Source organism: Phragmites australis, chromosome 14 (assembly GCF_958298935.1).
Source record: "Phragmites australis chromosome 14, lpPhrAust1.1, whole genome shotgun sequence".
Taxonomy (NCBI): domain Eukaryota; kingdom Viridiplantae; phylum Streptophyta; class Magnoliopsida; order Poales; family Poaceae; genus Phragmites; species Phragmites australis.
Window position 1 is genome coordinate 29,767,511 of NC_084934.1, and position 69,749 is coordinate 29,837,259.

At 45.0% G+C, this 69,749-nt stretch overlaps 6 protein-coding genes and 1 pseudogene across 6 annotated transcripts; 3 read left to right on the top strand and 4 right to left on the bottom strand.

Annotated features, from left to right (window-relative positions):
- Window positions 1-6,641: 6,641 nt before the first annotated feature.
- Window positions 6,642-9,152, top strand: LOC133889961 (large ribosomal subunit protein eL18y-like; annotated as a pseudogene).
- A 1,045-nt stretch (window positions 9,153-10,197) lies between these two features.
- Window positions 10,198-11,405, bottom strand: LOC133891082 (ethylene-responsive transcription factor RAP2-3-like). The gene is made up of 2 exons (XM_062331776.1): window positions 11,064-11,405; window positions 10,198-10,915 (listed from the first exon to the last, which is right to left on the bottom strand). The coding sequence occupies exons 1-2, from the start codon at window positions 11,242-11,244 to the stop codon at window positions 10,458-10,460; spliced, it is 639 nt and encodes a 212-aa protein (XP_062187760.1). The 5' UTR covers window positions 11,245-11,405; the 3' UTR covers window positions 10,198-10,457.
- Window positions 11,406-26,313: 14,908 nt separating this feature from the next.
- LOC133891275 (probable acyl-CoA dehydrogenase IBR3) lies at window positions 26,314-37,504 on the top strand. Its single transcript, XM_062331985.1, has 16 exons — window positions 26,314-26,688; window positions 27,199-27,339; window positions 27,603-27,734; window positions 28,044-28,232; window positions 28,329-28,406; window positions 33,521-33,640; window positions 33,734-33,832; window positions 33,908-34,025; window positions 34,367-34,635; window positions 34,774-34,968; window positions 35,429-35,571; window positions 35,914-35,998; window positions 36,081-36,290; window positions 36,369-36,521; window positions 36,920-37,024; window positions 37,098-37,504. The coding sequence occupies exons 1-16, from the start codon at window positions 26,416-26,418 to the stop codon at window positions 37,287-37,289; spliced, it is 2,502 nt and encodes an 833-aa protein (XP_062187969.1). The 5' UTR covers window positions 26,314-26,415; the 3' UTR covers window positions 37,290-37,504.
- A 95-nt stretch (window positions 37,505-37,599) lies between these two features.
- LOC133891276 (pectinesterase-like) lies at window positions 37,600-41,911 on the bottom strand. The gene is made up of 2 exons (XM_062331986.1): window positions 40,790-41,911; window positions 37,600-38,554 (listed from the first exon to the last, which is right to left on the bottom strand). Exons 1-2 carry the CDS (start codon window positions 41,856-41,858, stop codon window positions 37,860-37,862), a joined length of 1,764 nt encoding a protein of 587 aa, XP_062187970.1. The 5' UTR covers window positions 41,859-41,911; the 3' UTR covers window positions 37,600-37,859.
- Window positions 41,912-45,950: 4,039 nt separating this feature from the next.
- On the bottom strand, window positions 45,951-46,403 carry LOC133890417 (RING-H2 finger protein ATL64-like). The gene has a single exon (XM_062330791.1). The coding sequence runs from the start codon at window positions 46,401-46,403 to the stop codon at window positions 45,951-45,953; it is 453 nt and encodes a 150-aa protein (XP_062186775.1).
- Window positions 46,404-48,125: 1,722 nt separating this feature from the next.
- LOC133891368 (large ribosomal subunit protein eL19x) lies at window positions 48,126-51,313 on the bottom strand. The gene is made up of 5 exons (XM_062332078.1): window positions 51,141-51,313; window positions 49,151-49,273; window positions 48,765-49,078; window positions 48,405-48,454; window positions 48,126-48,316 (listed from the first exon to the last, which is right to left on the bottom strand). The coding sequence occupies exons 1-5, from the start codon at window positions 51,250-51,252 to the stop codon at window positions 48,292-48,294; spliced, it is 624 nt and encodes a 207-aa protein (XP_062188062.1). The 5' UTR covers window positions 51,253-51,313; the 3' UTR covers window positions 48,126-48,291.
- A 15,173-nt stretch (window positions 51,314-66,486) lies between these two features.
- LOC133890851 (peroxidase 2-like) lies at window positions 66,487-68,379 on the top strand. The gene is made up of 4 exons (XM_062331456.1): window positions 66,487-66,749; window positions 67,129-67,320; window positions 67,412-67,577; window positions 67,676-68,379. Exons 1-4 carry the CDS (start codon window positions 66,552-66,554, stop codon window positions 68,065-68,067), a joined length of 948 nt encoding a protein of 315 aa, XP_062187440.1. The 5' UTR covers window positions 66,487-66,551; the 3' UTR covers window positions 68,068-68,379.
- Window positions 68,380-69,749: the final 1,370 nt, after the last annotated feature.

Below are 69,749 nucleotides of genomic sequence, written 5' to 3' on the forward strand. Positions count from 1 at the left end.
CTATTAGAAAAATGTCTGATGCCATGATAGCAAAGTATGATAAGTATTGGGCTGACATCTACGGTCTTATGGCTGTTGCTGTTATTCTTGATCCACGTCTTAAGATGACAATGTTGCATGCTTGCTACATTGCCCTTTTTGGTGAAGATGCAGCTGAAAAATATGTTACAGAGACTCATCAATTGCTAACTGATTTGATGAAACATTACCAAGTGAAAAACCAAGAGTTTGTGAGTACATCATCTAGTGGTGCTTCTTCTTCAGTTGGTGCAGCTGTTGTGTTGTCAATTTTTAAAACCCTTGCTGCAAATAAGAAGACTACTAGCTTTGTTAGAAGTAAGAATGAGCTAGATCGCTATTTGGATGACGAAACTCTTCCTCATGATGAGAATGATTATTTTGATATCCTTGGTTGGTGGAAGTTGGAGGGAACTCGATATCCCACTTTGAGACTTATTGCTCGTGATATATTGGCTATTCCAATCACCACAGTTGCTTCTGAATCAGCCTTTAGCACTAGTGGGAGGCTTTTAAGTGAGCATCGCAGCCGTCTTACTCCTAGAATGTTGGAAGCTTTGATGTGCAGTCAAAGTTGGCTTCGTCACACTCTCAAAGGTAAACAAATCTGTATTTGCAATGTATTCTATTTCTAGTTTTCTACTATATAACCTGTAGATTGTTACTAATGTACATAAAACTTGATTGTAGATGAAGGTGATAGAAAGTTCAATAGCTTCTGGTCATGCCTTGAAGACATTGAAGAAGAAATGAAGGAAGAAACATGCATCACTACAGTTGACTCTGATTAGTGATCTTTATTGTGTAATTGCATTGTTGAACAATCTTATATTCTTGTATGTGATCGTTGTTGAACTTTATTGTGTGATGAACTACATGAGATGCACTAGAGTACTTGCTGACTATGTTATCTATAAACTATGTGAGATGTTATCGTTGTATTGTATCACAAGTTGGATGAATTCTTTTCATATTTGTTATCTTTATATTCATTATTGTTCATGTATGAATTGAACTTGCATCCTAGATAAATTTGTTGTTTTCTGTATACTAAATGTACAGATCTGCATATTGTGTTGAATGTTGATATGCACGCTGGCGGGCATACGGGTTTGCCCACGGGTGTGCCCGTGGGCACAATATGCCCGCGGGTGTGTCCGCGGGCACGATATGCCCGCGGGTAGCGGGCACGGGCGGCATTTCCTGCCCGTGGCGGGTGGCGGGCGCGGGCGCGGGCACAGGAATTAACTCGCGGGCGCGGGCGTGTGTAGCCTCTGCCCGCGGGCATTTTGCCCGTTGCCAACTTTACTCTCACCTCCTATCTTCCTCTATTCTCTCTCGGCCCATTTAACCAAGCTGGCCCAACCCGCTCTCTTCTCTTCTCTCCCTCTCTGCTTCAGCTCAGCGCAGCACAGCAGTAGCAGCAGGCACCACCGCACGCGCACGCCACTATTGTCATGTCCGAGTCGAAGAGCAAGCACCCAACCGCCAAACGACTTCACCCAAGCATCTAGAAGCTCAAGCTTGCGCTATTTTTCCCAAGCCTGAGCCAATCTGAGATGAACACACATGGGAGTGTGCTGGTCGCCCAAAATCCAAACCAAATTCGTGAGATAGAGTTAGAGGCGAGCAATGGATCAAAACATAAAAGAATCCAGGTGCTATGTGCGAGTTTTTGCCCAAAAGATATAGTACCGAGCACGGTTGAATCATCGAATTCGAGTTTGAGCCGCCACCACCACACTTTTAAAATTCGATTCGATTTAGAGATTAGGTAGCTTCCTGCCTATATATGTGACCCGAGAGCCTAACTCGTCGAGACGAAATCGTCGCCATAACTCATCGTCGTTGGGAAATAAAGGTTCAAGCCGACATGCGCCATCACTCGTCTCCCTGGAACCTCTCCAACGTCGACATGTCCCCTAGGTATGATCATCCTACTTCCCTGATCCTTCTATGCCGCTCATCGGAGTAGTTGGAGCACCGGAGTGCCGTTCTGACGAGTTTCCGGTCATGCACCATCGTAGGATAGACACCACTACCCTTTGTTCCGCTGGAGCATAGCGTCAAAGTATGACAACCATCTGATCCGAAGCCAACGGTACAGATTAGAACCCCTCGTACCCCTTCGCTAGTCAACCCAAGCGCGACACGTGACATTGAAATCTCGTGACCGGTCCGGCCTCCGGCTTCCCGTCAGTATGGTCTTCTTCCCGCGGGGACTCTCCTACGTCGCAGCGGCGCTCGATTAGCCAGCCAGCTTAGTTTGATCGCGCGGGTCGCATCGATCATCACTTGTCACCAAAGCATCTGCGATATCTTCAAGCACAAGCACAACTATATATGTTCAACTGCTTCGTATTCGCATTTGCTTTTGTATTTGCTGGATGGAGTTCCGAGTCGAGCAGAGATCGCTGGAGTTTTTGCCTGCATTACATTGTTCAATCATCAAATAATCTAATTATATACCAGAATCGATTTCTCGAATACATATATATAAACAGTAAAATGATATATGTACTACCCGTGATATGAACATTTGCATGGACGCATTGTATATGCGTACTGCACACAGTAGCCGAGTATGAGTCAAAATTCAAAAGAAGCCGGTAAAGCTAAATAGATTCTAACTAGACTATAGAGTTGAATCAATAAAATATTAGATATTAAACTAAAATATATTACAAAATATAAAAAATACATTATAAAATATAAATTTTTTGTTAAACTAGAGAGGTGATGGGCACAACAATGCTCTGCCCCTCACTGAACATACGAACTTACCATGTGCAAGATCAGCGTGCGCTACCTCCTGAATCCGGTGAGAGCGCCTACTGAATTTTGGACAGTAGGAAATGGGTCAAACATGACAGAGTCTTGTTGTACTTTATAACTAGGAAGGTGGTGTATCCTAATAGTATGGGTAATCTGGCTGTAATATTTTATTATAATAATCCTTGATTAAAATTTATTCTCTTTAGTTTTTATGAGTGATTATCATTTAGTTACAAAACACATAAAATTAGAAAAAAGAATAAAAATTATGTTAGTGAAAAAGAAAATTATTTATGCCCTAAACTTGTACCGAATCGTATACACGTATTGGTTGGATTTGTATTTTTATCAACTGTTAAAATCATATGTCAGGTGTTATTAATCCAACTAAAATCAGAATAAGTTTATCTTGCGTGCTATCTGCTTGATGTGACGATCTTAGTTACACGATGTTTCTTAATATATTATCTTAGTAGGAATTTTGAAAAAAAATATTATTTTTATTATAAATTTTAACTTTTGATTAATTGTTTTACATGGACTCTTTATTTAGGTATTTGATTTTTATAATAATTTGATTTTTTATAAGATTATATTTGATATGAATCCTTATTTTCTATTATAACCCTAATTTTAATTATTAGTTATTTTATTTGGACTCTTTATTTAGATATTTTGCTTCACAAACCGTATAAAAATCAAACTGCTAATTTTTCATATTTTTAATTTCGAATTTAGGTATTTCTTAATTGTATTCGATAGGTACTTTTTGGTTTAATATAGACCGTTAGACGTTCATAAAAATAAGTGGTCTAGATTTTTTCGATTAACATGATAATTTCGTGAGTTTAAGAGCGAATACGGCGATTTATTTTTCTCCTTAAATAATAATATAATAGATATATTTTCAAACTTAGGATGTGTTCCAATTTCAGATGGTACAGAAATCACAGGGATTCAATTCCTAACGGAAAACCATCTGATGACTGTCAGTTTTACCCCCTGCTTACAGCTTTCTTCCATTTGCTTTGTGTCCAATTTCTTTTAAAAAAAACTTTTTGCCATTTGGACATTTGGTGATGAGTGATGATATGATAAGAAATTCGGGCCAGCGGACCACCTCACCTTGCCCGTGTCGGCATGGGCGCATGGCCATACCCCTCTAGGCTCTAGCACACCACATCTGCAAGCGCATCAACTTTCAGAGACGACTGTTTCATGTTCCACGCCGTGAGCCTCGAGCAGCCGTCGACTCGCCTTCTCCAAGACATGGACATCGTCACATCGACCTCGGGCGTCATTGATCACCTTCCGAGTGGCACGCAGCCACACAGCTCGGCGTCAGGCCACCAAAACGCGCCTCTACTTAATCGATCGGTGCGCCACCACACAAGTTGCTTCGCCGGCGCACGGGGGCTAGCTGTGGCGTCCGAGCCATGCGAGCTGCCGCCGATGAAAACTAGTCTCACACGGCTGCACCGCATTCACCTTCGCGCGGGACGGCGGGCCGTGTTGGAGCGGCGCCGCGCGTGTTGAAGCCTAGAAGGAGGGTGCAGCTCTACCGCGCCGTGAGGGAGGAGGAACGGAGGCGCTGGCTACAAGGGCGGAGGTGGAGTACGCATGCGGGGACGGCATCGCGCGCGTCAGGAGCTCCAGGTCCTGGGGGGCTGCTTGGCCAACGAAGCGGCCGGGCAGATCGTGGTCGGGGTGCGCGCTCCGGTGGCGAGGGGCGGTGCGCGAGTGTGGACGGGTGGTTGTTGTTTCCCTCATCGACCATCCCATGCAGAAGTCTCTCTTTTTAGTTTCTTCCTCTGTAGATTGCATCTGATTCTGAAAACTTTTATAATGCTGCGTACTTGCATTCTCGATCTCCATGAATTTTTGCATGATTTTTACGCATCTGCGCCGCCGGCAAATTGTGATCTTCCGGTGGACAGGGTGCTCGTTGTTTTATTTACCGATTTTCTCCTTTTCATTTCTCTCACTAGAGATCATGTCCAAGTTTGAAATTTTATATGATGCTTAGTAGCTGCATGCCGCGTCTGCGTGATTCTTTTTACCGAATTTTTGCGCATCTGTACGTGGTCGGCGTTCCGTTCACCGACCACCCCCAGCAGCGACGTGCTCCTGCCGGTCTGTCACGCGCGCCATCAGCAGAGTGCGCGCTGCACGCCCAGCACCAGGTGCAGCTCGCCATCAGGGCCGGCCCGGTACTTGCGCCGCGCGCGCAAGATCAGCGCGCAGTACCTCCTGAACGCGGCGAGAGCGCCGACTGAATTTTAGACCGTAGGAAATGGGTCGAACATGTCAGAGTCTTGCTGTACTTTAAATTTTTCAAACTTGGGATGTGTTCCAATTTCAGATGGTACAGAAATCACAGGGATTAAATTCCTAATGGACGTTGCCGGGTGGATCGTGCTCGCCATGCACGCTGAACGGTGGCGAGGGGTGACACTGGGATTTGCATTGCTCATGCTCCAACCTAATAATAGTAACAGCACGTGTGTTATACATGCGGAATTAATTAGTACATAGCAATTTTAAAAAATACGGAAGATAAATAATAAAAAATCAAATATATTTTTAGATGGTATAGAAAATAAATATTAGATATCTAGTTATAGAAGATAAATAATGAGATATTAATTATATTTTTGGAAAGTGAAATAAGTCTAACTTTATATAGTGACTATTTAATTAATTTAGGTGGACGATAAAGATTATACAAATCTATTAAAACCGGTGAATTATATAAAAAGTATGGATGTTATTTCTAGACATTCAGATGAAACTGTGTGCTGGTTTAGTACATGGCCTGTTCGTTTTTTGGCAGCTCATGTCCGTTTGATGAGTTGATCCTTCTTGCACATCATTTCTTTCAGGTACGGGACTGGAGTCCAAAATGATTTCTTTGGGACCTTTCGTTTTTGTCATATCTCTAGGCTGAAGCAATACCGGAGTCTCAGATGTGTGTTGAACTGTTCAGTCTCGATGGACGTGTTATTTTTGCAATACGGTGTTTCTTGTTGGAGCTGAGTTTCTCAGTCTGCGTACGCATGGCGTTATAATATATATGTAAGCATGCATGTTCTAAATAATATATGAAGAAATATACGAAAGTGACCAAGTGTTACTTTACTTTGAGAGTCGACGCTCGTTATTTTCGCTAAGCAACCTCGCCGGTGCAATATGTTTTTTTAGAGAGGACGCCGGTGCAATATGTGAACGCGATGAGAATGTAATGTAAGGTGGATGTAAAAAACAGACGTCTGTTTATTGAAAAAATTTCAGGTGTCAGCGGTTCGATAAATACACGTATGTTTTTTGAAAAAAATTCAGACGACGGTTGTACACTGTTGGATAAACACATGTCTATTTTTTTAAAAAAATTCACACAGCGATTGTAAACCGTTAGATGAGGGCATCTAATGGCTCATAGCTGTCTTCAACCTCTGTTCACAGCCTTGCTCATACTACAACTACTGCACTGCAACTCGCCCTCGTAGTCGTGCTCGCCCGCCCCGCCCTACCCTCCTCTGGCCATCTCTTAGCACTCACGCGCTAACCTAGCACACAATAACATCCTTGCCCCACCCTAGCCCACAAGTGGTCCTTCATCATTCCGCTCCATGCCCACCTCCTCCGCCCAGTCAATTTGCTTTCCCAGGGATCCCTCTAAATCCGGAAAACACACTGACAACACCAACAACTTCTTAAAATTTAGGAAGCGTGGTATTGTAAACCTACTCATGTCCATCGGATGGCTGTTAATTTGGGCCCAGCACAGACAAATGATAACATGGGCCGAGTCCATGGCAAGAGAAAAAGGGCCCAGCCCACCCCATCGTATTTAAGAAATTCTCGCACCAAAGCCCTAGCACCCGCCCCCGCCGCCGCCGCCGCGCCACCAGCCCCGCCGCCTCCGCTGCCACACAACCATGGTAATCTCGTCTTCCTCGTCCTCGTCGTTGTATTCAGAATTCTGCACCTAACTAAGACAACCCCATCCTATCCTGCGCAGGGTATCGACCTCGTCGCCGGCGGCCGCAATAAGAAGACCAAGCGCACGGCGCCCAAGTCCGACGATGTCTACCTCAAGCTCCTCGTCAAGATCAGTCACCCTCCCGACCCGGTTCTCGCACACCCTCGCTATTTACTTGGTGCCCAGGGATTCTGATTTGGTGCGGATCGCTCCTTTCGGTTAGCTCTACCGCTTCCTGTGCGGAGTACCAAGAGCAATTTCAACGCCGTGATCCTGAAGCGGCTGTTCATGAGCAAGACCAACCGCCCGCCGCTCTCAATGCGCCGCCTCGTCAATTTCATGGAGGGGAAGGTATCTACCTTGCCGTGCCATTTTGGTCAGGATCCTTGATGTGAGGGTTAGATGTGGCACTAATTTTGGGTGCGCGTGTGCTTCGTGGGATTGTAGGGGGACCAGATCGCTGTGTTCGTGGGCACCGTGACCGACGACAAGAGGGTCAACGAGGTGCCGGCGATGAAGTGTGAGCGCTCAGGTTCACCGAGACGGCGAGGGCCAGGATCATCAATGCCGGTGGCGAGTGCCTCACCTTCGACCAGCTCGCTCTCCGCGCACCGCTCGGCCAGAACACGGTACAGCTCTCTAAACAGGCAATTCAGTTGCAGCTTGCTGGTGATTATGCATTATAGTTCATTTCATTTCATGTATGAATCAGGTCCTAGATTTTTGAAGAATAAAGCGAGATTATTCTATTTAATTGAACTAGTAACTGTACTAGACTGCTAGGGCCCCCTGTAGAGAGTTGAATCCTAAGAATGGTCAGTGGCTAATAGTTCGTGCTCACTAATTGTTACATTGCAGTCAATTCTAGGTGCTTGTGCCTAGGTTGTGCTAGGCTATTCCAAGAACAATGTAATGATCATTCGGTTGTGTAGTTACTATTGGGGATAAGAGATGCATCATTTACCATCTTGTTGTGTTTCCACAGGCCAAGGAGATAAAACAGCGTAGATCTAAACGGTTGGCTTACCAGCCCACTGCATTTGGTTATGATTGCCCTGGTGTCAAATGGTCCAACCAACATTAGTCTTTTGACAGCTATGAAATTATTCTAGTGCTGAATAGAACACATACATGCTTATTTAATTAGGAAGTTTCTATTTCAAATGTTGACACGTCACGTATTATCTTTGCTTTGAGAGCGCTGCCCGCTACATTAGACCTTCGATGGAAACTTGGCAGGAAAATTCTTTTCTTCTTTGAAGTGCGCTTTCCAATTTTACACACGGTACAGCTCTTTAACACGCAAACACCTACATGGTTAGCTTTCCAGCCCATTGCATTTGGTTATGGTTCCCGTGGTGTCCTTCTGATGGCTGTAAACTATCCTATTGACTGAATAAAATTATAAAACACATGTGTGCTTATTTAATCTGGAAGTTTATGTTTCCACTGTTTCTGGTCATTTCACATATCATTTTTGCTATGAAAGCGTATGTGCTGCCCGCTACATTAGGTTCTCTGAAGAAGCGTGTTCAATTTTTGAACTTAAATATCTTCCTTTCACATTGAAAGAGTGGTATGCTGTGTACTGATGCCATACATATTCAATGCAATGCCGTTGACTGATTCACTCCATGAGTATTGACTGACAAGATCTGTGGTATTTCAATATATTGTTATAATTACAGGATATGGTGTTGTCTCTGTCATATATGCTACTAAAGATAAAGAATTCTCTTAACATTTGTACTCGTGGAGAGAAATTTGGTTCTAGCAATGAAATCCTTTTATCTCCTCTGAGATGGGTAGCTTTGATTGCTTGTTTTATTTTTAAGTTTTGGAGCTCCCCTAGTGCACTAGCTGTGTGCCTTCGTGTTACTATTCATCTTTCACCTGCTGAAGTTGTTTATCTCTATTAATAGAGTATATTGTTATTTAACTTTCCTCATATAATTTATAATTTCTCAATAGGTTCTCCTGAGGGGTCCTAAGAATGCTAGGGAAGCTGTTAAGCACTTTGGCCCTGCTCCAGGAGTTCCACGCAGCCACACCAAACCTTATGTTCGCTCAAAGGGAAGGAAATTTGAGAAGGCAGGAGGAAGGAGGAACAGCAGGGGCTTCAAGGTCTAAGTGGAAGCAACCTTGCAAATCCATGTCATATTGCTCTTATCAGCTAAAAATCACTGTTTTGTGCCAAAATCACACTGTTTTAGCTGTCAGGATCTTTAGTTATTACCGGATTCCAGACCAATAAAATTTTGTTCTTACTTTTTGCACCATAAGACTTGTGTTTGCCAGCCCATTACGAATATGCTTGCTCATATCATTATGGGTATATAACCATGTGAAGGTCTACAAATCTGGGTTCCAGAAATTAGTCTTTTGCATTGTTGGTGGTGGCTCAATATATTGATTATGCTCGGAATTGCCAATTTTGTTCCAGGTGCAAAATGGTGCGCGTCGTTGTTGGGCACAAGTTTGCTGATTTGAATTCTGCGTTTCTCTCATCATAGTTTCCAAAAGCACATGCCTTTGTAACGAGTAAATGCAAAATATCGTATTCATGCGTCGTGTATCAGTCGGTCGTAGGGAAATGAGACCCATTTGGATTTGTACTGTACATTTATAATGGTCCATTGCCCAGCTTATAATCAGCTACTTGAAAAAAAAGGACCGTATGACATGCAGCCCGAAAATTATTTTTATTTATTAATATCATAAAAATATGCGTCCATTTTGAAATTTCACAAAAAATCTATAGGGGCTTGTAGCCCACCCACTGAGCAATTTAATAGAAAATCACACTTTTATTGGGTGATGTATTTGGAAATTGCAAAAAATACAGCGCTTCAATGCTCTAAACCTTCACAAAATCATCTAAATAGTCTTAAAAATTATTATAAAAAAATGTGGTAGTGCATAGTATGCTATCATCTAGCTTTCTAAAAAATGTTAAAAAAAAAGACCTATAAGATGAGAAAAAGAGAGGCAATTTTCATCCTTAAAAATTGTCTTTTTTATTCCTCATTGTATAAGTAATTATTTTAGTTTAAATTTTGTGGAGCGATTGATGATAGCGTCTTGTACATCACCAAAAAGTTTTAGAAATTTTCATGATTTTTTAGATAGTGTTTTGAAGATTGAGAGCATTGAAACCAGACATTTTTATGAATTTTAAATAAATCACCCAATGAGTAAGCGACAAAGCCCTTGTCGCTGATTAAATAGGGCCACACGGACCTATTTTTGTAAAATTTTAAAATAGCCGACTATTTTTATAATATTAATAAACAAAGTTATATTTAAAAAAAATCCTTAGAGCTGCTCCTGATTGCAGCTTCCATGTTCCATCTAGCGTGCACAATGATCAATCAGAACTCTGCACTCCGGTAAAAGTATTTAGCTTATGCGTTAGTACTACGTTTGAAGATTCAAAAAGAAGTGTGCGCCCATCGCAATTTATTCCCGGAGAAATTCATCTTTACACGTGAATTGGATGCACGCTAGAGGAGGAAGGCCACAACGATCGATCGTCTAAGAGTTCCACACGCTAGTTACATCGGCAGATAAATTACTCCTACAAAGTACAAAACCTAACGAAACATTTGAAAAACGTATTGGAAACAACAGCCTGCGACATATGTAGGCAGTAAAGCAGCAGGACACGGTATCACATCATCAATCACATTGGCACGGCCGTGTTGATGTTATCAAACGTCCACAGCTCCATCCCCGCGTCGTGTTGCTGCGGCAGCTGCTGCTGGTGCACGTACGCCACCGTGGGCGCCTCCTCCAGCGCCGCCGCGATTGGCATGCAGTCGGGCACGTACGGCTGGTTGTGGAAGAAGCCCATGACGGCGTCGTAATCCGTGAGCTCCCTGGCCATCACCGCCATCCCCTGGGCCGCCGCGTCGGGGTCGGGTGGCGGGTCCTCGTTGGGGAAGTTGACCTTGGCCTTGGACCCGCGGATACGCCGCGCCGCGCGGTCGTAGGCGCGCGCTGCCGCCTCGGCGGTGGCGAAGGTGCCGAGCCAGACGCGCGCGCCCTTGGCCGGGTCGCGGATCTCGGCCGCCCACTTGCCCCACGGCCGCCGCCGGATGCCACGGTACATCGTCTTGCGCTGCCGCTTCCGGGCCGGCTCTGCATACAACCACACATGCACGACACGCATCAGACGAGCCGCCATTAGCTGCTGCTAGTAAGAGTACTTCTCTGTTCTAGTTGCACGTAGTAGGAGAATATCATGGTCATGTGTTACGTGGAGCATTGCGTTAGAAAGAAACGTTACCTTGGTCGGGCGGAAACGTGGCGCCGGTGAGGTCGTGGTCTGCTGGGACGTCGTCGAGGTCGGCGGCCGCCTGCAGCCAGAAGTCCCCGGCGCAGAGGCCCCGCTTATTACCGCCACCGGCCGCGCGGCCGTGGGCGCCGCGCTGGGGGATGAACTCGGAGATGATCGCGCCGCCGCACATCTTATCGCCCCGCGCTTCGTGCAAGCCTCCTCCTTTTTAATTTGCTGCGGTGCTAGCTACTGCTGCTACGGCTGACGGTCGAGCTTCACTGCCCGTGAAGAAGTGCGCGCGCGAGCTAGTAGATACGAAGGGAAGGTGGCGGTGGCACAGGCTAGGGTGGTGGTGTCTGGTGAGGAAGTGAAGCCGGGCGCCGCGCGTGTTTATATAGAGGCGACGCCGGCGCGGATAGGTGTTTGGAATGTGACGCGGCAGCTTCCTCGGACGGGCAGAGGCGAATGAATCGGTGGATTCCTTCCGTCCCAAATCCGCCGCGTGGGTCCGCCGCTGCTTTCAGTTTCACCATGCTGGAGCCCCGCCCCGGTGAATCGCCACCTCCGGTCTCGTCTCACCAGCACCGTACAAGTAAATCGTTGGCCCGTCGCTGCTCAAGTCACGGTGACTTCAATACACCGTAAGCCGTTTGATACCGAATGGATGGATGGATAAGACTTCGACGTCCACAGTGAAATCGCTATGGTATTTTCTGTTAACAGTAAATCCAACCCACATGAACAGTACTCGACCGCAAACAACTATAGGGCATCTCACATCTTCCTGCACTGCACACCTCTGACTTCGCCTTTTGGAGTCAAAGGAACTGATCCCACTGCTGAACCGGGATCCATTATGACCAGCCATGCACTGTTGTACAAGTACACTAGACTATGCATAGGGATAAAAGTAGGTACTTAATAGTAGTTTTAGTCGCTAGTTAGTTTATTTTTTCTCAGTTTAGTTAGGTGAGAGTGAATTTTTAATTAATTTTTTAAGTTTTGAGTCGATCGAATGATTAAAAAAATACAAAACTTGTATATGTACCCATACCTGTCAGCGTTGATAACATTTTGAACTGGGAAAAATATCTGAAAATGCTGAGCGGAAAGAATGCATTTCCACTTGGCTTGGGATTGCCGTTTTTCAACGCTTGACGACGGTACGTAGCAGTAAAATTAAGTGCGACTTGGCTTATCATTTCGGTGCTGAAAATAAATTAAAAAACGAGCTAATGTGATGTGCGGTCCACGGTTTTGGATCGGGCTGCCTCTGTTTTCGGTAGTTTCAGTAAGGTTGCTTCTCGCGAAGCCACGGCTGTAAATTGCCTGTCACGCATGCTGACACTGGCACGTGCTAATGACACGTCAATGCTTGGGAGTATTATTGCATTAATCACAGTATTATTAAACTACTACCATGACGATGTTAAAATTAGTTATCATTACTTGCACGTGAGTGATAGGCGCGGGAAAAACTTTTTTGTTATTCCCTCTTGTTATAAATACATCGTTTTACATAAGACACGATTTTTAATATAGAGTTTTAATCACTATTTTTTATTAAAATATATTTATAAGGTCAATTAAATTTGTGATATTATAAAAGTATTTTTCAAAATAAATCTACTCATATTATGATTTTAATATTTCTAAACTAAATATTTCGAAAGCTACTATTAATTAAAGTTTTAAAAGTTTGACAAAATATTTCTCAAAACTACATGTATTTATGATAAGAGACAATATTTCATTAGTTTCTTTCTAACTGAAAATGATGATTGCATGTTTAAAAGATATATAAGAGTATCTCAAACAGGTTGGACTTCCGGCTCACCATCATTAAATATGACTATCTCTTGGTAAAAACAAGTTTCGGCAGAGTAGCCAAGCGAATAGCTATCATTGTAAACATGTTATCCACTAGGAAAGAGTGGCCAAATTTGGGTACCTCGTGCAGCTTGCCATCGTTGTCCACATGCGTTCCCGTGCGCCTACACACGTAGCCTTTACTGCGCTTTTTCGTTCCTAGTCTTCCACACGTCTTCTCTTGCCATTGATTGTGTAGTTGTCGAAGCGTGAACTACTATCGCAGGGATCCGGATGGACCTTTTTTTGAGATTCGACCGAGGGGATTATTCTGAATATGTTTGCGGGAGAAATAAATGGGTGTAAATGCGATGGCAGGTGGGATGGAATGATCTAATACAGAATGTAGTAAATGCACTGGAAGGATTTTTAGACAGGTTCGAGCCGCACTGAGCGTAATACCCTACTCCTGTGTGGATGCTATAAATGCCCTGAGAATGTTTCTCAAGGATGTTTGCTGGTTACAAGAATATTTGTCTATCGTAGAGCTTCGAGCTCCTTGTTCTTCGGTGGTCTCAGCTTCTGTGTTTGTACTGAGGGTTCTTCGAGTCTTGACGTCTGTGTTCAGAGTTCCTCAATCTCTGAGAGTGTGTGTCTGAGAGTTGTCTTTGTCCGTGCCCACCGGCTCTCTTAAATACTCGCCGGCGGTAGCGTGCTCCGAAAGGGAGGACACGAGTTCCAAGGTGTCATAAATGGAAAGGCAGTCATCATGGGCTGCTGCGCGAAGTGACGGGGGGTTGAAAACGCGCCCCCCGCCCTGTCTTGGTCGTCATGATGGCGTTGGCAACGGGCGCTGTGGAGAGGGCCCACCGGGCAGCCACAGAGCAGCCCGGCGTGCCCGCCCGGTCTTGTTCGACTGACACAGCAGGGTGGCAGGCGGGGCGCCTTGGGCCTTGCGATGTTATCCCGAGACGCGCCGGATGACGCGGGATGGGACCCGTGCATTAGATGTCCCCACGCCCTTCTGCCAGGATGTGGCAGGGACTGATACCGAGCGTGACAGGAGCAGTTGAAAGTGACAGGCCACGCGCCCTCTTAAATGCGGCATCGGACATTTCACAGGTTGACACCTCACCGCTGGACCCCTGTGGGGGCCACCGGCGAAGGACTTCTTGGGCCGTCGGGGAATCGAGTGCTCGGGGGGTCACTGTTCATATCCCGAGCACTCTCTCCCGGAGACGCCCTTTCTTGGTCCTCGGGGAACCGAGTGCTCGGGGGCCACTGTTCACGGCCCTGAGCACTCTCTCCCGGAAATGACTGTTCGAATCCTCGGGGAACCGAATGCTCGGGGGCTACTGTACGCACCCCCGAGCATGCCCTTCTCGGTACTCAGCTTTTCTGGTCGTCGGGGGACTTGGTCCTCGGGGAACCGAGTGCTCGGGGGCCACTGCTTATGACCCCGAGCACTCCCTTCCCGGCACTTGGTCTTCGCAGATCATCGGGGGACTCGGGCACTCGGGGACCACTGTTCATGGCCCCGAGCACCCCCTCCCGGGACTTAGTCTTCTCGTACCTCGCGGAGACGATCCCCACGGGAAGGCGCCACGTAGCAAACTGCTGGTCTGGTCTCGGAATTTGGGGACCCCTGATTCCTGATTCACCGACAGTAGTAACTGTTCTTACAGCGCGTGCACTTACATGATAATTGCTCCTATAAATTCTTACAACGCGTGTGCTTATGTGATAACTGTCCTTACAAATTTTTACAATAAGTATGCTTATGTAGTAATTGATCTTATAAATACTTACAGCCCGTGTGCTTATATAGTAATTACTCTTATATCCAGATACATTGTTAGAACTATAATCGGATGACTGTCAATATATAGGGCAGAAATATAGCGGTTGAGAAGTCATTTGAAAAAACTAACCATTAGAATCTAGCTATTAGAATAAAATCATTATAAGAAACCACCGTTACGAATAAAATATAGTATATATGAGATATGGAGAGTGAGATTTAACTAGTCTGCTAGAAATATAGAAAAATAATATTTTAAAATAAATAACCAGATAAATATATAATCAATTAAATTTAATTAGTCTGCTAAAATTACTCAAAGCGCCATAGTCATCTTTTGCTTTTGGAGGCTAGAGTCTAGACCTGTGACCTGTCCCGCCGGAAGACTTGAAAGAGCAACATACGAAACGAGCGCTCTGCACTGCTTGCGCTTCGAAATTCAGCCCATCTTGTGGTCAGCTAAAGTTACGTTGAACTGAAGCGTATATAGGAGCGAACCAAGGTCATGTACTGGTCCAGCAACTTGCCCGGTTGACAGACACACGTACGTACACATGGTCAAGTATAACATTGGCATGTTGATGTGCCCTGTAGATTTTTTTTTTCAGAATGCGACAAAGTCACTAGCTTTGTATAATTTAAAATCATATTTTGCGCTGGTACATCAGCCGTCGTACCAGCAAATGAGCAAAATGCAATATACTACCAGCTCGATTATAGTTAATTCCATTATAACTAAATATATACTATTTTCTAAGATGTATATACTACTTTTTAATATTTATATACTATTTTTTGATATGTATATATTTTTTATAAGTGTGTGACGATCCAGCGATCGTACATGATTGGCGACGAGCGATGCGGCAGAGCCGAGATAAAAAGATATGAGTTCAGATTCTATTTAGTTCATTCTTCGTTTGTTACAGCGCTAGTATTTCAATCACGGTGCGATGCAATGTCAACTCACGCTAGCTAGCACCGAACCCGACCCACTCATGACAGCTAAGCAAAACACAGGATGGTCCAGACCAAACCAAACACGGTCCGCACGATAGCGCCATCAGCTTTAAGCGTCGGTGTTTCATGCGCCAGTCTCCCAGATACTTGACATTCCCTCCCCCTTGGACACAACTTGTCCCCAAGCTGGAGCTCGTGGGTAGCGGAGTCACAGATCGCATTCGTCCTCCTAGGTAGACATGTGAGGCGGCAACGATCTCTACTGGATGAGGTAGCGGCGAGCAACCGAAGGTCCATGAGCCACAAAGGAGCGTTGGAACACTGAGAATGGAAACACCACAAGCGCTAGATCAGTAGAATCCATGGATAGATCACTGCTGACCTAATGAGGAGGAGGTACGTGACACTTCAACTGGGAAACATGAACAACATGAAGGATCTGAACATGCGAGGGCAAATCCAGTTTGTAAGCCGCATGGTCAATTCTCTGAAGAATCTTGAAAGGGCCATAGAACCGGAATGACAACTTCTAATTTTCACGGAATGCCACCAACGATTGCACACATGACTGAAGTTTCAGATAGACGCTATCACCAACTTGAAACTCGCGTTCACTGCGATGAGCATCAGCCTGCTCCTTCATGCACTGCTGGGTGCGATGCAACTGCTGCTGAATAAGACCGGTTAGCAAGTTCCTTTCCTTGAGCCATTCTTCAAGATCTGGCATAGTACAAACTTCAACATTGACAATACCAAAGTGTCGAGGGGGTGACCGTAAAACACTTCAAATGGAGTGCGTCCGAGAGAAGAATGATAAGATGTATTATACCAAAATTCTGCGAGCGGCAGCCATTTGTTCCACCGTCTTGGACAAGAATGAACCGTGCAACAGAGAAAATTCCTAACACTAGTTGAGATGTTCTGTTTGGCCATCGGCCTGAGGATGGTAAGAATAACTCATGAACAGCTAAGTATCGGTGAGCTTGAACAGCTCTTGCCAAAGATTACGTGTGAACATCTAGTCTCTGTCAGATATGATGGCTTGAGGAAGTACGAGCGGTGGCGCGTTGTTCTGTCAGAAAAAGAAGACTGTGATGATCAGTGTGAAGAGTAAACTCATGCACATGAAGATATGCAAGCCATTTATCGATAGCCAATAAGATTGCCATGCATTCTTTTTCATATGTAGAAAGAGCATGAATGTGCATGCAAAGTGATTTACTGAGATAGACAATTGGATGCCCGTCCTGCATGAGCACTAATCCAATGCCATAGTCACTGGCATTAGTTTCTACAACGAAAGGCTCGGAGAAATCCGGAATAGCCAATACAAAAGCTTTACTCAAGAAGTGTTTCAGTGGCTGAAATGCATGCTCAGCGTAAGGAGTCCAATGAAATTCCACTCCCTTTTTGAGCAATTGAGTCATGGGTCGATTGATAATCCCATAATTCTTGATAAATCAAGAATAATACCTAGTAAGACCTAAGAATCAACGTAAGGTGTTTGAGGGTAGAAGGAGTAGGCCAATTGACAATAGCCAACACCTTCGAAGGTTCATTTGCTACACCCTAAACTGAAATGATATGCCCCGAATATTCAATCGAGGACTGGGCAAAAACGCACTTTGATGGCTTAACCAAGAATTTATGGTCCCATAATATAACAAAAACCTGTCGAAGCTATCCCAGATGCTCGGCAAAAGTCTTATTGTAAACCAAAACATCATCTATAAAAACCAGAACACGCTAATGCAACAAGGGAGCAAAATTTTGATTCATGATTCCCTGGAATGTTGCTGGCGCATTAGTGAGCCCAAAGGGCATAACCAAGAATTCATACAACCCATTGTGAGTCCGAAAGGCTATCTTAAACTCAACTCCTCCGGCAATGAGAATTTGGTGAAAATCAGTGTGGAAACCAAGCTTTGCAAAAGTGGCAACACCGGATAGTTCATCCAATAGTTCATTGACAACCGACAAAGGGTTCTTGTTCTTAACTGTGATAGTATTAAGATGACGGTAATCGATACAAAAGCGCCATGAACTGTCCTTCTTTTTAACCAAGAGCGCAGAAGAGGCAAACGGGCTATAGCTCAGTCGAATGATCCCTTGATCCAACATAGCTTGTAATTGAGCTTTGACCTCTGATTTTTTATTGGGAGAATACTAATATGGTTGCATGTTGACTGGTTGTGCCCCAGTAATCAATTGAATATGGTGATCGATGCCCTGGTAGGCGAGAGTGCGGCAGGTTTAGCAAACAAGGTAGAAAATTCTATCAGTAAGCACTATAGCTCATCTAGCATAGATAGACCAGCCGCAATGGACGACATCACAACGGAGCATACATGTAACAATTCTACTCCGAAAGCCACTAATCCTCTCCCGAGTAATCCTTCCAATTTGCGAGAACTCACTGTAGCGCACTGAGATACATCGTCAATAATGCCTTGTGAAAGAATTTGGCACCCATTGAGAGTAAAGTGCATCTGCTTGTGCCACCAATGAACCCACATGGGACTATGATCATCCAACCAATCAGCACCCAAAATGAGATCAAAGCATTGTAATGGAAGAATTCGAACATACAACGAGAAACCAATCCTTGAATGAACCACTATAGTTGCCTGACCATCGTGTCACATGTCATGACACCCCCAGTAGTGGTGGAAATTTTTCAGAGTTGATCAGTTGGATAGGTAGCTACAAATGCTGAACCAAAGTCTCACTGGCAAAAGTGCCAACACTACCAGAGTCCACAAGCACAAGAATAACATGTTTCCCAATGAATCCCTAAAACATCATGGTCTTGCTAGGGTTTTTAGCTGATGGCTCCTGCACAACAATTGATAGAATTACCTCAATAGGTTCCTTATCATCAGATCCCAAGTACAATCTAGGTCATGCTCCAATCTGAAAAATTCCAAGAGCTCCTCAATCACATGTAGTGGAACCTGATCAGGATATTTGTGACTCTTGCTCCACTTATCACAAGAGGTAAAGCACAACCCCTTGGCTCTTCGATAAGTCTTTAGAGATTCCAAATTGTCTTCAATAGTTTTGTCAGTGCGATTGCCCTCCTCTTTAACATTGCTTGGTTTACTCTTATCAGTGGGAGAGAAGATGCCATGTCCTAAATTCTGTAATCATGTGATTAAGCTTAATCATGCATCATTAGCATCATAATTAAATTCGTGGTAAATTATTTTGGAACACTAGAGCACTTCGTTCTGTGTTATTTGGATGAGAGAAAGAAATTCGGGAGAGAGAAGAATAGAAATAACAGTTAAAATGGAATCTTTTTCTAGCATGTGGGCCCCACATATGGGCCAACCACCCCAATCTCCCTTGGGCAGCACCACCTGCCCCTCCCTCAGCTCACTCTCTCCCTCCCTCACTCTCCCACCCATTATCCTCCAACCAGCCAAGGCACAAGGGAGCTCCTCTCTCCCTCTCTCTCTCAAGCACTCCTTCTCCCCCAAAATCCCACCTCAAGAGAAGGAATCGAGGTGCGCATGTGGTGTCTACGCGATCACTAGCTTGTAAGCTATCCATCCCTCCAATTCATTTTCGTTTTCCTGAAGGATTCGAGCCGATTTTGATATCTTCTGATGCTCATGGTTGAAGCACAAGAAGCACCAGTGTTCTTCCTCTTCTCGAGCTTTTTTCCTTCAACCATCGGTCCCCAAGCTCAGCAAAGCGTATTGGGTGAGTCCCTTAGGAATCCATGGCAAAAATCCGTGTTTTTGGTTGGATAGATTTCGAATTTGGAGTTAGGGTTGTGAAGTTCATGAGTTCTTGAGTTTTGGAGCAAATTAGAGGATTGTGGATGAAATTGAGTTAGGAATCAAGTTGATAGATTAGTGAGTGAGTTCTAGACCCCTATGAGCCATTGTAAAATCTTGCTCTTCGATTTGGAATCGAATAAACCAAAGCTTCCCCTTGAAATTTCTTTCTGCACAGGTCCGGAGTGTCCGGAGAAATCTCCGGAGACTCCGCACATCTCCGGAGGGTCCAGAGAAATCTTCGGAGACTCTGCAAAAGTCTGGAGAGCCCGGAGAAATTTTCGAAGTCTCCGACCTTCTATATTTCTCTGGCATTGTTAATTCACAAATTTCGTTCCTTATGCTTATTCATAGCTTATTGTTATACATATTGTAGCATACATTGGTGCATTTCATTTATGCTCATCATTGCATGCGTTCTTGTTTAGTGAGCAAAGAACCTGCGCGTGCCCCGGCCGTGGTTGAAGACGACGCTAACCTCCCGGAGTTCTGTGAGTGTTGTGCAGGGAGTATCAAACAACCGCCAAAGCAGCAAGGCAAATAACTAATCATATTGCACCTTTGTTTAATTGAATGAAGTCTAAAATTGATAAATTATGCTTTATGTATGTTCGCATGTTTAGTGAGTCAATGTCGGATCGATGTGGGTAGAACCTATATTGATGCATTATCTTTACATTAGCTTATTGATGAATCCGTATCATTGTAACCTGGGCTTCATATAATGTTGTTAAATTACAAGTCAAATCGAAATACTTAGCAATGCATAAGTCATTCGGGAGAAGTTAAGCGATGATTATTTCATCGTTCGCAAGCATAGGCGATATTTATTTTCATAATGATCTCAATGTTGGATATGGGTTGATGATGGTTGGATGAATGGTGAGTATGAGACGATGTGTGGGTAGTACTAGGGGTGTTGTCTGCTCCAAAGGAAAGTCCTAAGGGCAGGTCAGGAGAAGAACCCGGACACCGTAAACCGCCTGCGTCATTTAAGCACTGATCGTCGATGTAGTCGGCTTTAGCACTTACCTTACTCACCACATGCCGATCTAATGGTAAGGCGAGCCGAATACCTCTGTAGTTATGATCATTTGGGCGTAAACATCGATGGTGCGAGGGGGGGAGGGGGGGCTTGTAGGAGGTGCTAGTTTGCTTCGTGAGTAGTTATAGTACCTCCGCGCCGAGCGATACATGATCCAAATGGTTGTGGATTATTGGGAAAGGTTGACATGAGTACCCCTTATATGGACCTGTGTGGTCATGCAAGCCGTATGATCCTCAAGTCGTGTGAGTTCAGGAGTATCCATGCAGGGTGTAAAAATATTTTGAAATACCGCGCTCTCGGTTATAAGCATGCTTCTATTCATCTGCATCGGTCGTAGAGTTTTCGCTTATGTTTGATGGTTGGATATGTGGGAGATGGTTGAGTTGGTCTTTGTTTCATATACGTTCAATTGTTCCAGGTATTTATGTTCAGTTGGTTATGGCTGGATAGACTTATGTTATTGTTGGTTAAGTTAGTTGCTTACATCTATGTGTCTAGGTTGTTTACCGTTTATGTTTAACTTAATCATGTGGCTTTTCCTTACTAATAGTTCAATGCATAATCTTTGGAGTCGAGTTATGTATATTTGCTCTATATAGTTTAAGTCTTACGAGTACCATCGTACTCAACTGTTCTACAAGTTTTATAGTGAGGAAGAGCCGGTGTTTGGCTACTTCGTGCTTGCCGATCAGAGTGATTGGAAAGAATAGTTCATTCTACTCTCGAAGGTCGTGCTTTTGGGGTAGAGCCTAAGGGCATATGGCTCCATCCTCCTTTTGTTGTATAATTTTTAGTTTTCCGCTATTTAGTTTCTTTTGCTAGTTAGGAGTTGAACAGATTTTAATTTCCTCATAACTCTATTTTACTATAAATTGTAATAACTTGTTGCATGCTTAATAACTGTAATATAATGTTAATTGTTCGTTCTTTCTTAAATTATATTATGATATGTTATGTTAGAAAGATATGTGTCAAATAAGAGCAAACATACACGAGCAGACCACGAAATGAAGGAAGTGCCATATATTGTATCACTGAAAGGTTACGGAAAAGCAACAGAATATGGGGGAAAAAATCCAACGAGTCCGTCGTCTGCCGCCTAACCAAAGTGAAACTGGTCAGCTCACGGAAGAAAAGGATGATGCATGCACGCACGCCCACCGAATGCTGCGGCCTCCTTCAATCTGTTGGCTAGGCCTGGCCGACGGTTTCATGCAACTTGACTTGCAAAGACGTTATGTGATTGGGCCCTATTTAAAAAATGCATTACCATTTTTTCTTTGAGTAAAAGTACATTTTCAATCGAGGTTTTGAGGTTTCGGGTGATAAAACATATTTGATATTGCTGGGAAAGTGCTTTGACTGAAAGTGAGAGACGTTGCTTTAGTACTGAGAGTGCTTTCAGTAGTAAAAGTAAATCTAATACTGAGAGTGAGAGATGTTGCTTTCACTGAAAGCAAATCACAATTCCATGTCCTACGTGCCACCAAAGAAAATCTAGTAGCAGTATGATTCTCCATTCCTGATGATTGGAATTTGGAAGGAAGTCTTCACCTGCACGCGAACGCCGTCTTGCTATATGTTATCACTGTAATGTAAGCTACCTCGGTTCCAAAATGGTTATTAGATTATATACCGCAAAAAAAAAGAGAATGGTTATTAGATTGCCACGAGAATCGCAATCCTGTGGACGTGTGTCTTTTTGACTTTATCTGACGATCGATAAGGTTTGCGTGAGGATTGTTTAGGTGCACGCGCTAGTCAATATCCTACGAGCAACCTAAACATATTTTTCAGCAAGCAAATATTTTGTCTCTTCTTAACTTGAGATGATTTTGAAGTATAGAATTTGTGAAGTCACGTAAGACTCTTCTGCTAGCGTATCTAGGAAATTCTGACGTGACTTACAACGATCCCCAAGGATCTACATTTCGTGACCGCAAGGCAATTCAAAGCGTCTCTCCCTTGTGGTTAACACACGCCTAATGCCTACTTAGATTAAGCATGAAGCAAAACGAGAAAACAAAGTCTTCTTCGAGAACAACAGATTGAGAGAAAGTAAACGGCTGTGGTCGTGCTATGACTGCACAAGGCGTGAAAATATTTGACAAATCAACAGAAACGCGGACTATGCACTTGATACTTGTTCATAGGAATAGTAGAGTAATAACACAGCAAACAAAGGAAGAGCTTCGGCTGGTCACAATCAGCATACAAGAAATCAACTACCGTATTCTTTCACTGTGGAATTTTTCAATTTAGCCCTTTTTAGAAAACTATTTTATAAATAGATCCTCCATGAAACATATTCTGAATACAAACCTTTTACACGGCGCCATAACTTTGAGTGTTGTAGGCACATAGCACAACGGCACGGTATTTAGCGTTGTGCCCTCCGCAGCATTACCTCAAGCATGCGAATAACCACAGGAGAGACGGGTCTAGGGGAGGCAAAGATAGGACTGGGCTCTAATTTTATTTATTCTGAGACACTAGAATAGCGAACAGAAAATTTAGTTCAGTCTCTAGGACTCACCTGCCTCTCCCTAGATGCGACTCTACACATGGGTCCCATGTCCGTTAAAGAAAAAAACTAGAGCCCTAAACCACTCGTTGTGTTCCCCTATCTATCTCCTCTTTGTGCCACTTGGCTCTCCCACTGCCAGCCGAATTCGCCACCAAATCAAGCAATTTGAGTGAAAATAATTGGGGCGGTGAAGGGAGGATACCTTGGGGATCTAATTCGTCAGGAATATTTGGTTCAATTTGAAGTGAAATTGCAAGATTTGGGAGAGTGGAGAGAGGCACCGCCAACTCCTTTCTCTGATCAGGTCGAGAGAAGGGCCCCCACTCCACAACACAAGCGAAGTCCCAATGCAAGGTATGGCACCAAAGATTGTGGTGCAGTGCCTCGGAACAACGGCGCTAAAGGTCGTGGCACCATTTTACCTCACAAGCTATGTAGTGCTAGTACTGCACGAATTGCTACAGCGCCATCCCATGAACATATGGTGCCAAATGTCACAACGCCACTAGAAGGGTTCAGTTTCTGACATTTTTTCAGAGGTCAATTTGCAAAAAAAATGTTTTTTAAAAGGACTAAAATTCCATTCTATTCACTTAGTGTCCAACTACGGGTATTTACCAACGTTCTGTCGCATGAAGTATGCATCAATTTATTGAGAAAATGTACGTACTTGGGGAAAAACTCATCTACCGGGCCTAAACTTCATTGCAAATTGGGCCTCAACTTTATTCGGGACTCGGCCTCATTACCGGCCTTCTTGTTGACCGCTACTGGGCTTTCCAGGGACCGCGCGGTGGCCCGTGGGGCAAAAAACGGACGAGCTCGGTCAGCCGCGTCCACTTTAGAGTTCCAATCCCCCTCTCTCTCACAAAAGCTAAGCGTTCCAATCTCCTCTCTCCTCTTCTCTTCTAATATATAAAACACAATTCGATTGCCGTATCACCTCTTCTATTATTCTCCTACTATCGAATAAAAATCTCTAAAATTTAAATAATTTATTTATTTTTATTACAAACGACCACCACCATCCTTCAGTTTTACCATCTTATTACCAATTACATATATGATATCAATTTTACTAATAAAAATAAATAAAAAAATTATAAGAGAAATTAGCGAATAATCTGTTTCTCCTTTTTTATCTCATCTAAAATCAAACTACGATATCACTTTTGACGTATTCGCTCGACAGCGCTCTCACTCATGACACATCCACATCTTCATATCTTAAGTTTACGCTTAATATTACCGTGTCTAATATTTGTATTTTCCTTACAACGCACGAGCGCTCCTCCGTTACTCCAAAAGCACGACAAAATTCAGCATCAACCAAATTTGGCATTGCCAAATCGTGGGAAAAAAAATGCTATTTAGATGGTAAGTATGCTAAATCTTACCACAACTGTGAGTATGATATGTGGGGTCTACGTGTCATCATTTTTTTTTCTTATTGAATCATAAGAAATACCATATGTAAACAAATTGCAAATCAGATATATGATTTAGTAGATATTAGCATTTGCAGTTTGATAATAAAAAAATTTAAACTACGTGCAAACAATATGCTGCTAACATCTCATCCATAGGATGGTTGGTGGCCAAAAACAGGATGAGCAATTTGCTCGCCCACGTCGACTGTTTATTGTAGCTGACACCAGCTAAAATTTCATGAGCCAGTCAAATTTTGGCTTCGAAGCAAATAATTATCAAATTTTCTGGGCAGATCAAAATTTGACTTTATCAAATAAATGCAACTTTTTTTTAACCTTTTTTGAAGGCAGAATGGTCTAAGTTACAGAAATATGGACTAATCATGCCTAGTATTCTGGCATCTATCTATAGAAATGAAGGAATATAAAGACTAGCTTACCCAGATCTGAAATTAAACACGTCCCAAAATCACGCCGAACTCACCGAACTAGATAAACCGAAGAAGATCCGTGGGGCCAGCAGGCAGGCAGGCGGTAGACCCGATCATGGGCAGCTCGGCCCAACCCAACCCAAAAAAGCCCAATCTGACCAGCACATGGGCCGGCTCAAGCTTAACTTCTTAGCTTGTAGGTTTTTTGGGCTAGGGTAGGTTTAAAAAATCGGGCCAAAATCTGAAAAAAACCAAAAAAAACTCAATGTAACGCCGAGTTTAGAGGCCAGAGCTCGGCCCGACATTAGGCTCGGGCTAGGTTTGAGCTTTTAGTTTTGAGTTTTTTAATATTTTTTAACATTAATATTTAAATAAATAAATCTTTGATATAAAAAATTACAAAATAGACGTGTACCGTATAGAACGGTTACCACCCTGACCGTGTGAACAGTATTTCGTAACAATCACTGTTCACAGCAATATTTTTGCCCTCCCATCTTTTTTTTATATAAGGTATTCTGTTGCTTCAAAAATTTTAAAACTTTCTGTACTTGTTTCATAATTTATGTACAACCCATTTTAATTAGATTCATCTAAAAATATTGTGTAGAATTTAAACTAAAATGTTCCAAAAAATACTACTTTTATAACTTTTAACAATTGTTAGTGCCTCAAATAAATTTTCAAAAATCTGGGAAAATACACTAATATTCATCTTATGTGATGAAATAATTTCTAAAATTATTTTCAGCCCTAGGATATATGGTAAAAAAGTAAGTTCTTTTGTAATGCTCTATTTATATACATTTTTATCATTTCATGTGAATAGATTTACAAAGGAACTTACTTTTTCACCATATAGCCTAGGGATAAAAATAAATTTGGAAATTATTCCATCACATAAGATGAATATTAATGATTTTTCTTAGATTTTTGAAAATTTATTTGAGGCAAATAATTGTTAAAAGTTATAAAAGTAGTATTTTTTGAGAATTTTAGTTTAAATTCTACGCATATTTTTTAGATGAATCTAATTAAAATGGGTTGTACATGAATTATGAAACACGTACAAATTTTTTTAAATTTTTTCAGCAACAGAAGACCACAGTAAAAAATGATATTACTATAAACAGTGATTTCTAAAAATACTGTTCACACTGCAACCGCCCGATCAAAGGCCGTTAGCCCTTGCATGGTGCTTACCTTATGAGAAAACAGTAAGCGTCTATTTTTATAATTTTTTCTATCAGAGATTTATTTATTTAAATATTAATGTTAAAAAATATAAAAATAAAAACTCTTTTGTTTTACTGTCCAGCTTTTCAAAGCTTGCTCCAAGGCTTGATCCGGTCTGGCCTTTGAACAGGTGTAGACAGGTGGCTCATGAGGCTGTCTGTTTGGTTAGGGGTGAAAGGGAGTCGGACCAAATTTTAGCCGTGCGCTGACAATTTTGCCTCGCTGCATTTGTACTATTTTTTTTTTAATCCAAATCCCCCCCACGGTGCCGTGAGCTCGTGCTCATCTTCGTCGTCGTCCTCCGTTTTCCCTTCTCGTCTCCCTCCACCTCGGGATGGCGAAGCTGACCTCGGAGTTGCTGCGGCCGGTGGACGCGGCGCACGCGCTCGACGAGGCGGCGCTGCTGCGCTACGCGGCCGCCAACGTCCGGGGGTTCCCCGCGCCGACTCCCGCGCTGGTTCTCACCCAGTTCGGCCACGGCCAGTCCAACCCCACCTATTGCCTCGAGGCCTCCGCCCCCGGCGGAGGGACCAGGCGCTACGTGCTGCGGAAGAAGCCGCCCGGCGCCATCCTCCAGTCCGCACACGCCGTGGAGCGCGAGTTCCAGGTTCGATTTCATTTCCCCCCGCTCTTCTGCTCGGTCTCGATTCCATGCGCAGGCTAGCTGGCCGATGAAATGATGATCCCTTTAGTTCGACATCTCAACAAAAAGGGTGTGGATCTGATATGGTGGGTAGATGGGAGCTTGTGTTCCTAGAATCTTAAGCTTAGCCTAAGTCAAATATTCAGATTGGAATAGTGAATATACTGTTTTCCTGACACAGCAGAATTAGCTTCTGTAACTGTTTTCAGATTGGAATATTCTGAACCATCTCCCACTCATCAAACCCTGTAAATTCAGTTGAGTTGTGGAAATTATTCGGGTAATGTATGGTTGCTGCTAACTAGATAGTTTATTCTGCTGTGCTTATTGAGAGCAATTTAAATTGTCTAGCTGTGGCAATTTGGCTTAATTGTGCGCCTCAGTACAGGCAATGAAATGTGTGTTATGTAGCATTGCCTTCCTTCTGATAAGCATATGAGCTTACTCCATGAGTTGTTTTTCATCGGGAAGCAGGTTCTCAAAGCTCTGGGTGCTCACACAGATGTTCCCGTCCCAAAGGTTTATTGTCTTTGCACAGATGCAAGTGTAATTGGAACTCCTTTCTACATAATGGAGTATCTAGAAGGAATAATATATCCTGATAACAAGTTGCCGGTATGCTGCTTCTTCTGTATTCTTAGTCTTGTCCATTCTTCATAAATAGCTATGTACTTATTTAATGACCAGTTCATCGATTTGTTGTTATATTTGTTCCTGGGTAATGTTTAATATATACTGTATCTCATACAATTTAGACAATCAAGCAGTCATTTATTTAGCTTATTGTACCTTGTAGTGTAAATACAGGGTAGCCGTGCCTATATGCAATGTACTGATTCATGTTAATTTTGTGATTTTTATGCCTTTTTATTTTGCAGGGGGTAACTCCAACTAAAAGGCAGGCTGTATATTTTTCTGCTGCCAAAACTTTGGCTGCTATACACAAAGTTGATGTTAATGCCATTGGATTGCAAAAGTATGGGAAAAGAGACAACTATTGCAAAAGACAAGTAGGTGATAAGTAATCATATATCTTGCATGTTGATTTCCTCCTCCCTTCCTCTCCTTCCCACCCCCAGTCCCTCACCTTCTCTCCCTCGGAACATATTCATAAGTGGCAGTTATTTGTTTCTTCTTAGTCTGTAAGCGATATATATGTGCATTAATTTGCAACTATTTTTGCTATGTGAATGGATATTAGTGACAATTTACAGCTTGATCACTAAGTTGAATAAGAGATTTCTAGTTGTATTGATTTGTGTAACGCTAACTGTGAAACTCCATTTGCATTTCAAGATAGTTTATGTTTCATGTTTCAGGTAGAAAGATGGGAGAGGCAATATCTTTCATCCACTGGTGAAGGGAAGCCTGCACGTTATCAGAAGATGCTTGATCTAGCTCGTTGGCTGAAAAAACATGTACCAAAAGAAGATTCATCGGCAGGATTGGGAACTGGTCTCGTTCATGGTGATTACCGTGCTGATAATCTAGTTTTTCACCCAACAGAGGTTTGTGTTTTGGCATTGCAAGTATTTGTGCATTTGTCTGCCTAGGTTGTATAATTTGACTTCTTCCTTAAGATGATTATATCTGTTTCTATACAGGATCGTGTAATTGGTGTACTTGATTGGGAACTATCTACTTTGGGGAATCAGATGTGTGATGTGGCTTATAGCTGCTTGGTATGAAGTACATTCTTATTTTAATATTGTTAGACTTCAGCCGCCTATATTTTGTAATTAGTATAGCACATTCCTTTTACATCATGTTTGTTGTGCTATTGTTCTACTATGGTAGATCTTCAAATGTGATGCTGTTTGCTGTACTCATGGGGCAATACATGTTTCACTAACTATCACTTAGCTCAAGCTAGTTTCAAAGAAGAAACCTCATGTTGAGCCATCCTCCTCCCTGCGTGTCTACTCGAGGCAAGGCACCGAACTGGTAGGACAAGCACTCCAGTTCCTGGCCCAGCCTCCCCAACAGATCCTACATCACCTAAGACTCCAACTGAAGCTTTCATCTCTCAAGTGTCGAAACAAGTGGACGGCCTTCTTCCGCAACCCTTGATTGCCAAGCGTAGAAGGAAGGGACCGCCGCCTGGCTCGCTGCCACGGTGTAGCCGAAGGGTAGCAGGAACTGGGCCTTGGTCTCCGGGCCTTGATGTTAACATTGCTCAAAGAAGGGTCATGAAGCAGCTCGGGCTTATCTCGGACCTTGCCCAAGTTGACAAACAAGCGCAGGACGTCTATAGCAAACTGTACGAGAAGATTCTCTCCAGGACTCACCTAATGGCTTTGGCGGCCATTTTTGGTTGGTCCGCAGAGGATGTTGATAAGGTCAGGTCTTCTGATGACATTGCAGTGATCTCTTAAGTAGGAGTGCTGTTGTTCCCTGGTCGCTCCTTCTGTTGTTTTTACCAATGAATGCTTCAACCATTTTAATTTGGAATGCACGGGGTCTCAATATGGTCGCAAAACGTGATGCAGTACGGGATGTGGTTCTTTCATCAAGAGCAGACATTGTTTGATTGCAAGAAACCAAAGTGGCTGCCTTTACTCCCCGCCTCCTTTCTGTGCTTGGTTCAGAGTTTGATCAACATGTCGCCTTGCCGGCTGATGGTACACGGGTGGGGGGGGGGGGTATTCTCATCGCATGGAAGAGTACTGTTTGCCAAGTGCTTGGGTCCAGAGTGGATAATTTTTTGGTTTCAGTTCATTTCGCTGAACTAGAAGGAAACAATTGGTGGTTCACCGGGGTCTATGGACCACAGGAGGATGCCAATAAATTGCTTTTTCTGCTGGAGCTGCGTGATGTCCGTGCTCTTTGCACTGGACCATGGCTGCTTGCGGGAGATTTCAACTTAATTTACAAAGCCAAAGACAAAAACAATGCATATTTGAATAGAGCGATGATGGGTCATTTTCGTCGCTTACTGGATGATATTGAGCTCAAGGAAATATGTCTTCTTGGCCGGAAATACACATGGTCGAACGAACGGGATTCTTCGAATTTGGTCAGGTTGGACCGGACTTTCTGTACAGTCAATTGGGAAAACATCTTTCCTGATTCTATCCTCCAAAGCTTAGCATCTGCACTATCTGACCACTGCCCTCTCATTTTGGGTCTCAAAACCAATACATGTGGTAAGCGTCGGTTTCACTTCGAGAGTTTCTAGCCAACCCTGCAGGGGTTTCAGGAGGCAGTGCAACAAATTGGGCTGCTCTGGTTTCAGCTTCTTGCCCCGTCGAGCGGCTTTATATCAAGATGAGACGGCTGAGTAGGGGCTCCAAAGTTGGAGTCATCGGAAAGTTGGGCATGTTAAAACGCAGCTGGCCATGGCTAAAGAAATATTACACCGTCTCGAGATTGCTCGTGACTCTCGTCCACTTTCTTTGGAAGAGGATTGGCTTCGGCAAAAGCTGAAATTGCACTATCTTGGCTTGGCTTCTCTCGAACGTACTATTGCTCGACAACGGTCTCACATACTTTATCTCCATGAGGGCGACGCCAACACATCTTTTTTTCCATCAGCAAGCCAGGTATAGGAAAAGGAAAAACTTTATTGGGCAATTACAAGTGGGAGATCATTTTGTTACAAGCCAAGAAGACAAGCATGCTGCTGTTTTTGATTTTTTTTTCTCGGGTCTGTTTGGGACAGCCGAGCAGAGGGATATTACCCTTGATTTGAATTTGTTCCACCAGCAGCAGCAGGATTTGGAGAGCTAGGATGTTCTTTTCACCGAGGATGAGGTAGGGCGAACTATTTTAGATATGCCCCAAGATAAAGCTCCAGGCCCGGATGGCTTTACCGGGCGCTTTTTTAGGTCGTGTTGGCCGATTATCAAGGAGGATAGTATGGAAGCTCTGCTGGCCATTCAGCTTGGTCGTGGAAATAAATTGCATCTCCTAAACACAGCTTTTCTCACACTTTTGCCCAAAAAGGTGTATGCTTTTCAAGTTAAAGATCACCATCCTATTAGTTTGATTCACAATTTTGCAAAGCTGGTCACTAAACTCATGGCCAACAGATTAGCGACGAAGTTATCCTCAATGGTTTCTGTCAACCAAAGTGCGTTTGTCAGAGGCCGAAGTATACATGACAATTTCCTCCTTGTCCAACAAACAACCAAGAGTTTGCACAGATCCAAGGAGCCACACGTTCTTCTAAAGTTGGATATCTCCAAAGCCTTCGAGTCTGTCTCTTGGCCTTTCTTTTTGGAAGTGCTGCAACATTTGGGTTTTGGCCATCGTTGGTGTGACATGTTATGCATTCTTTTGGCTTCATCTTCCACTAGAGTGTTGTTGAATGGTGAACCGGGTGTTGAAATTGTGCATCACCGGGGTCTTAGACAGAGGGATCCTCTCTCCCCCATACTCTTCATTCTCGTCATGGACGTCTTCAACTCGTTAATCGCTCGAGCATGTCAGGGTGGATTCTGACAGCCTCTTGCTGCCCGCGGTATCCTACATTGGGTATCCTTGTATGCGGATGATGCGGTCCTTTTTCTTCGGCCAAGGAAAGAGGACCTTTACACATTTACTCCGGGTATTTGGTGCAGCCTCTGGCCTCAAAACAAACATCCTAAAGTGCTCAGTTACACCTATTCGGTGCCAGGATGAACACTAAATAAGGTGCTGTCCTGTGTAGTTAAAGAATTTCCTTGCTCTTATCTTGGCTTGCCACTATCAGTTGGAAAACCCACTAAAGCAGAACTCTAACCTCTTGTGGATAAAGTGGCTAATCATCATGGTCAAGGTAGTGCTCACTTCCGTTCCTATTTACCTCATGATTGCTTTTGATCTTCCTAAATGGGTTATCACGGCAATTGACAAGCGGAGATGAGGTTTTCTTTGGAAGGGGCAGGAGCAAGCTAATGGCGGCAATTGCCTAGTGGCTTGGTGGAGAGTTTGTCTCCCAATTAAGTATGGGGGCATGGGTATTCATAATCTGACCACTCTTGGTTGGGCCCTTCGTATGAAGTGGCTTTGGTTGCAAAAAACCGATCCTACCAGGCCTTGGTCCGGTATGCAAGTGCAGGTCCATCCTTGTGCTCAAGCAATGTTTTCTATGGCTAATGTAACCTTGGTTGGTAATGGAGTGGACACCAAGTTTTGGCCTGGTAGGTGGTTGCATGGTCGAACTCTAGCCGAGTTGCCCCCTAATCTTATTGATTTGATCCCTAAGCGAGCTATTAATCAAAGGACAGTTGCTCAGGGACTTGATAACCGCCGTTGGGTCTTTGATATAAAAGGCGCTCTAACAGTGCAAGCCATTGAGGAGTATTTGGTGGTGTGGGATTTGATGGAAGATATTGTTCTACAGCATGATGTGCAGTATCAGCACTCTTGGAAATTTTTTAGCTCGGGGACATATTCTTGCAAGTCAGCCTATAAAGCTTTCTTTGTGGGCACCATCAGGTTTGCGCCGTGGAGGAGGATTTGGAAATCATGGGCTCCGTTGCGCTGCAAATTTTTCATGTGGCTGCCCCTTCTCAATCGTTGTTGGACAGCTGGCAGATTAGCGAAACGAGATCTTCCTCATCCTCCCTGCTGCCCTCTTTGTGACCAATCTGATGAAACAATGCAGCACCTCCTTATCTCCTGTGTGGTGTCATGGCAAGTTTAGTTCTTTGTCTTCCGGCGGATTGGTCTCGAAATTCTAGCGCCACAATTTTATTTCAGCAAAATTCTAGCGCCAAAGTAGCCTGCTATATGTTATTAGTTTCTTTTAGTCAACTTGGTATGAATATTTGATCCTACAATTTTATTTCAGCAAGTTTACCTGTTCTACTGGCTGGTTAGTATAGTTGGTACTTGGTAGCAACCAAGAGATGCATTTGCGTGCATATAGCTTGAGCTGAACATTTTAGCTTTACGTTTTATTTTACTCTCGGATTCCTTCATGTTGGTTACAGTTGATACAGGGTACAGTTACAGTATGTTTAACAAGCATCCAGATCTACTACTACCTATTTCTTTCTGGGCCACATAAAATGGAGTTTTTTTTTTTACATGTCATTTTTATATTTGACTTGCTTGATAGGCATGACACATCAACGTGGAGGGAAATTGAAATTTGTGTGCTAGAAATCTTCAAAATGTTTTTGTGTAGTAGTTGCCCATGATTTATGTACCCTATGTTCCTTTCTAGTGCGTAGTGGTGACCATGAACAGAAACTGTGGCTAACCTGGTAAGAAAATAATATTTAGTTAAGATGTTTTGTCTTCAAACTCTTTAAGGCATGGACAAATGGACGTAGTGGATCTCTCTTCTATTGTAGTATCCTTCTAATGCAGGAAACGGCTCTGCTTTTTTATTATATATTTATGGTTGAGTATCACTGTCTCTGCTTTCCTACCACACCTTGTAACCAATAACTGAGAGTAAAGTGCACTGGCGGTCCGCAGTCCTTAAACGTGTACTGGTGTGTCACCTAGGTTCCTAAACTCTGAAAATACAGTTTTGGATCCCTAAACTTATTAAGGGGTTCATTTGATGTCCAAAATTCTTGGTCAGCATATACTCCACGGTGGCATCTAGTCAATTCGCCACGTAAGCACCCAAAGTGATTTGAAGTTCTTTGGATCTGCCATGACCCACTTGCAAGTTTGAGGACCCAAAACTGCATTTTGGGAGTTCATGGACCCAAGTGACATAGCCGCACAAGTTTAAGGACCGGCAATGCATTTTACTCTTTATCTTGATTGATACATAAATATCATTTTGGTCACTTTTTTTTGTTATAATGGTAGGCTACTCGTTTGTGCTGACTGTGATGACTTTTCCATGCAGCCATATATTATCGATGCAACACCCACTGAAAGGACTTCTTACGGAGGGTTTCAACATATTGGTGTTCCAGACGGTATTCCTCAACTGGAAGAATACCTTGCTGTATACTGTTCTTTCTCTGTAAGCATCAAGTACCCATTTTGAGACTGTTGAATGGATAAGCCACATTCTACTCGCTGTTTTTTCCCTCTCTTATTCTAAAATACTTCTCAGGTAAGACCCTGGCCTGCTGCAAATTGGAAGTTCTATGTTGCCTTTTCGCTGTTTCGTGGGGCATCTATCTATGCAGGAGTATATCACAGATGGACTATGGTACGTGTCTTTAACTTCTGAAAGCTGGAATCCAAGCCTGCTTATCTTTTCTCATTTACTTGAACTGGCACACAGGGTAATGCTTCAGGTGGTGAGCGTGCTAGATTTGTTGGCAGTGTTGCTAACGCCATGGTTGACTGTGCCTGGGATTTCATAAATAGAGAAAATGTCCTGCGAGAACAGCCTTCTAGGGGTAATTATGTTTAGTAACCTCATCTCAACAACCTCCTGCTGTATAGTGTATTCTTGTTTGTGGGCAGGCTATTTATGTTTTGACTGTTGCTTCTATGCTCTCCCAGACACATTGTTAATGGTGGAGAGTAGTGAATGGTTGCAAATCAGACTCTCAACTAGCTTTAAAATTTGCGATCTTCACTGTTTGGGAGAACATAGAAGCACTATTCTTATGTTTTGAACTTCAAGTTTCTCCAAGGTTTTTGCTTTGCAAAGTACATGGAAAATACAGTTATAATTCCTTTAAAATCTAAGGCACTTTTGTGTTGTTAGTTGACCATCCTTTGCTTTCAATATTAGGTTTTCATGTCTCAGAAGCTCCATGGCAAGAATTTCGCAGAGAGCAGGAAGGTTCAACTTCCACAAAGGATCAAGGCAAATTTGTTCCTAGCGAAAAGGTTATGCAGCTTCGAAAGAAATTAATGAAGTTTATCGAAGATCACATATACCCAATGGAGGGTGAATTCTACAAACATGCACAATCAACGTCAAGATGGACAATTCATCCAGAAGAAGAAAATCTTAAAGCATTGGCAAAGAAGGAGGGCCTATGGAACTTGTTTATTCCCGTATATTTTTTACTTTGAAACCCTTCATATTTACATTATCCAGAAAATTCAACACATTATGTTTCTTTCATTAGGAATGTAGGGTGCATTTGTTTTGTAGTTGATTCATCTATGCGAATTATGATTGTTGATCTGCAGCTAGACAGTGCAACTAGAGCTAGAAAGCTACTGTTTGAGGACCAGTCTCTTGTTTCTCCTGGAAGTTCGAATGATCTTTTGCTGGGTGCGGGTCTCACAAATCTTGAGTATGGATATTTGTGTGAGATTATGGGACGTTCGGTTTGGGCTCCACAAATATTTAACTGTGGTGCACCTGATACGGGTAACATGGAGGTAAGACAAAATTGTCTCCATTCTTTTATAAGGAACATTGGTTTATGTTGCTATAGTTGGCTTAAGAATTACAGAGGCAGTCACTGGATCTAGCCCCATTAATCAAGCATATTTGGAGAAACAACTGTTTTCTTGAAATGTCTGCCCCTCGTACAATTTGAATTTTTTTTATGGTCTTCAATAGATCATGACTAGCAATATCCTCTTGATCCTGCAGTTTTTTTTTTCTTTTTTGGTATCTCTTGGAAAATGTTTATGTTTAGAGTGCAATTCTATCTTACACTATTTTCTACCTGTATATATGAAAAGTAGATAGTATTTTTTACGTTATTTCTTTCAAACGGGTCTTGTTATCTTTAGTATGCTAATTATCTGTAGAAGAAGCTTCAAACACATCTTCCGGTTTGAGTGATCTATTTCAGTCAGCATGAATAATTTGTTACCTGAAAATCTATTACAGGTCCTGCTGAGGTATGGCACTAAGGAGCAACAGAAGCATTGGCTAATTCCTTTATTGGAAGGGAAAATTCGTTCTGGATTTGCAATGACAGAACCACAAGTTGCATCTTCAGATGCAACAAATATAGAGTGCTCAATATCCAGGTAATAAAAGGAGAAAATGTTGACTGGCATGTCAACGGTGTTCTTTTTGGCTGTTAATATTTCATTACCTGTGGTTGCTTCTCTTTTCTCACTCTTTAGTACAAGCTATTCTCTAGTTAAGAGCTACTATGAGTTGAGAAATGAGAATGCATATAAATTCCTACTGTGACCAACCTTTTTTTGCCTGTTTTTATCTGGAAAGTAAAATAAAAGCTCTAAATATAGTTTATGTTGCATGATATGCCATCCTCTTCTGGTAGTTTAAATAGGCAGCATCGCCTTTTTTTTTTAACTTTGTGCATTATGTGTACTTATGAGTTTTTATTTTTTTCTTCCCAACAGGCATGGAGATTTCTATGTGATAAATGGAAGGAAATGGTGGACCAGTGGGGCTATGGACCCTAGGTGTGAAATCCTGATATTAATGGTAACTTACATCTATTGATGAAAGTTGTGCTGTGAGTGATGCATATTTCTGTTCTAATGCTGAAGGTGTTCGTTTCATCCAGGGGAAGACAGATTTTTCTGCACCTAAGCATAAGCAACAGTCAATGATTTTAGTGGATATCAACACTCCTGGGGTGCAGATAAAGAGACCGCTATTAGTCTTTGGTTTTGATGATGCACCTCATGGACACGCAGAGATTACTTTTGAGAATGTGCGTGTTCCGGTAACAAATATCCTGCTTGGGGAAGGAAGGGGTTTTGAGATTGCTCAAGTAAGTAGTGCCTTGCTGTTATTACCATTGTTATTACTATAACTTGTACCTCTTATGTCATATTTAGATGCTTTGCAGGGAAGACTTGGTCCTGGAAGATTACATCATTGCATGCGGCTAATAGGGGCAGCAGAACGGGGCATGAACCTGATGGTCGAGAGGGCCTTAAGTAGGACCGCATTTGGAAAGAGGATTGCACAGCATGGATCCTTTTTATCAGACCTTGCAAAGGTATGGCCTCTTTGATTGCTTACATGGGTCGTTTCTAAAGCTCTGAATTGAAAAATAAATTCATGTACTTCACAATCTCCTCGTTTCCATATCCTGCATGATCTATATATCACGTTCTCTTTGTTTTTATGGGAGTTGAAATATTTCTCTGTTACAAATTTTAGTACGGATGGTGTTCCGTGGTCTGGACATTAACATCTCAACTTATCACGCCAAATTGAGCTGATTGCATTTGTTGCGTTATTGTTTTTTTTGTGAGGTTATATATCCAGCATGTGGAGACCAGTTAGTGTCAGGGAACATGGCAATCACTTTAAGAATGATCCAATTTTAACCTGTAGCTTTTTCTCTCATGTGTTATGTTCATTGCATTCCTCTAACATTGACGTGGAATGCAGTGTCGGATTGAACTGGAGCAGGCTAGACTTTTGGTGCTAGAAGCGGCCGATCAACTTGATCGACTTGGGAACAAGAAAGCTCGTGGCATCCTCGCTATGGCCAAGGTGAACCAAACTTCAGCACCTTCTTTTCAATCGTTGTAGCAACAAAGATTCAGTGAATGTGGCCTCCGTGTAGGTGGCAGCTCCAAATATGGCCCTGAAGGTGCTTGACATGGCAATGCAAGTTCATGGCGCGGCTGGTCTCTCATCTGACACGGTCCTATCGCACTTATGGGCAACCGCTAGGACACTGCGGATTGCCGACGGACCCGATGAAGTTCATCTCGGTACAATCGCGAAGCTGGAACTGCAAAGAGCTAGGTTGTAAGAACAGGGAGAAGTACAGTTTCGAGAATAAATGAAGGAACAAGAACCTTTGAGCAAGGTTAGGAAATGGCTGCATCTCAGGTAGATAGAGTGATTAAATAACGGCGTTAAATTCGTCAATGTTGTACGCTTGTACTCCGACTGTTAGGCATGTTAATGGCATTGTTATCTGTCTACGAAACTGATTATGGCTCTTCAATCTTTGCCCTGTTTGAACTGGGATCAGCAGCACCCTTGAGGTCTGATCTGAACATTGTCAGTGACGTATGTGCATTTTTTGTACAGCAGAGATGAATCAGAAGCAATGAGAGGTCGACAGGTTGTATGCTCATAAAAATGAAGCAGTGAGGTTATCCTCTTCCATGACTAGCCTTCGGCCATTGTAGATTTTAACCAAGAATCATAGTATGAAAACAGATGTAGTAACAGCAGCTCTAGCTTTCAGGGTTACTAGAAACTATCCAACCTACTGAGCTGAACCACCCTTATTCCAAAAAGATGCAAACTACGTATCAACCATGGACCAAAAAATGCCCATATCGATGGAGAGAAGCAGCTCATGCATTCTATTCTAGCTCAAGCCCAAGGCGTAGGGGAAGGAGCTGGAGTTCAGCCACAGGTCGCCCTGCACGAAGTTGAGCACGGTGAAGTTGCTCGCGTCGGAGGCGTTTGTGAGGACATGGTACCCGGGCCACGCCACCCTCGCCGACGTGTTGGCGCCGGGGCCATGGTTCATGTACTCGGCGTAGTAGAGCGTGTCGAGCGTGACGCTGTCGTTCCACTCGAGCCAGCCCCTGGGGTGGATGAGGCTCTCCATCTTGGTCTGCATGTACACCGTGCGCGAGTAGGCCTTCCACGGCCGGCCGAGGTACGACGAGAAGTTTGCCTGCACGGGGATAAGGTCGGCGGCGGCGGCGACCTTGCCGCCCTGGATGGCGATCCCCGTGTTCTGGTTGGGGTCCTCGCGCCCCTGCGCGGTGAATACGTTCTTCTGGTTGGGGTCCGGGCGGCGCGCGTAGAGGTTGCAGTTCTGGAGCACGACGGCGGCGTCGCCGAAGATGAAGTCGACGGTGCCGTAGACGTCGCAGTCGCGGTAGAACTGGCGCAGCGAGTGCGCGTACAGCGTGTCCTGGTACCCCGCGAAGCTGCAGCGGTAGAACGCCGACAGGTCCGCGTTCACGCGCAGCGCCACCGCCTGGTGCTTGCTCGGCCCCGCCGCGTTCTCCACCGTGAGGTCCCGCGCCAGGAACCCCGTGCCCACCACCGCTGCAAGCAATGTCATCGTTTGTTCAAGTGCATCTATCAGTTTTTTTATTTGCCACTGATCAAACAAGCCGAAAATCTCTATGATTTCTGGTCTAATTTGTACCGTGTTGACTTGGAGCTATTGCACATTGTGCTGTGGTACATGTATGACACAGTTGTGTCATGTGGTGCAGCCGTACGTACGCTGGCGACAGGTGCAACACGGCTAAAATGAAAAAAATAGATAATATACGTCACCGTATTTACTAAAAGAAACAATATATTAGTGTATTTATAAATCTAGTACTCATGTGTATTCAGCTCTTGAGGTATCGAATACAGCTCGGCCTGCTGCACCCGTTACTTCCTGTCTCTGCTTTCAGCGTGTCGTGACGTCGTGTCATCTCGCCCGTACGATGCATTACCTTCACCGACACGTACCAACAGGCGAAAGTGGCGTGCCAACCACACGTCCTCACCGTCTGGTGCTGCCGGCCAAACGTTTGGTGCCGGAGTTAAGGTTCCCCAAGCCGAATCTATCATCATCGATCGATCCCGGGCCAGGCAATGGCAGTGCGTTTGTGTCCAGCAACCGCGACAAAGCCACAGAGGAGCCGGTCGGTTAGGCCATTGGTATGGTAGTGCCGAGTCTCTGCTCGCGGCCCACGCTACTCCGTTGGTACGGCTAGTGTCGGCTTGCCGTTGTACCTTCGCTACGGTGGCATCTTGTTCAGCCGCAGAAAGAAAGCATTCAGGATGCAAGAGGAATCCTGGACACTACACTAGCGTACCTAGTTGCTGCAGGATTGAGTGTTGGGTGATTCGGCCTACAGTGATCAATCTGTCGGTGCCTACATGTCTTCTCTTATGTGAGAGAGGGGGAAAAATAGAGCTTGAGCCATCCCCACAGGGACGAGATTAGAGAGACCAATCATCATCCACCCAACAGAAAAAGAGACAAGAGGATCGAGAAAGAAAAGAAGGGAGCCCAGCTAGATAGTACATACTAGCAGCACAAAATGGTCTCTCCCACAGAAAGGCATTCCATTCCATGGTGTTTATAATTGGCTGGCAGCCTATGTAGAAGCGGTTGAAGGTGAAGGCACTCAGATATCTCGCTTTGGTCATCATCTCGACTTGCGGTCGCCGGGCAGGGCACGGCACGGCAGACGCGCGCGCGTAAATGGGCGCTGGGTCTCACCAAACCATTCCCGTGCTGCATAACTCCAAACGCCACGGAGCAAGGAGCGTGTACTGTACTGGCAAAATAATAGTATAACTGTATAAGCAAGCAGCTTGCTTGCACTGACAAAAGCCTCCTGACTCGTGCTGTGTGCCTTCAATTCGCAAGTGCAGGCACACGGACAGACGAGGACCTGCACCGGGCTTTTTAAGCTGTTTCGGCACACAATAAAAGCTGGGTAAGTGGGTAGGTATCAGGTGATGCCTCATAGTTTAGTATGCTGCCTTCCAGCTTGGATTACTGACCTGTATAATCAATTTAAGTTGCTTCTGTTTTGAAGGAAATCAAATTATGTCGCTCTTGTCGTGGCCAAATCCGGGGTGCGGTAGCAGTACAATGTAATGTTGAAGCTGAGCAGTGTGTCCAGTCGCTGACACTTGAAACTCGTGATAGTGAGCTCTAGTAAAATCATCCAAGCCATGAGGTGATGGAACAGGGAGTGGCTCATGCAATCATCGAATTGTACTGTGCTCCTACTTTTTTTGGTACTCATGGCGCGCAGGAACTTGACTCTGCAAATCTGCAATGTCAAATCTTTCTAGCGGTAGCGGACGATGAAGTTGAAATGGCGAGTGAGGTACGGAATTCATGACAGAAATCGCCAATCTAGCTGCAGCCTAAAAGGTAGCAAGGCATGTACGACTCTTTCACGAGTGGTCATTCTTGCTAGTGCAGCTGTGCTCTTCCTCGTCCAAATTTATCATCTGACACCTAACTTCAGTAAGGGACGCAGGATGAACTGTTGAAGGGGCTCATCTTCTTCTTCCTTTCCTTTTTCTCTCCCTTCTATCCCTCCTTCCTCTCCATGGAACACCATCCCAGCTTGATTGATTGCCCATGGCAGAGACTTTGTAGAAGCAGGAAAAACTGAGTGACAGTACCTGTCTCCTACACTAGAAAGGAACGCGATAATCTAGCTAACTAGTCGCGTTAAACTACTAATGCGTCGTCAGGTTAATTAGAGGAAGACGTACAAAATGTAATGTAGTGAGATGAGTGGTTGACCGACTGACCTAGTGTGGCGGAGCGGAAGGTGGTGTAGTTGTCGACGAAGTTCCGGCTTGCCTTGATGACCGTCTTCCACATGCCGTCGCCGACGAACATGATGTTGGTCTTCTCGCTCCCCACCTCCACGTTCTCGAAGTAAGCTCCCGCCTTTATATAGATCACGTACCGCGTCTCGCTGTTGTTCGGCGCCGCCGCCACCGCCTCGCTCACCGTCGTGAAGTTGCCGCTCCCGTCCTTCGCCACCACCAAGTCCGCAGCCGGAACACCACTCCCGGGCGCCTGCTGGAGCCGCCTCCGGTCCCCCGCCGGCACCCACGACGGGAACCCGCGACGGACCTGGCCGTAGCCCTCGAACGCCTCCCCTCGCCCTCGGCGGCGTTGCGGGAGGCGGCGCAGCATGGCGAGGGAGTTGGACACCAGGTGCGCCACGTGGTAGATGCGGCCCTGGATGTAGGGCCGGACGCGCCCGTCCTCCGAGGCGGACGGCCCCGCGAAGCCGTCCAGGCAGGTGTACTGGTTGGTCATGGCCGCCGAGAGCACGGTCTGCACTCCCACGACGGACTCCTCCGCAGTGTGGTTCCCGGTCGAGAGCTCGGCGGCCGCAGTGCCGAGCTGGTCCAGCGTGTGCCCGAACAGCTCCAGGCAGTCGGACAGCGCGAGGCGGTCGCGCAGGCGCAGCCCAAGCGGCCGGCGGAGGTAGGACGAGCAATTGGACGAGGACGCGCGCACCGCGGCCGCCGCGCGCCCCACGACGTCGGAGATCACGTCCCGGAGCGGCTTCTGCGCGAGGTCGGGGATGGTGGCGAGCGTCGACGCGCACACGTCGCGGTGCAGCGTGCCGGCGCAATGCCGGTCCACGGCGGCCGCGTGCTCGGCGGCGTCCGCATTGGCATTGTTGCCATCGTCGAGAAGCACTCGTTCGCGGTGTTCATCGGCGGTGGACGCGGCCACGGCGAATGCCTTCTGCGTGGCGAAGAAGCCGAGCAGCAGGAGAAGGACAGAGAGGGAGAGGAAGGTGGCGGTGAGGGGAAGCTTGGCTGCCGCTTTCTTGGCTCCCGCGGTCGGAGGTGGCATTTTGTGGTGGGATCACTGTGTATGTGTGAGAGAGAGAGACGCGACAAGGACAGTGTGAGTGAGGAGCGTATGATCGGAGGAGCTGAGCTTTTATAGCAGTTTTAGACTTTTAGTGATTTAGGGTTTATTTGTCAGAAGTTTTAGAGTGAAATTAGTGAGAACTTGGTTAAATAACAGTTTTTAGGTTTTAGTTTCTAGAGTTATTTCTGAAAATAAATTAGATGCTGAGAAAAAAAACTAATTTTCACTGATTTACTTCCCTTGCAGAATCATTTCCAGCTAAGTAATCATTTTCTCCGGAGAATCACTTCCTATGTAAAATTTGAATCACGAGAAACTCTACCAAACAGACTCTTACGCTACCTTGATCAGCAACATCCAATTAGATATGGAATTTAGCGAATCTTTTAGCTAGATTTTCATATTATCCGGTGCACATTGGCTAAGCTTTCAGCTGCCATGGTACCGATATTTCATCATCAGCATTTCCGTTTGTAGCATCAGTACTTGTAGTATATCACTCAATCCTTTCTCAGTCAAAGATATTTCGATTTGATCAATTTATGTCTTACTGGATGACATCGACAATGGAGAGTTTATTATTGCAAGACAATGCACGATCGAACTGGTGTCATCTGCTGGATTTCTAGACTAGTTCTGGTAGTAGTGTAAAAGCAGATCCAACCAAGCTAACGATTGCCTCAACAATAGATAGCTTTCTCAAAGATTTTTTTTGGGAAAGCTAGGTCGTCACTGGCATTGCAAAGTACAAATTCAGTCAAAGATGCGAGCAAATGGTCGGCCTTATTAATCGTCATGGGGTTGCTTTTGTGATGAACTCGCGGTCCAATGCTCTCCATGCATTTGATCTAGTGCCTGTGGAGAAGCGAAGAACAGCCCATGTTCCTTTGGAAGAGGAAGGGAGTTCGTCTCCTCCTCCTCCTGCCGGAATTGTGTATGTAGTTTGGGTGAGCAGGAGTATGAATTAACTAGAATGAACAGAACTGTCCTGACTCCTGAAGGATGCAAATGAGCAGCAATGGACACACAAGATAAGGTGTCACGAGCGTCTTCAACAGCGTGCAAAGATGCCGAAACACGTTCATATCTCTTCTTTCTCTGTTTTTTTTTCTTACTCCCTCAGTCCATCTGTGTACAGATACGACTCGCGTATTCGAGTTTTTGACTTTGCTAGGGTCCTTATTTGGAGAGAGATGTCGCAAATGTCAAAACGGGCACGTGAAACAGATTCCTATATGTATATGCCGGCCATGCCGGCATGTCTGAATGCTGACGAGCTCGGTAAGATTAGATCGACATATGACTGTGGGTGTCTATTTTTTGGGCAGGGCCTGTTCTTGGTCGTGTCGTTTGTAAGATGAGCAGAATTGTTGAGACTGGAGATAGCAAGCCAGCCACATTCACCCCACCAAATCTGCTACATCGTCCAAGAGAAGAAACGAGATGAACATGTGTGCGCGCAGTGATGCAAGATTCTCGGCCTATCCCTTTTGCCCCATCCAGCCCGAGCTTTTCCACGATAGAGAGATGCTTCGAGATTGATATCAGTTGCATTTGCATGCAGAAACAGCACAAGATGTCAAGAACTCTGCAACTGCAAGATCCGGTTCGTGTCCACAGGGCTAAGATCAGAAGCCGACTTTGTATGGCATGCAGACATGCAGTTTACGCTTTGCTGAGTCATGGAATCATTATGGATTAAAATTTCAACAAAAATTCATGAATTTTGGAGGAAACAAAATATCTATTTTGAGAATTTTCTTTTACTGACATGTAAAACTCTTCTTGGAACTCACATAGGACAGGACGAAAAATGATTGAAATTTCGACGAAAATTTACGAATTTCAACCATTTCAATTCACCTACCGTTGCATTTCTCCCGAGATCATCATCAGGTTCCCATATACACTGAGAGTGAGAGGCACAGCAACCATGGAGAGAGAAGAAAGGCAGCCAAGAAACAGAAGTTGCCTTCGTCCTGGCTCCAACATAACAACGGGCGACGAGTGCTCACATCACATGCGAATGTATCTGCTGCCGTCCTGCACACTCCATTACTACAGCTGCCCTGTCCTGCTGTCCATAGCAGGCACAAAGACCTCCAGCTTTTCTCCACGAATAAAAAGCAGGCCCGGGCCAACGCCGAAAGACTTCGCCCCTCACTTGTACATCGCCTCAAGAGCCGAAGGGCAGACCTTGAGGGAAGCCATCGAAAATAACTCATGGATGTGAAACCTTTCGCGCGTGTGTCACCACATTGCAGAATTCATGTGGTTGTGGATAGCACCACATCAGATCCAGCTAGACACCACGTTAAAGATGATATCACTTAGAAGCTTATGAAACATGACAAGTACACGACGGCGTCAACATACAAGGCTTGGGATCAACATAAACCAATTTCCAGCCGTTGTTTTGGAAGGCTTGGCCCCCCTTAAGTGCAAGTTTTTTTCGCGTGGCTTGCGAACCAGAATAGAATGTGGACCTTAGACAGACTAGCTAAGAGAGGATGGTCTTCCAACATGGGGTGCATTCTTTGTAGGTGCGCAAAGGAGACCGGTCACCATCTCTCCGTGGAGTGCAGGTTCACAAAGCGCATATGGCAGGGCCTATCGCAATGGGTGGGGCAGCCGCGCATCCGGCCATGCTGCTGGCCGGCTTCCTCGTCGGTTCATCAATGATGGACACAGATGGCCTCCATGCTAAACACGCCGAAAAGAGGGCTTAAATCGCCGCTCATCCTAGTTTGCTGGGAAATTTAGAAGGAGAGGGACAGCAGGACCTTCAACCACAACGAACATCCCACAAGTGTCGTGCTGCAGACAATCCGTGATGAAGCCTTAACCGTCTGATTAGGCAAGAGTAGTGTCTGTGTTTACTTTTTTGCTGTTTTTTCTTTCTAAGCCTTCTTTGGCTCCGCTTGTTGCCCATGAGGCTTTCTCCTCGTCAATATAAATAGACAGATCTCCTGCGCCGGCCGGGGGAGCCGGCGCCTCGAGCAGTTGCTAGTATCATTTTGGACCTGACTCCGGCGCTGTCCGATGTGCTAGCCTTGTTGTGCTGTGCAGTTCACAACGGTCTAGAAAATGGCTCGCACTCCCGCGCGCTCGCCGAGATGCTGGCGCGGCGCGAGGAAGAAGGGAACGCTGAGACCCGCGCGCCCTGGGGCAGCTGAAGAGGCGCAACAGAGTTCACTCGCCTGCGCTGCTTTCCGCCTACATTGTGAAGTGTCCAACGTACTAACATAGTGTAAAAATTTCTACTACATCTGGAATCTGTGTACGTATATAGCACGGAGTACATAAGATGGATTGATGTTTGCTTCGGAACATTATCAACATACAGTCACCGAGCTGAATGATCGTTTGTTCCACAGCTTTGGCGGGTCGAGCTCTTGAGATTAACGAACACCTCTAGACTAGAATTACAGTACACACATGAAAGAGACGATAATGAATCTTTGAACAATCACCAGCTGCACATAATGCCATACGGAATTATCTAGCTTAATCTGAAGAAAGAAACTAGGAGTATAGATTAATCTGAACTCATATGATCTTTGGTCAGTTTTGTAGAAATCGGAGAAACAGAAGGTGATACGTGAATATGCTACAAGACTCGGAAGAATGGTGATGGAGATAACCAAAGTGTAAGCAGGATGTAATGGAGGACGAAGGGTGATTACAGCAAGCTGAAGCTAGAGTAAACAAGAAAAGAAAAGATGATGACATACAGTTTTATTTTGGAGGTGATTTTAGTTGCGGTGTGAACAAATCCATCATGAGCAGTGATGGTGGTTCTTTTGCGTCTAAATCTTTTTGATTGGCATTAGCTAGCTTACATTTTGCTCCTTGTAGCTACTATTTTGGCGTGGTGCCTTTTTGTAATTCGTTTTATCCTTTTCAAGTTATGAACTTGTTGTTTCAAGACAACCAGTGATGTTTGATTTCATTAATTGAAATCAGGTTCATCCCATATTACAAAAAGATTAATCTGAACTAGCCGGAATAAAGCATAGCCTATATACATGTACGTCATCCCATATTAAAAAAAGATTAAGCTGGAGGCTGTTACTTGGTAGCCACGGGGGCACGGCAGAGCGGACACGTCGTGTTGACCCGGAGCCACGTCGCGATGCACTCCTCGTGGAACCCGTGCCCGCACCGCGGCAGCAGCCGCCCGGCCTCCCGCTCCCCGAACTCCGCCAGGCACACCGCGCACTCCGCCCTCTCCGCGCCGGCTGACGCCACGGGAACGAACACCGGGAGCAGCGACAGCGGCACGCCCCGCGAGATCGGCAGTGTCGACGGAGCCGCTGCCGGGGACGATGAGGGGGATGCGGCCGCGGCGCTCGCGGCGGCCTCCTTGTTGTACAGCCAGAGGAAGCGGCCGGTTAGGTAGAGGAACAGGAAGACGATGCCGGCGGCCGTGATGCCCGACGCGCCGACGTGGGAGAGCGTCCAGTCCGGCGGCGGGCTGCTGCCGACCGGGGCAGGGTCAGGAGCATGATCGATGCCGTCCATGGCTGGCAAAAGTTGCATCTCGGAAGGATTAGAGTCCAAGCAGCTTCTTAAATATCTCGAGGACATCTGCGTGCAAGGTGGCTGGTTTGATCAGATATGGCGGGCCTGCCTTTTAAATGGTGTTGCTGATCATGTTTTCGTTAGAATTTGCTGGTGGTTAGACTCATCCTAATATTTTATTAGGATAAATTTTAATTAATTATATTTTATATTGGCTTTTTATTTAGGTATTTAATTTTTATAATAATATGATTTTTTTCCTAAGCCTATATTTGATATGGATATTTCTTTTTCTATTCTAACCCTAATTTTAATTATTATTTATTTTATTTTATTTGGAATCTCTATTTAGTTCAAACTATATGTAAATCGATCTGCTATTTTTTTTATAATTTTTAATATCGAATTTAGTTATTTATTAATCATATTTGATATGTACTTTATGGTTTAATTTCAACCATTAAATATTCATAACAATGAGTGGTCTAGATAATTTTCCTTTTTCCGATTAACATGCTAATTTTATGATCTTGAAAGCGAACATTATGGCTCCTTTTTAACACTCAAGTAATAATATAATAGATTTGGTTTATCAAAGAGGCATAATTTTGAAAATTCTAAAGCATCTATTTGTTTCGGCCATAAGTGACCAATAATGAGGTTAATTGTTTTTTTATTTAGCAGTGATGTTTATTGAGGATAATTAAGACGTCTAGCCACAAGAGTTTTTATAAGGCAACAAGGCTAGAACAATTCATTCATATTCCTCTCTTCTCTCCTCATAGTGTTAGCTGTTGAATCTGATCGGTCCTCTTCTTAGCTTGTACTGAGGTTAAGGATGAGCGATATATTCAAGATGTTGTCGCTGTGAAGTATGCACAAAGGGTGGCAATAAGATTTCTGGACAATGCAACCGCTCGTGCAATATCGCATCTTTCAACTCAAGGCCACAAGTCGATACTGTGTCGATACATTTTCTTCATTATCCCGACTATAAATCAACGTTATTCTTATCTATTATATTTTATAGTCTGCCGTTAACGATAGATTACTTTATATGAGCAAATAGCTATGAAATATGTATTGGAGTAAAAAATGATATTATTAGAATAATACGCATATTCTCAACAGCTTTCAGACGTGCGTTTTTACTTGAGTTGCTGCCTGGGTCGCTGTTTCAATCGGCTTTCATTCGCGCCACGGGTCGTGCCGTCCGAGCAGGGCACCCGCCGACCCTCGTCGGCTTTTCTTTGCCCAGTTCATATTCTCGCCATCTGAACACGTGACCCGTTTTCTGGATTCAGAACTGTGCGATGGCTGCGTCGTCTAGTCCGCTTGGGCCGAGCATAGGTGTGGACGAAATGCGTCACGGCGCCGTGGCCGTAGCGCGACTTGGTTGGCACGTCGAACAAGGACGGAGCAACCGAAGCAGTCGTCCAGGCAATTCCACGGCCGGCCAGCCGCCGCTGCACCGAAGGCGGTGGATGATCTTCGGAGGTCCCTCCAAACCAGCAAGATTTCATAGTAGCCAAATTGAAGCTGTGACTTCTTCGTTCATCATCACAAGATAAGCGGAAGTAAGGCAGACAAGGCCATGGAGCTGGGACCTGCCAAGCTCGGTACTAAACTGAACCCTGGCCAGTCACACTTAAAGACTTGAGAAGAACACATCTAGAACCGATGTAAAACTAGGTTCATAAAACATAAGCAGGTACTCTGAGCTAACTGTTTAAAAGAACTCTGCATAAACATCTTTGCTACATCCAACAGAATAAACATGATTTGATATTCAAGGTATGAGACACAACACTTGGTATAGAGCAAAACAGTTCAGACGCTCCAAAATTTAGGCTAGTCCTTAATAGAAACCTAAAGCTGTGTTGAGCCTTCACTTCTTCGCTTTCTTTGGTGCCCTGTAACATTGGAAAAAAAATGCAGAAATTACATCATGTGGCATGAATATCTAAACAAGGAAAATGGAAGGAATTCCAAGGTACTTACGCTGCAGTTGGAGCTGGTGCTGCAGCTGCTGGTGCAGCCTCCCTCGGGCCCTATTTGCAACAAAGATACATTTACCGATGGATTACAAAACATCAAAACGTAGGAAACCTTACACCTCAAACCTGTCCCCCCACTTTGTAAAAACCAATCTTGTCCCCCCAGCAGTACTTGGCCCAGGTATAGAACATTTGGAAATGATAGAGATTGCCCAAATTGGTTAAGTTAGTAACAGGACACAGTTCAGATTCTTATTTCTAAAGCCACATATCAAGAAGTCTCAATATCCATATTATGAAGCAGCACAGGTGCATCCAAGTTCAACAATAAATGCAGACTTAAATCAGTAAAATACTATCTTACCTGGGCCAACCTCTCCTCCCTCCTGGCAATCTTCCTTTCTCTGCTTGCCTTGCTCTTAGCACGCTTGGCCTCAAACTGATCAGAAAGTGTCTTCTCTCTGGCCTTCTCAGCCTTGGACTTGTGGATACTCTCCATAAGCACCCTCTTGTTCTTGAAAGCGTTACCCTTGACCTTCATGTACATGTCATGGTACATGTGCTTGTCAATCTTCTTGGCCTCACGATACTTGCGCAACAGGCGCCTCAGGACACGCATCCTCCTCATCCAGAGAACCTTGGTGGGGAGCCTGGCCTCCCTGGTACCCCTGCGCTTACCTGTACAAAGAGCAGATTAGCACATATATTTACAAGACTTGGAAACAGCTAATATATATTGCTGTGAAATACCATATCCAGAGTGACGTCCCTTCTGCTTGGCCTCATGTGCCCTCCTTGCACGGGACCTTGAGTGGATCTTCTGAGGCTTCTTGATGATGAAACCATCCTTGACCAACTTCCGGATATTCTGCCCTGTAAGTTTCAATTAAAAAAAATGCTGATACCTATGTTCCATTCAGAAGCTAGACTACACAAAATCATGCACGACAGAATGAGTGACAAGGAAATAAGGAAAACTAGTAGCACGACCATAATCAGAACACTCGGGAACCCATGCGCAATATATACAAACAAAGGAGGGATAACAAGCAGAAAAGCATAACACCCAGCAAAGCTGCATCCACATTAATGTAAATTATAACAGTGTAAATATGCAGATACTCTTCTTTTTAGCCAGGAAGGGGGAAAACTGCATATAAATGGGTCTAAAAGTTTAGTGATATGGGAACTGGTAAATGTATTAGCTTTATCATCACAATTGAACTCAGCAATCCTATGTACATGCAGAACAATAGCTGAGAAATAAGGAAACTGGTACATCATTAGGCCGTTTCCAGCAGAGACGGTATCTGCTGCCGCAAAACACTGTAGATTTGCCGATTATAGCTCCCGCTTCCCTCTCCAACAGCTACCGCATAGCTGCTTTTTTTAGGCTACAGTGAAGCGGGTTAGGGACGGGAGAAGGCAAATTTGCGGCCGGATACGGCTCCCGTATCACTGTAGCTAGCATATGCACGTGGGCCCGATGGGATAATGAGAGTAATGGAAGGTATGAAAATATGGTAATTGTTAGAGATGAAAAAAATAGAGGATACTGTAATAGTGTTATAGGGGATGAATTTTTAGAGTTTCTGTTAGAGATGACCTTAGGTTAACAGTATAACCTGTGCATGCAGAATCACCAAGTGTTATAATCATGGTCAGCCTAGAGGGAGTTGATTGTGCACTTCTTTTTCCAATAGTACAGTCTTACCAGTGTCCTAGAAAATGTCAGATGCTAGGTGGATGGTGGGTAGCACCTAGCGTCTAATCACCAATTAGGTGGGCTAGGAAGTGTTTAGGCACTAGCTGGGTGTGTTACACGTGCCCAAAGGGTTGTCGGATATAATAGTTAGGAACTTAGGATGAAGCTAATGGAGTTGCTTGTATCCTTATTAGTATCACTGAGACACCACTGGGCAAATTATTCTTACATCAGATAGACTAGTATGGCAGTATAGTAAACAAATTGATTTTGTTAGATAAAGGAAAATCGTTCCGGCCTCTGCATCATGAGATGCACACAGCACCTGTAGACGAATTGATGACTGTGCATAGGTAATACACCGCAATTGAGCAGCAGCTACAGCCTAGAATATAAATTTGCAGTGCCACATGAGAATTCAGGGTAAACGGCACTTGCCCAAGCACATCCATCCACTAAGTATCAGAGTGTGCACAATAAGCATTAGTTACACAACCATGGCATACCAGTGTTAACACTAATTACAAACACCAGCAACCACGGCCTAAACTAATCACCGCCGCCTATATATACATTTATAATGTTAACTGACATGGAAATCGGCGTCAAACCCATTTAGATGGCTATGAACCTCAGCAACAGCGAACCACAACTCCACAAGGGACTAGCAGTTTAGCAAACGGATCACCACAGCTCATTTACTCCTAGGAATAGCAAGCACTGCACGGGCACCAATGGTTTGGAATCTCTATGACATGCTACATCAAAATCACCCAAACTTCAAAATTCCCTACAACAATCATTACGCCAGGCGCACTAGTCAAATCCATCCACAGCCAGCTCAAAATGATCGATGAGATAGGCGTAGCGTTCGAACCAATTATAGCCTCTTGAGACTATACCGACTCGCACAGATCGGTACCGCATCCAAAGATCCACGCAACCCTAACCAATAGAGCAATCGACAAGGTGATGCATGGACGCGGCACGCTGCAAGAAGGCTAAAGGAGTGGGGGGGGGGGGGGAGCGCCTTACGGGAGTTGGCCATCGAGACCTCGCTGACCTCATTGGGGTCGAGCCAGACCTTGCCCTTGCCGCACTTGAGCACGCTCGCGGCGAGGCGCTTCTGCAGCTTCAGCGACACCATCTTGGCCGCCGCCGCCGTGTAGGGGTTGCGTCGCAAGGGGTTGGGAAATGCGGCGCTTGCGGCTTCTTGAAGCTGCCGGGGATAAACGGTTTCGTGGCTCTCAAGTTGGGCCAAACTGGGTGATTCCTATTAGGCTACGGCCCATTAATTGGGCCGATCAAAAAGCCCATTAATTGCGTTTGCACAGACGGGCTGGAGGCAACGCTTAAATTAAGCTCCTCATGGCAACTCCAACACATCAAATTGCTCAAAAGATTAAGGGTTTTTTTGCAGTCGGCAGAGCTCCAGGCTAGAATTTTTGAAACTGATCATTTCTGGTATTAAAAATTCTTGAAGCGGGAACTGTGAATAAATTGAGAGTTTGTTGAGATATCTTGTTTATATTTTGAACTATTTTATTTTATCTTACAAAATTAAAATTCTATATATATCTCGAAGTTGAAGCACTATCAAACAAAGTCTAAAAGGAAGCATATCTCTAGATATTTCCAGGGACGTGGCGCTTAGGGCGCCCCTTTAGAGGAGCGTAGGCTTGTTGCCTGTCCTCCCCTACATCATTTCCCCACGCCAGTTGGCTTCACCTCCCTCTTTGTCATGCGCTCATGTGTCCCTCTAGAACAATCAGAATCATTTACCTCGGTGTTCTTCCTTTGCTTTTGAGTTCTTTTGGATTTGCTCTTGAGTTTGAATTTAGATTTATTTGATTGAGTGCTTATTGACGTTAGGTTAGAAGTACAAGAATATAAGGAAGGGGACGAAGGGCTGGACCTATTTGAAGAGGAACCCGGAAGACTCGGATGACAAGGAATAATTAAAAGATGACCTTCGTAAAGGCAAGTCATAATTTCCTTGATCATGTTGAACCTATGCTTTTATATACTTAAAACATTGAACATAAAAAAATAATTATTATGCTTCCATGTTATGTTCATTAATTTAAATTATTATGGTAGTTATGACTTATTTTGATTAAGTCATGCCTTGTCCGTAAAATACCATATACCATGATAATGATGGATAATACCTTGATATTAGTTATACTAGTATGCTTAGGATGGTTACTGGTCTCTTTTAGAGGTGTGCTATTCAATTAATCTTGATACATAGTTTTACAAAACATTTGTGTGGTGTTGTGGTGATTGGTGGTGTGCATGCATGAGTAAAATTTGTGGGTTGGTGTTAATGGAGCTTTTGGGGGAGACCTATTTTGGTAGGGGTGAGTAAGGTGTCAAACGGAGATGGGGCTACCCTGCATGTTCGCCCATGTGGTGTTTCTGTTGGAAGATACTTGCCTAGGTCATATAAAAACTTATTCATTATGACGTTCTACCTAGCGACCACCATACAACCACATGTCATATATACAACAAAGATTGGCTTCATACCCCACTAGTTGGACTCAATATCCTATCGAAGGCTGGTTGTGGCAATGGGGTCCAGGAGAACAGAATCGAGCAATCTGTGCGGAGTCCTATGATCCGATTAGGGATTCTAAGTGAACCCCAAGAATTCTGTGTAACCCCTTTATATCATGAGCCCTTGGTGATGTGTTATGTGGGTGGATATTGTTGCGATAATCGATGGGTACATGACCTCATCATGCTCGGTCCACTATTAGCGTGTGGCTAGACAAGAAATATATCGTGTGAGTCAAATGAACAACCTCTGTATAGTATAAATCTATTCGGATAGTCGTGTCTGTAGTCAAGAATACCGCTATGGTTATGTCTCAATAATTAGCTTTATGGTGTGAGTATTCTTTGATATGTGAGTGGGCTATGTACCTATGTATTGGGCTATGTGCCCGTGTTGTGGGCTAGGTGGCCCTATTTTTTATGTACACCGGCGTGGAGCTGCTGAACTGTTCCTTGTTCACCAGCTTAAAACTTGAGAACTGACGGGATTAATTGTTTCTCTGCTAAGGCCAACAATCATAATTAATGATTAAACTTGATTTTTATTCAGTTATTTCAAACCGCAGCTTATACCTAATTTCATTGTATTAAAATTGGCTTCGACATATGGCCTTATCCTTAATCTTTACCCATAAGCCTATATCAAACCTTGTGAGTATGGATCACGAGAGGGATCTGCAAGACGTCTAGAGGAGCGCAGCGTTAAGTTGCTGCGTCCTCCAGCCAGCTTTTGGCAGATGTGAGATGTTGCCGATGAAGCGACAATGTGGTACTGGTACAAGCCCACGGAATTCTGCAATAGCCACTGCATGATTGGACACGCAGTTAAAACAAAGATCCCAACTGGCTATCGTCTTGTTGGCAAGATTTGAGTCGACGAAGTCTGCGTGACCAATTCCATCACGATGCACTCCACTACCTTGTGCTCGATCTTGCCAGCCCACTAGTTCAGAGGTTAGTTTTGGAAGCATGGAGGCAGACAAGTTCAGAGGTTAGTTTTGGAAGTACACAACTGCATTGCAATTGCATGGGAAAACACAAGTAGCAATGTAGCATTACCAAAGAACTGATGAGCTACCATTGCTTGGATCAAATTAGAGATTCCGGCGTACCATTTTCAAATGGCAAACCAGCATCCACTAGGTGTGCCAAGTGCATTGCTGAACTCTTTGTAGCAACTTGCAACCAACGTTGTCAGCGGCGCTCTAGTCAGCCGAGAGGAGGATCATGCCGGTATCGTCGCTACCTTGACAGTTTTTGACCTTTTCCGTCACGCAGCGCTGCTTTTGTCTCCTCACGTGGAAAATTCGATGAACCGGACGAATGGTTTCAGTGCAGAAAAGAGACTGAAAACGATACGAATATACGATGCATATATGTTTGGTGCGAAATAGACATCATCTTTGAACGAACTGATATGATTAGTTTTCACTGTTTCGGCTTTGCAAATAAACGATTGGAAATGTAAGCGTGCCAGCTATGTTGATGGAAAAAGGGCATCTTTCTGGCTGTTCAAATAAAGAGTCTGATCCGACATGATTAGCAGCAATTCGCAAACTTGTTGACATGATTGTACCGCTCACTATCAGTGTTTTGAGTACCGTTGACATTGAAATGTCCGAATATTACAGCAACAAATCTCCAGTGTGGTAAACAAGATGGTAGATTTTATCTGTCGTCATTCATCAGAAGTCTAGAAATAAAGCGACGTCTAGTTTGGAATGTAGTGATGAGAATATATTGGCTTTCTGGAACGTAGTAGCGATTGATGGTTCTAACTGTCAAGACTAAACACGTCTCTTTATCAACGAGTCTTGACTGTTACCTGACTGACAGATAAATAGTAACCTTCAGGCTTCAGTCAACAAAAGGCGGACGAATACATCGATCATACGTTTCTGCAGATTAATACATCGTTATCATGCAATGTACCATTATATTGGTCACCTCATCAGCCGCTTGCATATCGCAATCACTCGGATCACTCATTGACGTTTCTCACAGATTTTCAACCCCTGACAAATTTTGCATGGCTGGCAAAGACATGGTTGCATGCTAAGTTGCTAACAACCACATGTGTTCAGTGGAAAAACTGATTTTTTTTCTTTTTCTTTCATACAGAAATGATTACTTGTTGAATTGAGATACCTTAAGACTTCAAGTTAATGTTCCATATCCTTCTGAATGATTAGTCTGACAAAGTTTTTTTTTTTTTTTTGCATGGACATATGTCTGACAAAGTTATCAATCTTTTTTTCCCTGAACATGAGGTAGTACGATTGCTGCCACCAGAGCACAAACATTAGAGCTTAATCGATGCTGGAAAATAGTACATGGTTAAAGTTGCTCGGTAAGGAGCACGATTGCAGGTTTGCAAGGACATCTACTGATGAGCATTCGAAGCTAACTATGTATTTCAAGGAAAACAGGTGCATGCCATGGAACTATGTGTCAGCCCTGGTGCTCTTGTGCCTAGCGGCGGTAGCCTCGGCGCAACTGCCGCCCACATTCTACTCAGGTCGTGGCCCAGAGCTCTGGCCGCCATCAAGGCCGCCGTGACGGCCGCGGTGGCGCAGGAGCCTCGCATGGGGGCCTCCTTGCTCAGGCTCTGTTGGAGAAAATGCTCCAATCTATAGATACCCTGACGACGTACAGTGGTATATGATGGTGACTACAAACTCCTAAATTGATATAGTCTAAATAAAATAGCAATGTGTCCAAAGTAACTATATATATATAGTCATAGGAGCGGATTGGTAATTTCGCTCGACCCTTCTCTCTATGAAAAGATACCCTCAAGGGGCAAGAAAGGGGATGGGGTATTTTTCCCCCTCTCATCACTCAGACTCTCTCATCCTCTCATGACTCTTTGTTCATCTCTAAGCTTGAGCCTCCTTATTGGAAGAGGCTTTCGCCGTATTCTATACAGAGTACGTTTTCAAGCGATAACAGATAGCGCCGTCGATGGGGATCTGAGTAACAGAAAGCTCCACGAGGAAGGAGAGGAGCAGGGAGTATCCTCGCGAACCAGAGCGCTAAGTGCTCTCTCGCCTTCGCCCGCAGGATGATCGCAACCCTCCGCGAGCTCGGCGTCGCCGTCGCGGGCTCACCGCACAGCACGGTGCGTGGGGACAACCACGTACTCGACGTCGTCGTTGATGGCACGCTGCGACGCCCCTCCGTAGACTCGACGCCACCGTCACCGGCTTGCTGCATGGCACGACATGCATGGCGACCACTGCCACGGTCACGGGGACGCAAGTTCTTCGTAATGGTTGCTAGTACGCTCCCTTGTTCACGTGCATGGTAGTTGTGAGTGGTTGTGTTTATTCCGCAGGCTTACTAGGATATTCATGTGCGCATATGCTAAATTCGAACATCTGTACATCTCATTAGTCCATCATCGCATCATTTCAGCCAGTTCAAAACGTTAATGTGGTAGCCTAAGCCTTGTCATACGAGTGCCCCACCGTCCACCTCGATCCTGGTGTCGATCACTGTCACGTCCCAAAATACTAATTATATAATTAAGCATGCATGATGTAATTATACGTATTTATTTATCGAGTTGAGTCGAAATATGTTTCAAGTACTTTAGAGATGGTTTAGAGCACTTTGAAGAAGCCCCAGATACTTAAAAAAAAGGTAGAGAGTGAAGATAAAGGGACACTTAAGAAAATTCAGTAGAAACCTGCGATCTGATCGGTCTTACCCGCGGCCTGACCGTCAGGTGTGCAGCCACGTGGGATTGCCACGTGAACTTACTGCGGTCTGACCGGGAGTATTGGCGGTCTGACCGTCAGAGCGCAGAGGCTCGACTTAAGTGAATCGATCACTTTCTCTTGCTCTATCTCTCATACTCACTCCCTCACTCTCTTCCCCACTCCGCCTTAGAGAGAGAAGGAAAGCTCCACTTCGACGTCCACGACGATCGAAGATCAATGGTGGGAACTTTCCCAAGCTTTTGGAGGACTTCCCCGAGCTTCTCCCCCTCTTCTCTCTCGCTAGAGGCACGCTCATCCAACCTCAAGCCCACACGTCACCCCAGAGCCCGATCTCCAAACCGGAGCTTCTCCGGAGTAGATTGATCCGCTAGGAAGCTACCATACACTAAGGTGAGGCATCCCCTAATGTTTCCCTGCTGTTTTTGAGCTCGATTCGACCCTCATGTCATTTATACCCAAGTTCAACCTAGCCTAGATCCAGTCTATGGGGTATTTTGAGTTTAGCTCGGTGAATATTGTCCAAATCACTTTAGAAGCACTCCACTAGTCCCATAGAGCATTTTGGTACCCTTCGTCGTTGAAGGCTTCACTGGAGTCCTCGTCGACGACCCCCCAAGGGCGTTGCCAACAAGGTCTGATGGTTTAACCACCGATAGGTCCGATCTGACCGCTAGTTAGGGCTGGAGAATCTGAGTTGAAAACCATATATAGGGATCTGACTGCTACTAGGGCTGGTCTGACCGCCATACAACAGTCTGACCACCAGCATGCATGCAGTATGGTTGCTATAGGCCGAAACTCTCTGCAAGCCAGTGGTCTGACCGCCACCTCTACATCGGTCTGACCGCCAGCCATGCAAGGCTATGTGCACTTAGGTTAGCTTTTCTGGGGTTTCAAACTTTGAAACACTAATCACTTAGCGATCTTTTGCAAATATTTTCGAAGCACGACGCTCTAGTATTATTCAATCATGCATCATGTGCACACTTTTCCATCATTTCTTATTTATGCAATGCATTCTTATTCCGTTTAGAGAGCGTTGCGTTGATAATCCAAGCAAGTGAAGGCGACGCCAACCTCCCGGAGTTTTACGAGTGTTGTGCAGGAAGTATCAGGCAAACTCCAGAGCAGCAATGTAAGCATCTAAGCATATTACACCCTTTGATTGAATTGTGGAGTCTAAATTGATAAGTTATACTTTATGTAAGTTTGCATGTTCAGTGAGTCAATGTTGGGTGTCTATGGGTAGAACCTATATTGATGTATTAACTCTACTTTGAGTTGTTAATTATCTATATCCTTGTAGCCTTGATAACATTGTCAATATCTAACTTAAGAATCATTCGAAATGCTTAGCAATGTATAGGTCCTCGGCAGAAGTCGAGCAATGGTTCATCCGTTGTTCGCGAGCTTAGGGTTACATACTATTCACAAATATTGATTATGATATTGATGGTTGGATGAGTGGTGACGTTGAGGCGAGATGTGAGTGGTGCTAGGGGTGTCTTTTGTCTTGGAGGAGTTCCTCGGGGTAGTTCAGGAGATAGGCCCAGGAACCATAGACAGCTTTGCATTGTTTAAGCACCGTCCATCAGTACAGTTGGCTCTAACACTTTTTGTACTAACCACATACTGATCTAATGGTAAGGTAAGCCGAATATCATACGTTGTGTCGATACTTGTCTTGCGGTCCTATAACACATAAGAGAAAAAGAAAAGGAGAAGCAAGTTGGCGGACAGCTGGAGGTGTCTGGGACATGCTCGCGGTAACCCTGGTGCTATAGGGGTATTGCATGTGAGTGGTTCCAAGAAAGGTTAATACGGGTACCCCTTAGGTGGGCCTATGTGGTTACTCAAGCCGAATGATCCTTGTATCGTGTGGGTAAAGTTGTACCCCCTTGCATGGTGTAAAAATAATTTGAATTACCGCGCTCTTGGTCATGAGCATGCTCATGTCCATTTTCATCGGTCGTAGACAAATGTGGGATGGTTTGTATGGTTTTGTTGGGCATGGTTATCGATGGTTGTTGATTGCATGAGCTGTTTCTATTTACATTTACGTTCATGTTGTTTACAGGTTTAGAAAGATTTGTTTGGTTAAGTATAGGTGCTCACACATATGTGTCTAGGTTGCTTACGCATATGAATTTACTTAACCTTGTGGTCTTCTCCTTGCTAATGGCTCAATGCATAATCCTTGGAGTCGAGTTATCTATATGTACCCTATATGAATTAAGTCTTGCAAGTATCTTTGTATTCATGCTGCTCTTTTAGGTACTTTGGTGAGAAGGAGCTCGTTTTTTGCTACTTCACGTCCGTCGATGTTAGTGATGGGCCTGAGTAAGCAACTATTCTCGAGTGGCGAAGCTTTTGGAGTGGAGCCTAAAGGTATGTGGCTCCACTCTTCTTTTGTTGTCTATAGTTTTGTTTCTGCTGTGTATTTGATCTAATATTTTATGTAAATTATTGTAAATATTTGAATGCTTAAGAACTTGTAGTATAATTTAATTACTCGCTCTTTCTTAAGCTTCGCTGTGATGCTATATGTTGGAAAGGTATATGTTCCGATCTTGGGCACAAAACACGTGCCGGGACTACCAGGATGATGTTCTGGTTAATCATCATGGCCGTGATTAAGCAATGATCATTCTGATGATTAATTGGAATACTGTTTGGACGGTTCCTCACAATCACTGGGTTTCGCAGTCTGTGATGGGTCAACATCAACTTTGGGTGTAGGAGCCAGTTGAGTCTCGGTACAAAGGGCTGCACTGATAGTAAAATACCAACTAGTGGTGAAAAGATAGCAGAGAGAATTGAAAAATATCTCAGGGCCATACTAACTAGTGGTGAAAAATACTAAAGAGTTGTACTTACTCTATTGTGCTAATAGTGGCAAAGAGAGTAGGTTAGTCAAAGGTGCACGCAGCCCGCGTGACGCATCACTACCAAGGCACGTCGCTATCCTCCTTTTTTGCATAAAGCCCTGTGCCATCCGTGGTTCTGTGTTAAGTAGTGGTATGACCATGGTCAAAATCATACACCGCGAAATAGTGCACGTAGCTATCAAGAGACATGTTGTCGAATAAGTGGTAGGCTCAGGGCGTCTAAAGCTTATCCACTAAACACTTACAAAAAACTTGCCGATGTAATTTGGTAAGTACTACAACATGCTTTGTCCCCCTTGTGTGGCATGAGCACGACCATGGTACAACGTGGGATGAAGGTACGAGAGATCGCATCATGACATCAACATTCTGAGGCATGAAAAGTACATCTGTATTTCTTTTATCCACTTGGAGAGATGGCTTTGAGCCTGTGTAGGAACACGGGAAGGCACCACTAGCGCAGCCCAGGCTAGGCTCTGCAGGCCTCCGGCTCCTCCGCAGCATAGGCACGGCCTAGGCGGAGCTCGCCAGTGGTGAGGCGGGCCCAGTGAAATCCTCGTCGTAGGTGCCCCTATCCCTCTGCTATGAGTACTTTTCCACCGGCGACATGGATGTGTCCATGTCTTGCTCATCCAGGTGGAGGCCCCTCCGGTGGGCAGAGGCTCCGGAGGCCTTCTAGTACGAAGCCAAAGGACCCTCCAGCAGTCGAAGGTCCCTCCGGTCGGCCGACATGCATTGGAGGCTCCGGAGGCCTCTCTGACCTAGCTGTGGTGGCTCGAGCAATGCACGGAGGGCCAGGTGGAGCTGGAGGCCCAGACGGAGACCTCCTCCGACAGACAGCGTGCATCGAAGGCTCCGGAGGCCTTCTAGGCTTTGGATGTCGTGAATCAAAGGCTCCAGAGGGCTTCAAAGTGGGAGCCGGAGGCTCATGACTCCTTCTGCGGATGGCGTGCATCGGAGACTTGGGAGGTATCTCCTACTCCAGCTCTGGCTCCGATGTTAGGTCAACATCGCAGGCTTTGGCCGACGTGCTCCGTAGGCTTCTGAGGCCTTCCAGGCAGGAGCCGGAGGCCCAGGCCTCCTCCAGCGAATGGCGTGCGTCTAAGACTTTGGAGGTCTCTCCCGCTTTAGCTCCGGCTCCGGTGTTGGGTCAGCATCATGGGTTCCAGTCGGCATGCTCCGCAGACTCCGGAAGCCTTCCAGGCGGGAGCCGTAGTCCCATGCCTCCTTTGGTGGACGACGTGCACCGAAGACTTCAGAGGCCTCTCTGGCCCCTTTTCCAGTGTTGGGATGGCCTCACACGCTCAGTCAGCATCGACTTTGGAGGCTTCGACATCATGTGCTCCATCAGCATCACGGGCTCCAGCTCCGCATCTCGTGTGCTCCAGTGGCTCTAGCTGGCTTCGAGCCTCGTGGGCTTTATCTAATCTGGTCGGTTTTGGTGTCATGAGCTCTGACGTCAGCTTCATGGCTACGGCACCAGCCACGGATCGACCTCACATGCCTCACACCACCGTCACCGCCCCCAGCTCTAGCTTGGCTAAACCCAGCCTCGCCCCATCGGCTATGCTACGAGGGCCTTGACCATGCCTCCTAGTTGGCTTCAGGCACATTTGCGACCACAAAGGACCCCTTCTAGGGCCATGGTCATAAAATTTTGTAAAACCATGCTCTCTTTCTCTCTCACTGCATGCATGCATGCAAGCACCCGTTCTCTCACACGTAAAGGAGTAAAGCATTAAGCCACAAACACACGCATGCATGTAGCCCTTGCTTTCTGTGATATGCATGCATGCGCGCACATCTTTCTTTGTTTTCCATGCATAGAAAGAAGGACATTGAGTGGACCTTAGAGTAAGGAGTGGTTAAGACCCAGCTCCACATGGATTAAACCCATCTCAGAGCTAGGGCTTGGCTTCACGTGGTTTGCCTTCGCACGTCGATAGAGCCTGAGATCAAACTCAACTCACCTCTAGTTCGGAGCGGCGGCCTAGCTTCATGCAGTTCGGAGTGAACATCCCACCTTCCGAGTCTGAGCTCGAGCCACCATGCGTCGAATTCACAGGTTGGATCAACTGGAGGGCTCTAGTCCGAGGTTAGCTTCCCAGGTCCAGTCAGTTGTACAAAGCTAAAAACGAAATGCCCCTTCCTTCACAGCAAAATTATTACATAGCCGACAGGCAGTGGCGAAGCTAGCGCTCCAAAGATCATGGTGCCGGTGGTGCACACATTTGAGCATGGGAGGTGCACAAGAGGTGAGAATTAGTTGCTAATCACTGAAATTTTGTTTTAACCCTAATGCCGGTGCACTCGGGTCAGCCTACGTAGCTACGCCCCTACTAACAGGGGTCGGACTGCAACAGCAAGTCTTAAAGTCATTATGACAAGGTGCATCTAACAAGCAGGGATGCTATTACTTTCTATTTATTGCACAGAGTATTCCATGATCACCATGTGAACATGGAAATTTCCCCGCTCGCCCCTAGTTCATGATTGCACTTCCTCACAGTTATGTGCACGTACGCATGGTGCCAGGGGGTAGTGGTATGTCTTACGTGCACACACCACTTCATCATACAACATGCATTTCCCTTGCCTGATGCCTGCTAATTAGTATATCTAGGTACCGGTATGTAGTACTTCTACTACTCAGAAATGGCTAGTTATTCGAGCACCCATGTATCAGAGGTCTCGTGCATGATGTCAGATCCCAGGCATTTGCCCGTCCTCTCAACATTAAGCAGAGGGCCTGTAAGCTACTTACGTCCTTGTTGCTCTCAGCCTCCTAGTATGATACTAGGTTCGGTCAAGAGAAGGAAAGTAAAGTCATGTTCATTCAGGACACATGGTTACGCTAGTATGGCTTAGCATGACGGTGCAATGATTCGGTGCTTATACGACTAGGGTGGGCATAATCAATTGGCAATGAATACCATCAAGTAACTCAAACCCTCAAGAGCATCATCGCCGGAGGACTACTCTACCTACCCCTGCTAAAACAATTTTCACCTATTTTACACACCACCCGTCATATCCACACGATTATCAGGGATTCATCAATCATCAAAGATTCAGGGTATATGAGTTGAAAGGATTAAACAGTGAAGCGACATCTCTGAAGAGATGTATTCCACTAGCGACTTGGTCTCCGAAGAGAATGTATTCCATATTAAGCATGATAGATATTAATATATATAACGACAGATAATCCTAGGATGATATGTATTCTAGATAAGATATTTAAGGCGTGATAATTGTTAGATAGGATTTAACTACTGCAAGTAATTGAAATAGCGCAATACATAGCACATGTAATAATAAGTCAAGTTTTGAGTTGATCAATTAGATTATTGGAAACATGGGTTTAAAATGATCAAGGGGATAGGTCTTGCCTTGATGAAGGTCAAATATTGATTGATCTTGTAGTTTAAGTCTCTCAGGTTCTTCATCATCGGATTCTGCCTTCAGTTCCTTCTACGTTTCCTTACTTAGATCACTGGCTTTGAGCCTACGTAGATTAACGATAAAAAGCGCAAAACGACTAAACAAAATAACACCAAAGCAAAACCAAAGGAAACACCAAAGTGAAAGAAGAATGACTGGGAAAACGACGAAAGCTAATCTAGCGAAAAGACAATCGGGAAGGCAGGTGGGGAAGGGCCGCCGGCGAGGATGGAGGTCGCGGGGCTCGACCTCCAGCGAGAATGTGGCTGTGGAGCCGAGGCTCCGGCATGAGCTTTGCTACTGGCGCGGATGAGGAACAAATGCCAAACCATGTTTTTCACCACGTGCTTGATCTTCCTGGAGGTCTCCAAGACGCGAGTAGAGAACTCCTCTGCCGAAGAGTTCAGCCTCTCGATGACATCAATCCGATGCTGAACATCAACCGGTAGGAAGATTTGGTCCACGCCAATGTTCTCTGCCGCCGCTAAGCAGCCGGAGAAGTTCCTCAGTTCGTCATCCGTCTGGTTGCCCTATCCGATGATGCAGTAGCTAGTGTTGATCGTGTTGCTGTGGAATAGCTTCTAACCTCAAGGTAATACCATACACCCAGCGACTGTCACCAAGGCGAGCATGTGTTGTTCTTGTTCTGGCAGAAGCAGGAGCAACAGGAGATGACGAGTAGCGGACACTGAAACCGATCAACCATAGCATTGCGATGAGGAGGAGAGCTAAAGTGTGGATTCTAGCTCCGGCACAGAGCGCTGAGGTGCATGGCCACGGATGGGCTCCGGCTGCGGAGGGCCTCGGTCGTGGAGGGGCTCTGGCCGTGGAGGGCTCTGACGCGGAGTTGCTTCGGCCGTCAAGGGGCTCTCACGCGGAGTTGCTTCAGCAGCAAAGGGCCTCAGCTGCAGATGGGTTCCGGCAGTGGAGGGCTTCTGGCCAGAGAGGGCTCTGGCGCGGTGGTGCTTCGGTCACGAAGGGGCTCCGGTTGCGGACGTTCTTAGGCCACTGAGGGGCTCCGACGTGGATGTGCCTCAGCCGTAGAGGAGCTCCGGCAGCGGAGGGCCTCCGGCCATGGAGGGGGCTCTGACCGCGGAGGGCTTTGGCGCGGCGGTGCTTCAGCCACAGAGGGGCTCCGACCGCGGATGTGCTCCGACAGCGGAGGGCCTTTGGCCGTGGAGGGGCTCCAGCAACGGAGGGCTCCAGCCATGGAGTTGTCTAGACTGGCCTTCAGCGCGAGCGGTCCATTGTAGGTAGCTTGAGGTGTGGTGAGCCCGTGGATGGCCTTTGACTTGGGTGCGGAGGCGGCCTGAAGTGCGTCGAGCAGCCTGTGGTGCGATGGGGTGGCCAGACCGGGTGTGGAGGAGGCCTCCGACGTGGAGGGTCCGATGCGGGTGGCCTCGACACATAATGAGCTAGAGGGTAGCCCCTGGCGTAGGCAACCCGATGTGGCACTTGCTGCAGATAAGTCACAGGCCAGAAGAAAAAAGGAGCACAATGTCCAGGTGCACGAAGTTCTAAATGGGAGGATATGAGGCCCATGCTGTACTGACAAAATGTATTATCTTCTGTTATCCTTTAGTTGGTGTGCCCATATCCGCATGACACGTCTAGACTCGTGTGTCGCCTACTCTCTTTGTTGTGGGGTAATCTACTCTCTCTCTACCACTATCTGTATGACAGAGCCACTATAGCCCTATCTCGTAGTATTTAAACAGGTCTGCTCTCTTTTTTACCATTATTTTTCTAGCTTGGGCATAGCTCTTTGGTGCTAATAAACAAAGGGTCTCGTTGCACAAGGCTCATGGTGACTCATCACCCAGCAGGACGCAACCACGATGACATGCTCGATTTTCCAAGCATATTGTAGCCATGCAGTGCGACGTGTGCGAGCCTACAGGCGATAGGTAGGGGTGGCCTAGCCTGCAGCTAGGGACACGACCCTACACGACCAAGTGCGCTGTTCTAACCCAACAATGAGTTAAAACATACCCAGATGTGTGCCTGGTGCTGAGCTGGAGGGGCTCGAGGTTCTCGCGTTCCTTTCGGAGGGTGTGCGAGGGCATGCCTTGGCTCGCGCTTGCAGGTGTGGCTAGGTACAAGCTGGCGCATACGTACGCACACAATTTAGGCCACAACTCGCTTGCATGGCCGGTGGTATGCCACCGTGCAATGATCGTAGTCATTGTGCGCGCTTCAAACCACGCCTGCTCGCCTGGCGACGACACATCGAGGCCGGAGACGGTCTGCGCCAGCATCTTGCTCGAGGCGCACGATGCCGTTTCTCTTGCTTTCTCCTTCCAATACGGCTCTTTGTTCAGACTCTCCACGGACGGCGCGGTGTTGAGGCATGAAAATGTGCCCAGACAAAGTACGGCAAGAGTCTCTTCCAACGAAGAGGCTCAAGCTTAGGGATGAATGGTGAGCCGAAAGGAGAGAGTGAGAGTGAGAGTGAAGCAGAGACAGTGTAATAGGGAAAAACTGGAGGTCTCCCTCCCCTGCCTTTTGAGGACTTAGTTTATAGAGAGAAAAGAAAGAGGAAATTACTACACTGCCTCTAAGATTATTATGTTATAATTATGTGTATATAAAGTTATTCTGAATCTTTGCATACCATGTGCTAACAGAGATATTATAATCACTACTATAATATCATAGCATACCATATAAATATCTCCCGACTGGCCATTCCCCCAACATCGATCAAAATATGTTGCTTTCCGCAACATGCTGTTGTAGTCTTAACTGTCAGATTAAAAGCGTTGCTCGATCAAACAGCCTTGTCTAGGAACCCTTTGTCAAAAAAAGAAGAATAAACAAATGGAGCGTCGACCATTATACCATGCAAATTGCAACATGCGTACTCCACCAGCGTGGATGTCGCCGTCGACTTCAAATTTTAGTTCTAGGCTAGACAAATTTTATATACTGAATTTCAAGTAAAGACAATAAATTCAGCATGGCTGGCATAGTGGTATGCTATTGTCAAACAGTGAGTCCCCACATGTGTTCAGTGCAAGAGGTAAGACTTCTCTTTGCTCGCGTGCATATAGTGCTTGCTTCTTCACTTAAAATTTACAATAGACAGCTTGGTAAGGAGCAGGCTTGTATCTCATCATGAACAATAGACAGTTTGCTGATCACCAATTTTTCAAAATAAAAGGGATAGTTGCTGAGTGCTGAATACTTGAAGCCTACCAGCATGGGCATTGCCACGGTCAACTTTTGTTCCGTTTTTTCATGCAGACAAGTACGGAGTAGTGCTACTGAACAATATTGAAGTATACTAATACCATGTAACTGCATGCATGTTGCGTAGTTTTGCGCTCATTTTGAGGCTCATATCCAGGCCGGAACCACGGAAATTTTAAGCATCAATGATATATGGCCATGCTACATAGATAGAAAGGTTAAATAATTTCATGCTCTGAAGCTCTTATGGTCATACTAGGCAGACGCACAAAGAGCAGCCGACAGGGACATGCATGCTCAGCTGACAAATTTGAAGTGATTCTAATTTCTAAGCCACGCATTCTTTGATGAATGTGCATTGCACTTGTACATGTACAACTCCTGCCCAATCAACTTGCCAATGTTGATTTGGATCCATACATCCATGCATAAAATAATCCACCGAAAATGCCGCACGACACCCCTAAGAGAGAAAAAAAAGTTGAAGCACGGCATGTGCCCAAGAACCTTACTCGCGGCTATATATATCTGCATGCAATGCAGCCCATAGCATTGCATTCCACAAGCATCTCAGTAACAGAGTGCCTTGCAGACTGCAGTGCTCTTCTGCTTTGTACTTCATTGCATTGCGCACCATGGCCTCTTCGATGTCAGTTTTGCTGCTCTTGTGCATGGCCGCGGTGGCGTCGGCGCAGCTGTCGCCGACGTTCTACGACACGTCCTGCCCCAACGCGCTGTCCACCATCAAGAGAGCCGTGACGGCCGCCGTGAACAAGGAGAATCGCATGGGTGCCTCCTTGCTCAGGCTTCACTTCCATGACTGCTTTGTCCAAGCAAGTGTCCCTCTCAATCTCATGCCTTGCATGCAGTCTATATCTGTACTACTACATCATTTTCATGCACTGTGTTTAGAAGTGTTTGAGAACTAGAGTTTTTAGCTTTTACAGTCCCTGATGTTTTACAGTAAGTTCCTATGTTATCGCTGCAGTCAATTCACTTGAAGTAGCTGCCTGAATAATTAGCACGTACTACGCCTTCTGCTAGTTTGGCTTTGGCACGTCAAAAGACAATCTACTCATTAGCCATATTTGGCCTGCTAATTTGAGTCTTATTAGTCATAAACACAAGATAGGAACTGCCAAATTAATCAGTGGTCATTTTCGGCTCTGTACTAACAAAGTAATTACTACTTCTGTACGTGTGTGACATCAGGGGTGCGACGCGTCCGTGTTGCTGGCGGACACGGCCACCTTCACCGGAGAGCAGGGGGCGCTTCCGAACGTGCGATCGCTGAGGGGCTTCGACGTCATCGCCAACATCAAGTCGCAGGTGGAGGCCATCTGCAAGCAGACCGTCTCCTGCGCCGACATCCTCGCCGTCGCCGCGCGCGACTCCGTCGTCGCGGTAAGACGACTTGGACCGACTGCGGCTGGACTCCGTGACCAGCATCAAATTGATCCGTCTGCTCATGCAAATGATTCCTCTTCTCGTGCAGTTGGGAGGGCCGTCATGGACGGTTCCTCTGGGGCGCAGGGACTCCACAACCGCCAGCTTGTCTCTGGCAAACAGCGACCTGCCGCCGCCGTTCTTCAACCTCACCAACCTCATCACCGCGTTCGGCAATAAGGGCTTCACCGCAACAGAAATGGTTACCCTCTCCGGTACGACACTTTTTCATCACCATTGTTCGCTTCTCCAGGTTCTTGCCATGAATGAATTAAACTCAAGCTTTCGCACGGCGCGCCGTGCATGCTCGCAGGGGCGCACACCATCGGGCAGGCGCAGTGCCAGAACTTCAGGGACCATATCTACAACGACACCAACATCAACCCGAGGTTCGCGGCGTCGCTCAAGGCCAACTGTCCCCGGCCGGCCGGCAGCGGCGACAGCAACCTAGCGCCGCTGGACACGACGACGCCCTACACGTTCGACAACGCCTACTACAGCAACCTGCTGTCGCAGAAGGGGCTCCTGCACTCGGACCAGGTGCTCTTCAACGGCGGCAGCACCGACAACACGGTCAGGAACTTCGCCTCCAACGCGGCGGCGTTCGGCAGCGCCTTCGCGGCGGCCATGGTGAAGATGGGGAACCTCAGCCCGCTGACGGGGTCCCAGGGACAGATCAGGCTCACCTGCTCCAAAGTGAACTAAGAAATAACTAATCACCATGCATATACGAACGAAAGTATTTACACGTCGGAATAAGGCTAGGTAAGATCACCTTCTTGAATGAGAAGGGTGAGATACTGAGTGGCATGTATCGATCAATTGAAGCATAAGATGCTATGTAATCCAAGGGCCTCGTGCAAAGGCATATGTAGGATTCCCTTGCTTAATTATGTACTTGTGCCTACTTTTAGGCTAAAAATGCCCAGTTCAGCAATTGGCACCATCAGTGATCAGCACCTGTTCTGTGATTTACCAGTACGGGAAGGCTGGAAAAAGTATTATCTGCAGTGTGCATGGAGAAACAAGAAGTTCCCCTCATATGGAGCAATCAAATTATTTATATATATATATAATGAAACAATTAAAGAGAGTTCAACCAAATTTCGGTTTTAATTTACTCTACAAGGCCACTTGGATACTCATGGCTTCGTTTAGGTTAATTAGTCCAAATGTTGGCTCTTTTTTGTGGTGGTGCTAAGCACATAAATATACTTAAGCAGGGTGCATATACTGGTGCTTACTGCAGCTTTTAATCCAAACGTACAGCTACTAGTACTCTGCTGAAATATGGTTATGCATGCTACGATACACTGCATCGTGTAAATCTTGAAGTAGTTAAATCATCTGTTCTTCATCTCATAATTCCATCACTCAAAAAATAACTCCTTAATTTCATTGGCTAGAACTTGGCTCAACGGTGCTACCTCGAGATTGACATGCATATAAAGCTGCTTTTTAGGCATAATGGATGTGCTTGATTTAGGTTGAACCATGTACTTAAAAGTGAAAAATCAAGTTGATTTCACCATCGTTTAATCATGTCGACGCTTACTGATAACGATCTCCTAGCTGCAACATGGCTGCATAGCGTCAGACCGCGGCAGATTTTTCTTACACAGATTATGACCTTTGTGTATGCTAATCAGTCCGATCCAATCCATTTGCCCAAGCTGTACCGTCTGCTAGTTGTAAAGTTCCACGCAAGGGGACGAAGCATGTCGACCTGTGGTCAATGTCTAGCTAGCTGGATTTCAACGACGTACCATAACTGTAACAGCAGATTATACTAGTCACTAAACGAATAATGCCGGCACAGATCAACATGTTTCTTTTAATGAAGAAACTTCAAGCCTCTGTATCGTCCTCACATCCTGTAGCTCAATTATTAAGATTCTAAATCCATATGTATTTTTGTCCTTTCTCTTAATCTCTTATATGATGTATTAAATTCCTACTGTATGTTTTCAAATTCCTACAGAAATTGAACTATTTCATGCTAAATCCACGTAAAAATCCTTTGAGAAACATTAGTATCTTAGTGGGACTAATGGACTATCGAGCCATCAAATCATCCTCAGATCAAAATCTCATTTGTCAAAACTAAGTGCCCAATATAATGACACTAGTTTTCATTTAAACTATTACCTATGTTATCTACTAATTATCGTTAAGACACGGACATGATCTCCAGCAATAGTGTTTGAAGGTTGGTTTCTCTAGTTAATTATAGGTAAGCAATTAAAACCGAGTAAAAATATAGTGAAATTGAGATACTTTTGACGACGAATATACACGCTAAATATTTTGCAATTTTTTGCAGAAAAATATTTCCATATTTGTAACCTCAATGCTTCTGTTTATACTCGTTTTTCAAATCTTAAATA

Bases quoted from the DNA above. Each gene is read 5' to 3' on its own strand.
- LOC133890417 (XM_062330791.1), bottom strand. From the start codon at position 46,403: ATGGACGGCATCGATCATGCTCCTGACCCTGCCCCGGTCGGCAGCAGC.
- LOC133891082 (XM_062331776.1), bottom strand. From the start codon at position 11,244: ATGTGCGGCGGCGCGATCATCTCCGAGTTCATCCCCCAGCGCGGCGCC. The intron at 10,916-11,063 runs GTAACGTTTCTT...GGTTGTATGCAG, and splicing joins CACGTTTCCGCCCGACCAAG to AGCCGGCCCGGAAGCGGCAG.
- LOC133891276 (XM_062331986.1), bottom strand. From the start codon at position 41,858: ATGCCACCTCCGACCGCGGGAGCCAAGAAAGCGGCAGCCAAGCTTCCC. The intron at 38,555-40,789 runs GTCAGTCGGTCA...CATTGCTTGCAG, and splicing joins CTTCCGCTCCGCCACACTAG to CGGTGGTGGGCACGGGGTTC.
- LOC133890851 (XM_062331456.1), top strand. From the start codon at position 66,552: ATGGCCTCTTCGATGTCAGTTTTGCTGCTCTTGTGCATGGCCGCGGTG. The intron at 66,750-67,128 runs GCAAGTGTCCCT...GTGTGACATCAG, and splicing joins TCCATGACTGCTTTGTCCAA to GGGTGCGACGCGTCCGTGTT. The intron at 67,578-67,675 runs GTACGACACTTT...GCATGCTCGCAG, and splicing joins AGAAATGGTTACCCTCTCCG to GGGCGCACACCATCGGGCAG.
- LOC133891275 (XM_062331985.1), top strand. From the start codon at position 26,416: ATGGCGAAGCTGACCTCGGAGTTGCTGCGGCCGGTGGACGCGGCGCAC. The intron at 28,233-28,328 runs GTTTGTGTTTTG...GTTTCTATACAG, and splicing joins TAGTTTTTCACCCAACAGAG to GATCGTGTAATTGGTGTACT. The intron at 35,999-36,080 runs GTAACTTACATC...CGTTTCATCCAG, and splicing joins GTGAAATCCTGATATTAATG to GGGAAGACAGATTTTTCTGC.
- LOC133891368 (XM_062332078.1), bottom strand. From the start codon at position 51,252: ATGGTGTCGCTGAAGCTGCAGAAGCGCCTCGCCGCGAGCGTGCTCAAG. The intron at 49,079-49,150 runs GTATTTCACAGC...CTCTTTGTACAG, and splicing joins GGGACGTCACTCTGGATATG to GTAAGCGCAGGGGTACCAGG. The intron at 48,317-48,404 runs GTAAGTACCTTG...CCAATGTTACAG, and splicing joins GCACCAGCTCCAACTGCAGC to GGCACCAAAGAAAGCGAAGA.